We start from the raw sequence: 71,060 nt of genomic DNA, 5'->3' as shown, positions 1-71,060 counted from the left end.
CGATGAAAATCACACTGCACAGTTATGACGGATTCACTCTTATTGAAGTGGAGAACGCAGAACGCTTTCTGCTCAGGGGTCTCATCTCCTCTCAGACTGAAGGGAGCCGTCGTCCACTGACACTCAGAAACTCTATGACCCCCTCTTTCAATTGGATTGTGATTGGTTCCTAGGCGTCTCATGGTTGTAAAAATACGGTACTTTGAAATCGGATGAATCTTTTTGAATCACCCAGTACTGATGGTACATTAATTTTAGTTGAGGCTTTTGTGTAATTTTCTGTAGCACAATCTGCCCATTTTGATTGTAAATTAAGTCAGACGCTGACTAATATCGATCATTTATTACTACTTATGTCATCAGACGTGACTCGAAGTGAGTGAAGTTAAATCACTTTAATACACATGAAATTTTTAGATGTTTTTTTAATAGAAAGCATTTGCTCTTATAGAAACATCAACAAAAGACATTATGCTTTTTTTTCTTTTTACATAAATTACAAAGAGTTTCATACATGTATACAGCAATAATTTGATTATATCACTATTATTTTACACTAGATGCTTATTGCTAATTTAAATAAAATCTGTGCTACTGAGAACGGCGTCTATGATGTGTTTAATTATCATCCCTCCACCCCAAATTACCTGGTTTTCTCTCCAAAGGTCTGTAAATACCCCTTCAATCAGTTTAGTTCTTGGGCAGTACCAGTTGTTTTTTTTTTAAATTAGGGTAAAACTTGTGCACTACTGAAAATGTCAGTAAAGAAACTACTAAAAAAAAAAAAAACAGAACAAAGGAAACCCTGATGTAAGCAAGACCCGGTTTCACACAGACAGTCAGATATCTGATACTGTTGTCCAGTAACCGCCGTCACAGACCGCGACAGAGCAAATAAAAGTTCAGAAAAGTTCAAACTGTTCCAACAAACAGCCAGAGGCTGAGCTCAAAAGTGTGTCCTGTTCTTGGTTGATTATTAAAAAAAAATTGTAAATCTCTAATTCAACACATCTACATTCTCCCTGCCAATTGAGGCATCATGTCAATTTTACAGAATTTTAACTATAATAGTCACCTTCTATCAGCTTGTATCGACTGAATGATGAGGCTTTACACCTACTGGCGTAAAAGTAAACAAGCCATAAAATGTAGAAATATTTCAATAGTTATCAGGTCTGCCAAGAACTCCAATTAACTTCCAAGGGTTATGAGCAGATATGAACACATAATACTGCTTCTGTGCAACATCAGAAACGCTATGCTCTCAACCAAGGCGATGCCGCTCACATTGTACGAAGGTAGAAGTGAGAGATAAACCAAACTCTCTAGAATTTGGTTATGTGGCGTAAGCATCACGGTGGCAGCAGTCAGCCTGGTCCATTAGCTCAGCTCTACGTCCATGCCTGGAGGAAACAGCGTGTATTTGGGGTCCAGTTTGGGTGTGAAGTCTTTGAAGTGTCTAGATGCATCAGTCCCGAACACATCAAGTACTTTTCTGTTCATCAGAGCAAACCTGAAGATTAAAAAAAAAAAAAAGTAGGCTGAATGTTAGCTAACATATTTCTTCAGCTCCGTTTCAGTTTGCGCTCACTTTGCCAGAGAGCGCCCACACTCAAACACCCACACTGCCTGCCTCTGAGACATGTCCACTCTCTCTAATAACCACAGCTATGCACTGTGGGTCAAACGCAGTCAATTCATGACCCACCTGCCCTTGGTCAGCCTTAGCAGAAACTTCCAGTATGATGGCCGCAGATTCTGCACTTCCATCACCGCCTAGAGAGAAGAATCAGAGCGCAAGAAAAGTCAAACTAAACTTCGCTTATTATAATAAAACATTCAGTTGTATACTTCCCGAATTCCTAATATGCTTAACTGTAAGCCTAACAGGGGTGTAACGATATGCAAATTTCACATATATACATATATATATACACACACATTTGGGTGATGATGTATTTTATTTTAATTTAATTTTTTTAAGACACCAAAAAAATCTTGATTTTTCTTCTGCTGGTTGTGGAGTTCTTCAGTATCACTTTTGTGCCAACAGCGCACCCTGCTGGAGAAACTTCAGACTGCAAGCGGTTTTCAAAGCCATGGCCACATGCTTTCCACATTAAAACCAAGGCATTTTCTGTCAATACAGCGGAGTTTCCGTCGTTTAGCTAACCACCGGCACACTAAGCTGTACAAAAAATAATGAATATTTTACTCATGTCACACAGTGGCCTTTTAAAAAGCCCCACAATAATGCAATGTTTTACCTGTATAAGTGAATAAAACGTGCACATTCTAATCAATACTATTTATTACCTTTTTTCTGAGAATGCCAGCCAGAGACAGAGATCAGAAGGGCTTTCTCTCCAGGTTAGAGCCAACTTAGATGTTCTAGAGCAATGTGTTGCCACTTTAGCTCATTTTTTAACCAGCTAGTCACTTTAAAGTCAGAAGGGGAAGTTCTAAACTAGGCTTTGTCCACACAGCAGGTCAAAGTGGCCCAAATCCAGTCTTTTTTTCATATGTGACACAGATGTGTATGTGTGCCAGTGAGAACAGCAAAAAACACACTGAATCTGACATTTTCGATTCTCATTTGAGACGCTTTGATATGTGGTACTGAAGTCAGGTATGTATCCGATCTGCGGCAATGCGACTTGGTCTGAACAGCCAGATCCGAATTTATGCGACTTTTACATCAGTCCAACTCGACATTCGTCATAATTTCGCGCCGCTGAGACTCAAACATTTAGGCTGATGTTTCTGTACAAAAAATTAGAAGAGACTTATTGCAGCCGCTCCGTGTTCGAAGAGATTTCAAACGAAACGGCTGAACGAGGCCGGAGGAGACCGAGGCTGCAGCATCAGAAAAAAAAGTTCCGAGAAAGAATCCGAGGACACGAACCAAAGAAGTGGCCGTGGCCGAATAACGTGCACTTTTTAAGGCGAACTCGAACACATTCTGGGTGAGGAGCCCAGCTGTCAACCATTGGAACCTCATAATCCCTCCTGTGATGCTGGTGAAGATGATGCTGACCCTCCGTGAGCGACAGGCGTTCGCTGGCCGTCATGACTGTCTACCTCTGGATGAGCCACGTGAAGCACTGTTCTTTTGCGCATGCAGGCCGGTTTAGGAGCTGATCTGTTCAGACTGATGTCGCATACAGATCACAATTAAAAGACAATGTGAACAGCTAAACAAAAAAAAACGGATTTGGTGAGAAAATCAGATTTGGGCCACTTTTACCTGCTGTGTGAACATAGCCTAAGCTCTCTCTCTGTTCTTTTCCTAAAATGCAGATTATCACCTTTTTACACACTGCCATCAGGGTACTTATCCATCATCGATGATATCCTATTACACCGCACTATCGCCCAGACCTAGTCGGCACACCATCACTGTTCACTCTATGACTGAAAACATGCCTCACTGCCACAGGTTGTTAATATTCAACATTTAATACACCTTTATAACAGCAGCGCAAAAAAAAGAAACAAAGGATTGGAAGTGGATCAGGCTGATTTCACCGATACCTGATCCATTAAAATATATCTACATTAGTCCCTGATCCACTGGAGAAATCACCAATTATTGTCAACGGTTATGGTTAAATTTTGATGATAACTGTGTCTTTAATCCTCGGGAGCCTTTAGCGTTTGCTTCATTTTAAGTTTCTGTCGTGCTGTTTAATTTGCATGTTCTGAAGGGTGAATCTGACTCACCGCTTGGAAGCAGATAGCAGTTGAGACGGCATAGATTACTGTGTCAGCTTGAGGGAAGTAGGGGAAGTGCCCGGCCTCGATGCCTTTGAAGTACATGGTCTAACCAAAAAAGAGATTAAGAGGTTAATAGCACAGTGTCCTCAGAAATAGGGGTTAAGAAGATCAGAAATGCTCATGAACAGGCCAACTACGCTCACACAAAGCCACAAAATGGCTTTACGTACTTTGTTTGATGTTGTGCAACAACTTTGAAAGCTATATATTTATAAGACGTGGGTTATATAGAAAGAACTCAGTCACCTCCACCAGCTTAGAGAAGAGGTACATTGAGATGGTGGTGCTCTTATAGAAGAACATGGACAAGCCAGCGAGGAAGCCTGAAACGAGAGAATGAAGTCTGAGACAGGAAGCAGAGCGGTCATGATTACTCATTAAACTTGATTACTTGTTAAAGTTTATCTTCTAGATCATTCTTAAACATAAAAGGTGCCAAAAAGGGTTCTTTGTGTGATGCCATAGAAGAACCAAAAGAACCTTTTAAAGAGTCTTTTACATCAATCTAATGTAAAGCTGTACGAACAACCCTTAGGCTGGATTACATTGTGTAAATCCATTTTAGTCGCTTGAAACCTACATGAAACTACACTGCAACTGAGTTACATTATGTAAAGCATCCTGCAACTCACTTGAAACTCAGCCGCAACGGTTGCGAGCATCTCAATTTCACATCAAAACACCAACAATGCAACATGTGGTCATACCAATCAACATCATTTCACATAGAATCAATAAACAATAAAACAAAACAGAAAATAATTTGTTGAGTGGTTAACAAGAATTAATCCTGATAAACTTTACGCAACCTTGGTAGTTTTTTCATTTTATAAGTTACATTTTTAAGTTACATGAACAAAGTTCTTCGTTTTGTTAGTTACCCGAGTCATGACAACAAACGTGAGTTTCTCAAAGTTGACGTTTCTGTAACCAGATGTGGCTTAACTGCTGCTAATGGTAACAGCTGTTTAATTGGCTGCTTATGCCACAGTTCTAATTTCACAGTTTAATCTTTTTTGGTAGTCTGCTGTTATCAAGATATATGTAGCTACACTCGTTTTCTCTTTTCTTGACACTTGCTGATTTGAGAAAGAGCTCCGCTTCCCTTGGGACCCAAAGGATGAAAACTGTTACAGAACGAGTGACCGAGATGCAGTACCTGATGCACTTGTTGTGCTGAGAGAGAGAGAGAGAGAGAGAGAGAGAGAGAGAGAGAGAGAGAGCGCGTAGGCTACAAATGTGATTTAACATTAATTTCTTGAACATGAATTTTCCAAGCATTAACATACACAGAACAGATGAAAAAGCTAACCAAGATAAACAGAGATGCATAGACATAAAAGAGCTGCATCTGAAAAAAATATAAGAAGCCAATTAAAAAATGTTGCAAGTATGTAAACAACACCTCAGTAATGACTTATATAGTGAGAATTATACACTACATCAAACAGTACAAGCTGCTAATTAAGCTAATTAGAAATTGAAGTAATTATTAATGTAATATAATTAATGTTGCATGCAATTTTGTTTTTAAATCGGAAAGTTGGATGGAAATTACAACTCACAACATGCATCTAGTTGCATGAAAGTACATTGGTTTAGGAACGTTATATTATGTAAAGATTCATTAAAGGAACTAAAATGGTTCTTCTATGACACCTTATTTTAAACAGTCTATGGTTACTTTCTAATTTGCATGGCAATAATGCAGTTTTTAAATTCTTCCTAGTGTTCTCTCTTACAGTAAGGAACAGTCTGAATATAATATTTATCTCTGAAGTTTGTTGGAACCCCTCAAAGGTTATACATGGTTTTATTGTTCACTCAAGTCCATTTATATTGTTTGGCCCTTTTTTAAGATCTAATCTGTATATTATTCAAATACTAGTATAATCTACGGTGACGGCCGTTAAGGAAAGAAGTTCAAAATACTGGCACTAAAAGCAGAAATCCAGCGAAGGACCAGTGAAGGCACACAGAGGCTTACCTGCTATGAGCGCATGAAGCTCGTCATCAAGGTTACGCACCCACCTCAGGAAGCAACTGGTTCCCTTTAGGAACAAGAGAGAGAAGAACACAAGCAACAACACAGACAGTGACAGAGAGAGAGAGAGATAATTAATCATAAATTCATAAAAATGGCATCTTTAAGATCTTCAGCAATTCTCTGTGAAGCTGCAGATGACAGCAATATACATTCAGAATTAGTGGCAACCTTGGTAGAGACTTTACCTTGTATATACTGACAAAAGAGCCGAGGAACGCTCCTAACTGGAAGTTCTCCTTGTTGTAGAGCAGCGACAGAAGGCGAGAGGGTTTGGTGAAAACCTGCCTAAATGCGGATGGAACCTTCAAACAGCACTGGATGAGGTAGCCCACGCTGAACATGCGGATGAAGCCCTATCAGATGCATAAGAGAGGTGACTTACTGTCGATTTAAGGCACCTCTAGGTGGCAGCTTTCATTTACATATACCAACACTGCTGTCATTTAAGCCTGGTGGTTGTGCAGGTTTAAACACAAGTGTTATGCCTGGGGTTGCTGACAAAAGCCTAATTTTCTATGTAGGTGTGATGCGTCAGTAGCCACGTTTACATGCAGCCTAATAATCCGTTAATAATCCGACTAATAGCTCAATCGGAATAGAATACGTCCATGTAAACAACTCAATTGGCATAGACTAGTCCGATTGAGGCCATTCGGAATACAATTTCTATCTGACTGAACGAGGTGGCTAATCCTATAAATAATCAGTTAAAAAGAAGCATAATAGCCAGTTAAACGCTTGTATCTGATTACATTCCCTATCGGAAAGTTTAAGTCCGTTCTGATCATGTTCGTCCCGTCATAGTGAAAGTTTATAACGTTTAACATGGCGGAGCAGAAACTGGTCTGCAGAGGAGACGAAGTTTATGCTCTGATCTTTAAAAGACGGCGGTGGGACGGACGTCCAGCTTATGTGTCTCCGAACGCGACGTCTTCCTCTCGCCGTTTCCTTAATAAATGTGAAGTATATTTTTTGGCCATGATGCTAAAGCAAGTAAGAACACAAGCACCCCAACTGAAAACTCGTCTCACTCTGACTGGACTCACGTGATGCTCGTTGTCATGGTAACGTCAACACTAAGTGGTTCTCTATGCATGCGCGTCATTGTGGATCTGATTACTTGTAGTGAGCACGTAAACGGAGATTTCCCATCAGGTTGTTGAGTAAAGTGAGCAAATAAACACCTCAGTCTTAATCTATAATCGGAATGTATTCAATCGGATTGGCAATAATCTTTGCATGTAAACGCAGCCAGTGAAGGAGCAAACCGCAATGATTTGATTCTGACCAAGTGCAAACAACTAGCTTTGTTCCAAAACAAACTGTCCCTTCTTCTCTGCACAAACAAAGTGGCGAGTACAAAACAAACAGCTTAAGGGTTCAGAAAACAGGCTCTTACTTTAACACAGTAGGAGATGCAGTTGTCTTGGTAGTGTCTGCAACATCTATGTCTAGGTCCATGTTTGCATCTGAGGGGGAGAATAAAGTATAGAACAAATTAAGACACACTGTGTACAGAGAAGTTGCCCCTATGACCAATAACAGCTGATTGGTGTATGAAAGGGTACATAAAATCCCCATTAAACTCATAAATACACATATCCTACTGTGCACTGATCAGAGACCACCCTTCATTTATTTCATTTCCATTAAGTACTATATGATATAAAATTTTTCAGAATTAGTGTGTCCACCCTTTGCCTTTATCACAGCTTCTGTTCTTTCTGGGAAATTTGATTTCAGTTTTTCAAAGAAGGCGGCACGGTGGCGCAGTGGGTAGCACTGTCGCTTCACAGCAAGAAGGGCCTGGGTTCGATTCCCGGCCAGGTGACCGGGGTCATTTCTGTGTGGAGTTTGCCTGTTCTCCCCGTGTCTGCGTGGGTTTCCTCCGGGTACTCCGGTTTCCTCCCACAGTCCAAAGACATGCAGTCAGGCTGATTGGACTTGCTGAATTGCCCCTAGATGTGAGTGTGTGTGTGATTGTGTATGCCTGTCTGTCTGCCCTGCGATGGACTGGCGACCTGTCCAGGGTGTATCCTGCCTTCCGCCCTATGACAGCTGGGATAGGCTCCAGCACCCCACCGCGACCCAGAAGGATAAGCGGTTTAGATGATGTATGTATGTATGTATGTTTTTCAAAGAAATCTGCAGGGCTATTTTTCAACACCGCTAAAGTTTACTCTTAGATGTTTGTTCTAACGACATTAGACTCCTGGCATTCCACACGGACACGGTTTAACGCAGAATATGTATAAACCAGGCTCAGGGCCTGAAGCTTCTTTGATTGATTTGCAAATGTTCTTGTTGTCTTGTTGTTTTCTTCTTTTTTTCTTCTCAATAATGACTTCGACAGCTACTCATCCTTTCAGACCCACAGCGCTGAGTCGTCTTCTCACAGTGGAAGGATGGACAGAAACACCTGTGGATGTTTTCAGATCTGAAGCAGCTTGATTTTCTCCTCTCTCTCAGAGATGAAAGCTTTAAGTGCTGTTTATCTGATGGGGGCAGTTTTGGGGTCGACCAGGTCTTGCATAGTTTCTTCCATGATCTTTTAATCATTTTTTTGCACTCCATTTTTTAGAAACTTCAGTTTTTTCACTTACTTTTCTTTGACTTTCTGCCTTCCTTATGCGAGTGGATTATCTTGCATCTAATCTCCTCAGAAACACCTGCTGAAAATGAACAACTTGTAATTGACATTTTGACAAAAAATTAAATAAACGAAGGGTGGTCTCTGACTTTTGCGCAGTACTGTCTTTCTGTTTTTGTCTGTATGAATGTTTACAGTCATATTTCTGAAAACCACATACACCTGTTTCCCCATCATAAATCAGAACATGGCAAAACACATACCCACTCCAATATTTACCCATAAAAGATCCACAAAAAAAAAAAAACATTTATAATTAACCCATTAATAGCTGTTTACGCCATGTGATGACACACTCACTCCCAATTAGACTGTTCTCCAAGTTTACTAACAGTGGAAAAGCAGTCATAGCGTACAATTATGCACAGTTGTTACACACTTTTACGTAGACTATTATCAATAGTAATGATCATAATGACCTTAACCCAACATTACCCTACCTCAGTGGTGTCAAACTCACCCACTAAAAATGCCATATTAAAAATTTCAGCAAATCTGTCAGTCAGCTGTGTTTTTATTTCATTTTTACTTAACATTTTGCCAAGACCTGAACGGGCCATTGTTTACTCAAAACATGCCAAAACTGCAACAGTAGAACAGACACTGAATACTTATTCAAAAATAATTAAAAATAAAAATAAATTGTTTTAGGTAGTTTTTAAAAACTGTCTATTTACTTGACCTAAACATCAGGCATCTACTTTTTTTTGTAACCGCTGACCTGCTGTTGGGGTAAGGGGGTCAGAAGGCACACCATGTTGTAATGCATGCTGGGGACTGTAGTGCATCTCAGGGTGAAACGGGCTAATAAGAATAGAAAACTAAAATTATTTTGTGGGCCAAATAGGACTGCGTCATGGGCCTGACTTGGCCAGCAGGCCTTGTTTTTGACACACGGGCCCTACCTAGAGAGTGGTGGTAATAACAATAATAATAATAATAATAATAATAATAATAATATAGAAGTAGTTATGAGTAAACTATTAGAAAAAGTCACATTTCCAGTTAATTCCGCAGTACATCATCTTTCCACTAGGTGTCACTAATTCCCATTCTTCCCCAAAATATCCATACATCTGCTGCGGAGTGTGTGGAAAAGCACACATTTCTCACTTTCACTTTCATAAATACCGTTCATTGCGTAGATAATCGGTCAGTGTCACATTTATGCATACACACCCTTCATACATGCCCAGGCCTTTCCTGGAAACAACACCTACATTAGTGATCAAAGGGAATCAGCCTCTTCCACATAAAGACGACCCATAGTGTTTACACTGATGGCCAGAATAACATCTTGAATGTATACTCACAGAGTGTCTAGCAGTCTGCGGGTCAAGGCAGCGATGGCCCCCCCTCGGGACGACACCCGTTCCTCCTCTGGCTGAGGGCTGGGCTGGACCTCTGCCCTCTCTGAGCGAGAAGCACTGGTGGTCTCAGCCAGGCAGGAATGTGTGGGGATCTCCTCCTTTCCTACAATAAATCTGCCCCAGCCAAATACATAATCCTCTTTAACAAACAAACAAGTGGAGTAAACAACACCAGAATCAAGGAGTTCTGTTATGGTCTTATCTTGGACAACAAATGAAGGTAGACAATAAGACAACGTACTGTACAAATATATACTGACCCACAATCAACACTTACTTTAACGCTGAGAAAGCAAAGCCCTTAAGTCCATCTTTACATCTGAAAATGTAAAAAAAAAATACGTTTATATGATTAAATGTAATATAAATGTGAATTTATGAAACTTGCTTGCAGTGAGCCCATATTTTATTTTGGCACAAAGTCTTCCAGAGCATCTAATAGACTCACTCACCTGAAGAAAAACATGTAGAGTGATGCAGTCAAGCAGAAGAGTAAAACCTGTAAGGCAATACGCTCAGTGAGACAGAGATTTCAGGATAAGAATATTAAAAACATTTCCTGTTACTTTCATATGAGGTCCAAGAAAGAACAATCTTGCCCAAAGCCAAATTCCCTTGCTAGCATGACTAATAAGAAGCAAATAAGAAGCTGTAAAAAGCTAATACAATCATAACAGTGTAGCATGTTATTAGATATGTCAGCATGTAATCATATTGACAAGCACATATACACACACACATGTATATAACATACACCGATCAGGCATAACATTATGACCACCTCCTTGTTTCTACGCTCAATGTCCATTTTATCAGCTCCACTTACTATATACGTGCATCTTCAGTGGTCAGGACCTGCATGGACCCTCACAGAGCAGGTACTATTTGGGTGGTGGATCATTCTCAGCACTGCAGTAACACTGACGTGGTGGTGGTGTGTTAGTGTGTGTTGTGCTGGTCTGAGCGGATCAGACACAGCAGTGCTGCTGGAGTTTTTAAACACTGTGTCCACACACTGTCCACTCTATTAGACACTTCTACCTTGTCGGTCCACCTTGTAGATGTAAAGTCAGAGACGATGGCTCATCTGCTGCTGCACAGTTTGTGTTGGTCATCCTCTAGTCCTTCATCAGCGGTCACAGGACGCTGCCCACAGGACGCTGTTGGCTGGATATTTTTGGTTGGTGGACTATTCTCAGTCCAGCAGTGACACTGAGGTGTTTAAAAACTCCAGCAGCACTGCTGTGTCTGATCCACTCAGACCAGCACAACACACACCAACACACCACCACCACATCAGTGTTACTGCAGTGCTGAGAATGATCAACCACCCAAATAGTACCTGCTCTGTGAGGGTCCATGGGGGTCCTGACCACTGAAGAAAAGGGTAAAAGGGGGCTAACAAAGTATGCAGAGAAACAGATGGACTACAGTCTGTAACTGTAGAACTATAAAGTGCACCTATATAGTAAGTGGAGCTGATAAAATGGACAATGAGTGTAGAAACAAGGAGGTGGTCAGAATGTTATGCCTGATCAGTGTATATACATGTTTTATTTATTGGAAAAAGACACTCATTGAAATCTTAGAGTGTACCTCTCCATGTTTTAAAGGACTAACAATGCCTCGTGCAACAGCCATCCGGAATACTGTTTCAGTTGCCTGAAAAAAAAGCACAAATATAGTTAAAGTAAAAATTACAGTTAATCTTTTATCTTAGTGTGAAACAAACATAGTTTAAATAGAGTTTTCTTACAATTCAAAAACAACAAAATAAAAATTAAGGTGGATAATAGTGGCTATCTTGACAGAAAACACTGTTTCAAAACAATGTCTTAGCATTCCTGACACAAAGCTTAAGTGCCTTACCAAATTTGCCATATATATTGTTAGAAGTCCTCTCCTGTGTACAGACAAATGCATTAGCTTCGGCCTAAAGGGCATGCACATTTTAGATTCAAGCTTAAATTTTAGTGCATAGTGCATATCATCATACAAGTTGGTAAAAAAAAAAAAAGGCAGGATTTATAGACCCCACTGGCATTATCCCTAAGAACACTGCGCTGGGTTTCCCAAAAGCATCTTAACCCAAAGATGATTCTTAACTGGTAGAGTGAGCATCACACTAAACACTCTCTCTACCGGTTAAGACGGAGGGCTGATATTTTTGAAGTTTCTCTCAGTCTACTTGTAGCAGAAGCACCATGGCTACGTTTACATAGCAGGTAAAAGCGGCCCAAATCTGATTTTCTCACCAAATCTGATTTTTTTTTTTGTTTGGCTGTTCACATTATCTTTTAAATGTGAACTGTATGCAACATCAGCCTAAACAGATCAGATCAGCTCCTAAACTGACCCGCATGCACAAAAGATCAGTGCTTCATGCTGCTTCACATTTCCTCACGCGGCTCATCCAGAGGTAAACAATCACGACCGCCAACGAACGCCACTCGCTCCCGGAGGATCAGCTTCATCTTCACCAGCATCACAGGAGCCGTCATGAAGCTTCGCTGGCTGACAGCTGGGCTCATCACCCAGAATGTGTTCAGCTCGCTGTAAAAAGGGCGCGGTCACTTCTTTGGTTTGCATCCTCGGATTCTTTAAAATTTGCTTTCAGACTTTTCCTTGACACTGCAGCCTCGGACTCCTACGGCCACGTTCGGCCATTTCTTTCTAAAAATCTTCGAACACGGAGTGGTTGTGATAAGTGTCTTCTAATTTTCTTGTACAGAAACATCAGCCTAAATGTTTGAGTCTCAGCAGCGCGAAATTATGACGAATGTGGAGTTGGATTGACGTAAAAGTCGCAAAAATTCTGATCTGGCTGTTCAGACTGAGCCGCATTGCTGCAGATCAGATACGTATCGGATTTCAGATGAAAGCGTCTCAAATGAGAATCAAAAATGTCAGAATAAATGTGTTTTTGCTGCTCACACTGACACACAGACACACATCTGTGCCACATTTGAAGAAAAGATCAGATTTGGGCCACTTTTACCTGCTGTGTAAACAAAGCCTTTAATTCTGGCACAACCTTTATTTCTCTGGCTGATGCTGAACACGCTACCTAGCTGAGCAGCTCTCTGATGTGGAGTCAAAACCAACCTGCTTTTGCGTTCTATCAGAATAGCGATGTATGAGGCAGGCAGTGCAGCTCCAAAGCCTACAGACCAGGAGTAGAAACGACCCAACAGCCTCCTGCATGATAAGAGAAGGAAACAAAAAAAAAAAGAAAAAAGAAAAGCGAAGAGGAACTGAATCTGATGATTCAATGAAAAGAACGCTATAGAATGAATTATTATTGCACAACGACTAGCAGCAAGAAGCATTTAACTAGAGCACAGCATAATGTCTAGGCTGTTCATTCCATCACGGAATACAATTAGGGCTGGGATCCCTTATCGATTTATAAATAAGTTATTAATAACAGCCATGAAAGGAGGATTTATTACTGTTTCTTCCCTTTTTGTATAACCACGATCTGATACTCCAGTCCTGGGTTCACTTCGTTTACATACACAGCAGTGAGCTTCCCTGTGAGCTGCAACATGATAGTGACGGTACATTGTTCACTGTTTATTGCCATACAAGAAAAATGCCTCTAGAAGCAGCAGTTTCAGTCATTTTAATTTTGTTTGGTTGCTGTGAGGTCTTGTCATACCAGGTTGATTTTTATGGCTGAAAAATGTAGATTTTTAACACACTAAAACCTTTCAGGACCATCAACGGAACCATCGAGTCCCATTCTAGGGATGTGCATTTTGACTAATTTTGATTTGTGTATTCGTAAGAATCCAGTTAACCGTGAAGAAGGGGGTAAAAAGGACTGCTGGAAAACCCAAACATATAGCTATGCTAACCTTTTTAGGCGACAGCACTGGTGTCACACACAAAAAGGAGAAAAACTAAGGAAAACATATTGCAGCAAGTTTTATTATACAAAAATAGAGGAGGGAGATCGGTAGGTTTTGTGTGTCGGATAAGTAACATAATGGAAGCTGCCTCAGATGAGCTAAAGAGGTAAAACGAAGTTGTCTTCTACATGTTTTTCTTTTCATCTTTAGTAGACGATGTGCCAGCATGAAATCTATTTCTTGTCCTACTATTAATCTAGTTTCTTCGCCTCACAACAGCTGAACTCTGTATCACTGCGCCATGGCACAAAAACCCTTCTGCTGTTAATGGATTAATCTCTGACTCTAACGCTGATCGCACGGAGCACCGAGTGTACTGATGAGGTAAGAACCTGTTTTTTGTTTAAATTGAGGGGCTGGAAACTTATTTTCTTAACTAGAACTAGGCTGGTCAGCTAGCCAACAGGCTAAAAGATAGCAAACAGGCTAAACAACTCCAACATTAATATCACTGGCTTGAATTAAAGAACTCACAGTATGATTCACTGAAAAACGGCTGTATAAAAGTCTAAAGAATGTCACCTGAATGACTTGTCGAGGATGACCATTTTTAGCAATATTTTGCATTGTTGGGCTGCAGGAGTCAGTATTTAAATTCCAACGTAGTGCACTATTTAGGTAGCAGGGAGCCGTCTGAGATTCAGCCCCAGCCTGAGAAAAGTGGGGTCGTCAGACTGGCAGAAGACCCGCGGTGGTGATTTGGTGACCAAACAGTACTTATAAACTGAAAGTGTTTGCATTAAACAGTGCTGTGTTATCATATGTTCACTGTTATACGATCATGAAATGTCTGTAGTTTACAGTGTTTGGTGACCAAACGGTCAATGGTTGCTTAGCAACGATACCATACTCTAAAGAAACCACGTTTTTTTGGCGGAATACTTGTTTATGTCGATTACTATTATTAATAACATAAATAATTATCTAAAACATTGTGCATTCTAATGTATTTTATGTTGGCTGCCGTTTTATAAAAGCAATAAAAAAGCTAAGCAATTACAGCTTTACTTTAAACCTAGGAGAAATGGATAGAGAGATGGATCAAGTAATGATGGCAATAGACGCATCATTTTTCTTTATCCCGTGTGACTCAAAACGCAGAAGCTGGGTAACATCCCATTCTAACTTCAAAGAGTTTAGCAGAACAGCATGTTTCTCTATGGCAGTGTGTTTATGTTGGATTTGAGGCTCTGCTTCAGGAACAGCACCCTAAGCATTTAAATGAGCAAATAAACTCACTGCAAATGCAACCATGAGCTATGATGTGACAGATGACATCAGCATTGATGTATACGTTTTCAAAACCTGACATGGATTCTGTGAAACTTTGACTTGGTGTGAAAAGGCCCCAAGGCTTTGTCGCCCCTTCTGGTGCAAAAACTGCCATAGATATACTGAACATGCCAGTGGTTTTAAATACTAAAAATACTGATATTTACTGATAATATTGTCATTTTTTTATTTATTATTAGTTAGCATCCCAGCTCTAATACAAGCAAGTACATTTTGTAAAACCAGTACATTTTGCCCTGCCATGCCCCACAAAGTACTGGATACAAAGCACACTGCATTGAACTTGCCTTTCATTTTTACCACCGTAAAGCCAGTGCAACACTGCTTCAGCCTTTAGGATCCGGTATACTATCCCTGGACTTTAACCAGCTGATAAGAGCAGGGATACAAAGGTTGATGGGCCATCTGTCTGTAATGTCTGTTTACAGAACCATCATTGAGCCAAACAGTTTTGCTTTCTTTGAGAAAGACTGCGCTCTTACCTTAGCAAGCAGAAAAAGGCAATGTACAGGCCTCCGTTTGCGGTCAGAAAGGACGTGGACTGCATGATCTCAGGGATGAGCCTCTTCTTGTAGTAGTCTTTTTTCTTCCTCCTTAGGATGGCGGCAATCTAGGGTGGAAGTCATGTGCTTGTGTGAAATTCACAATGTGTCCACATTTCTGTGTTAGGCAGGCTTTCAATTTGCTCATTCAAATACAGCCAAAGTATAACTTTTGGTTTAGAGCAGCCTTATTAATGACAATCCCACCCCAACCTATCCTCGAGATCCAGGATTAATGCAATACTCTGCTGTTCTGATATCAAGTATGTAGAGATCATTTGTATATTGATGCCACAATTATTAGACTAAGGCTGCAACTAAGTTAGCACTCTGTGCTGAGTTCATGCTGAGCAGTGCCTGCTCCTCACCACATCAGAAACAGGCTACTGTCATGTCACTGCCCAGAACCAATGAGCAACTGGACAGAGCAATCTAGCGGAGTGTTGCAACTATTGCAAGCTGTTGAACAAACATTCATCATGTCTAGCTTAGTGTAACTAAGCAGTATATACGACCAGAGCTGGGCAGTAAGGCAATATTTATCAATACTGTGATAACAGTACGTCCCAATATGTGTGATGAACATCACAATGTGTCCCAGTATGCTTTTCTGAGCATATTGTGGATATCGCCAGTGCTTAAACACACTTCCCAACCGCATGTTTGATTAAAATCAGAGCATTATTAATCCTGTAAAACTGATTTAGTGTTACAAAGTGTGAAATATCGAATATCAATAATTGGATTCACACTTTTTGATAGTATTCCTTTCCAAAATGTGGTACTACTTTGTAAAATAAACACAAATAAATGTCACGAATCGTAAAAAAAAGTATCAAAATATTATATTTTGCCATATCAACCACATATGACACATATACATATGACAATCAAGAACTAATCAGCTATTAAACTGTCCATTTTTCCACTAATCCTCCTTGGTTGATAGCCTAGGGCCATAGCAAGATACTCCCTGACCTCACCGAGGTCAAGAACATCAAGTCCAGTGGAGGCTGGGTGACCTTTCCCACTAACGTTATGGGTCAGTAAACTGCTTTAGCTTGCCTCATACATTATTTACATAATGTTTACATCTGAGACTGGGCAAAAGCAATGGGACACAAAGTCAAGGGCAGCCAGTACGTTGGCTATCACGGCTATTTATTGACAGCCAGCTGGCTAAACTTAATCCCCAAGACACTAAACTGACTTTTGCTCGGTGATATTTATTCACTAGCGTTAAGTTCACTTACAAACTAGTGAAAATAGTCGTTTACTTGAATCAGATAACAGCCCACGGCGCAGGCGTCAGGCTCATCATCACAGTAAGACACCTTCCTAGCTTGGTTGCTACGGTTTGGAATAAGAAGCGATAAGAAAATGGCAAATTTCGCCTTCCAGAAAGCTTTAAGAGCTAAATAAGCAGTTTAATTCAGGCCTGGCTTTATCAGATAACTTGTTAGCTCCAGGCTAAGGCTAGCTCTGTGATGATGCCGCCTGCAGCAGCCTCAGTGAGTTAGTGCTGGGCTAGGCTAGGCTAGGCTAGGTTAGCTCAGGCGTCCTTACTGTAAACACCAGGCAGTCATGCTCAAAACACTTACTAGATAAAGCGGGGCGTATATCTTGAAGGAGACCTCCAGGGCGCCGGCTGTCACCTGCAGTACTGACACTGTACATGACGGACACCAAGTGTGTCCAATCTCATAGCAGGTGTGCGGTATGGACTTGCTGAGAGCGGCCATGTTCACCGAAGAGCAGCGATGCCCGACTCGTCAACGAGTCGTTCATCCGAATCGGATCTTCTCGCTCGAACTTATTCGCAAGCCCGACTGAATCGAACCGCCCCTGCGATTAATGTTTAACTCAACGTTTCAAAAACGTAATCTAATAAAATCATAACACATTGCGGCATATTTATTGGTCTGTGTGAACTCTGTAACAGTGCCTCTCTGTAGACCGTCGTTCTTTAACGTTACTGCTTTGTTCATTCACAGTCCGGCTTCCTTAAATAGAAGAAGCGACAACGGATTTTACAAACTGATCCGAACAAAAATGCATGTAAAGATGAAAATTCGGACCAATAAATCGTTAATTCAGACGTGCCGAGTCATTGAAGTGGAAGTGAATTGAATCGACACCTCCCTCACCCCAGGCACTCGAGGTGCATCAGGGCGCGCTCCCGAGAGGCCGCCAGCAACTTCTCTGTCTGTACTTGTTTTATCTGCCATTTCATTCAATTATTAATAAGTGGTTTAAGGCAAAACGTTCAGCAGATACTGCAAGTGAGAATTTTGCATTGTTGATTTCACTTAGCAGCATGCAAATACATCACTATATACACCGATCAGACATAACATGATGACCACCTCCTTGTTTCAACGCTCATTGTCCATTTTATCAGCTCCACTTACTATATAGGTGCACTTTGTAGTTCTACAGTTACAGACTGTAGTCCATCTGTTTCTCTGCATACTTTGTTAGCCCCCTTTTACCCTGTTCTTCAGTGGTCAGGACCCCCATGGACCCTCACAGAGCAGGTCCTATTTGGGTGGTTGATCATTCTCAGCACTGCAGTAACACTGACGTGGTTGTGCTGGTGCAAGTGGATCAGAAACAGCAGTGCTACTGGAGTTTTTAAACACCTCAGTGTCACTGCTGGACTGAGAATAGTCCACCAACCAAAAATATCCAGTCAACAGTGCCCTGTGGGAAACATCCTGTGACCACTGATGAAGGACTAGAGGATGACCAACACAAACTGTGCAGCAGCAGATGAGCTATCGTCTCTGACTTTACATCTACAAGGTGGACTGACAAGGCAGGAGTGTCTAATAGAGTGGACAGTGAGTGGACACAGTGTTTAAAAACTCCAGCAGCACTGCTGTGTCTGATCCACTCATACTAGTGCAACACACACTAACACACCACCACCACCACGTCAGTGTTACTGCAGTGCTGAGAATGGTCCACCACCCAAACAGTACCTGCTCTGTGAGGGTCCATGGGGGTCCTGACCACTGAAGAACAGGGCTAACAAAGAGAAACAGATGGACTACAGTCTGTAACTGTAGAACTACAAAGTGCACCTATATGGTCAGAGGAGCTGATTAAAATGGACAATGAGTGTAGAAACGAGGTGGATTTAATGTGGCTGATCAGTGTATATATGTTTGCTGTGGACTCATCTAGAAATATGGCCAAAGACTCATGGGAAAAAGGGACCGTGCATACAGTTAAGGGAAGATATCTTCACCTAACAATTAGCTTGCAAGCCCTATCAGCAAATTTGTACACAGTAGGGGACGACTTCCTCACCTCAGGCAAACACAACTGGACTTCAAGGAAAATCTCCCCTTTAAAAGAAACAGAACGGACCATCTTTGACAGATACGTGACAGCTCAAGTGCCTTTTATTGAGACCACAAAAACTACAGAGCCATCCATTTCTGTTCACACGAACGAATCCAAAGCTTGTGCTAAAGAAAAAAAAAAAAAATACAAAACGAGGTGTTGATATTAAATAAACAACAGTCGAAACGCTGACGAGGGGACGCAGGGTACGCAGGTGTTTAGGCAAGGCTAGCTCAGTCGTCCTCGTCCCAGTCTTTCTTCTCCTGTGGCGCTCTGGGTCCACCAGCTGGCTTGGCCATGATGATCTGTGGGGACAGGAGAGACACATGCAGACCTGTCAGAACATGCCAGACAAGCGTATACCTCACCTTCTTTAGGACAGTTATTCCAAACAGGTGCTACTGCCAAGATTGGATACCCTAATGGAAGGAAAAAGTGCTTCAGTGCATGCAACATGCAGTCTCGCTGTGCCAGTGCTGAGTTTTCCATTTTAAAATACTATGACTGAAACTATGCTTTGGTGCATCGTGGCAGAAATGTTAGTATGATGCCAACAAAGTGTCAAACTATACACACAAGTTGGAGGGGTGCACCTACGTACACCTGTTGGTCCATGATAAACAGTTGAACAAGCTTCCATGACAGATTAAACAGCAACCAACAAACCTAAGATGCACGCCTTGCAAATAACAATAGTAACCTGATCTTGAGTCATTATTTCCAGTGCTTTCAGTTGCCCTCATCTCCATAGTGCATATAATAAAGTCCAGGGTCTATATCCATTTAACAGTATGTAAGAATGCATGACTGACTACTGTTAAATCCCAAAGCCATGTCGAACATCGTTAGATGTTTAAGACTCACTCCTAAATAAAATTTAGGTCAAACATTTTTGCTGACTCCACCAATTTTCAAACTTTAAATGTACTGTAATTAAATCTTTAAGACGTGAACAAAGTGATTTAGAGTGGCCTGATTTGAAATGAGCCATTCTAGAGCAGCTTACTGAGTCAGAATTGGTCCAGACGAACAATTTCAGAGCATTTCTGTTGGTCCACTTGTTATGAAATGTTTACAAAATGTAAAGCGAAGTTGGTGTGCTCAAATGGTACGGAAAAAATTATACAATAAAAAAGGGACTTTTTTGAAAAAAGCGACAATATAAAAAATGGAAAAGACACGTAGATTCACTGGTCATTTGAAATGCAAATAAAAATGGAAATATTTGTATTTGTCATTCACCGCTGGTCCCTCTCACCGGCATTTTAGGTGCAAGCGTCAGCAAGTACCTCCTGAATGGCACATTTTCCATCAAAACCCTTTGTTCACATTAAAATAACTTTTTTTTAAATCTGAGGAATCCAGGATTTTTAAATCTGAGGATTCCAGTTTAACTCCAGATTTGATTCATTCTTGCAAAATGCGAATAGGAATGTGTGATGAGGTCATTTCTGAGATAACATTTACAATTAGCGGCTCAAAGTCTACCGTATCATCGATAAACACAACAGTGATGCAAAAGGTGAGTGTGTGCATGCATTCCCAAACGTCACTCCCACACTCCAGTGGTTAGGCACACACAAAGTGTATCGGGGCACCTGTCCCATTTTTGGAGTTTCTTATCAATGATGTGTGTCAAATTTATCAGGCTCTTCGTCCCATCCATCTTTGTCCCAGTGGCCTTGCTGTTTGGGAGCTTTGGGGCCCCCTGCTGGTTTCGCCATAATGATCTGATACACATTTACATCGCATAACAATCAAACAATCAGCTGAAAACACCTCTGCAGCCTCTCTGATAGAAAAAGGTTTCAAATGGACAGATTTGTCAACGTTGCTGATGAGTATTCAGCTCAGTGTGAAGTATTAGCTGACCTGATCAACCCGGAGGACAGTGATGGCAGCGTTGGTGGCCAGCTTGATGCCCCAGTGTTTGACCAGGTAAGGATCCAGAATGCCTGCCTCAAGCATGTCCTTCATGGCAGGCCCTTCACCCTATAAAAAAGAGGAATAAAGAGAGTTTAAATAACAGCAAAGGCGATTAAATAAGAAAGATTAATGTCTATGTTTACTGGCTTTATGAACGCCGACACCCACCTCAATATCAAAGCCCATGTTTTTGTTGCCCTCATGGTGAACTGCATATAATTTGGAGATCAGCTCGTTGCCCTTCACACCAGAGTTCTCCGCCAACGCACGCGGCACAGCCTCAAAAGCCTCAGCAAACTTCTTGATGGCGTACTGCTCCAAACCTGGGCAAGACTGGCAAAACACACAAGGCCATCAGGCAGGGAAAAGGGCTTATTGTAAGTAATCAAACTACTAGGAGAGCAGAATGCAATATGATACAGTGGTGTCTCGATTGGATACGCTTTGATACAGCAAAAATAAGCAGTGGCTGAAAATCTGCCGTGTTATTATTTCAATTTTCAATTTAATAGAGTATTCATTATAAAACAGCAGTGCTTTATCGTGTCTCAATCTAAAGCTTTATTCAAAAGAAAACAGCCCCATGCTTCTCTAAAACAAGCAGCACAAACAACCCCGGTTATATTAATCCCAGGCAAATCTAAAAATGTTAACATATCCTTTGGAAAAGGAGTTTATTAAGGATGAAGGCACTCAAAGAAGCGTTTACCTATGTCTCATGCGTCCAAGAGACAAAGCCCGCAGGCCCGATCAGGCCCGTGGCACAATCTAATCCTGCCCTCGAAATTATTTGAACTTTCGATTACTATTAGCCCATTTCACAATCAACAGCACTACAATCCCCAGCATACTCCCAACAACAACTTATGGGACAGCAGTTCTGTACCCAATTGCACACGTTATATCACCAAGCACACCAGCTGCGTTTCAGTTGCAGTTCAACCAGCATAAACGCTATAAAACACTATAAACTCTCAGCAGCTCAGAAACTGATCCCAAAAATTAATTAACCTGCAGGAAGAAAAGATGTCAGGTGTCGAGGCCAAACACACAGGCAGGTCTAAAAGACCTACATCCTGGGGACATTTAAAGAGATTTAAGTTATCTGTAGCTAATGTAGCCTAAATATGTGAAGTATTTGCATGTAACATTTGAAGATTCACAACTAGTGGCTAAACTTTGCTGATGACGTTTTGGCATATTAAAATATAAACGCTCTTTGGCCGACAGATCTGTTGAGATTTTTATTATGGCCCTTTTAGCGGTTGAGTTTGACACCCCTGACCTATTTTCTGTGGCAAAAATCAAACTGATATGTACCGTCCTACCTCAAGTGAATCACCCATAACATTAAAATTTAAAATTAAATTAAATAAATAAAAAAATAAAATTAGATTTTACATGTTAATGATTAAGTGACCCGTATTAGTCCCACAACAGGAAATTTCACCTCTGCGTTTTAACCCATCCATGCAGTGAAACACCACATACACACTAGTGAACACACACACTAGGGGGCAGTGAGCACACTTGCCCAGAGCAGTGGGCAGCCCTATTCACAGCACCCGGGGAGCAGTTGGGGGATAGGTGCCTTGCTCAAGGGCACTTCAGTCACATACTGTCGGCTCAGGGGATCGAACCCGCGAACTTCCGGGCGCAAGGCTGGTTCCCTAACCCCCAGCCCACGACCGCCCCAAATGTTGGTTGTTGGCTGTGAATTCACAAGCTATTGACAATGCTAGAGACAGTGCATTGATTTAAGAAAGCAAGATGAATGGTTAGGGAACAGTTACACTGCTAAACAAAGTGTTTTAACTCTTTAAATGATTCTACTCTTTTCTGGGCTAAAGGTAGTGTGTAAATCGAGTAGCCACTCCCGTCTCTGACATCTTTCCCAAGATTTCTTATCGCATACACAACTGCTGCGGACTGCCAAGTGGGTTGAAGGTAGAGAACGATCACTTTTGAACTTGGACTGCAGATTTTGAACACAATAAAACAACATACACTATTAAATCAAGGTAAGGCAGACATTCCCATCTGCCGCACACACAACCGGGGAATTAGATTCTGTATACAGACTTTCAACCAACGTTACATCATTAGTTAATTCTTTACTGCAGTGATGTTATTGACTTACCTCTCCATAGGACATGATCTGCTTAGCCAGCTCAATTTCTGTAGCTCCGGCACCAGGACACAGTCGCTTGTCCTAAAAATGTATAAAGGCAAAATTGAACGTCAAAAGAAAACCTGATGCCTGATTAGAGAGTCGGCCATGGTCAATGTGGGATTATGTGGAATTGTCCAAAGCTGCAGACTTACCCTGACAAGGACCTTAAAAGTGTTCACTCCATCATCAATGGCTCTTTCGATATCATCCATCAGGTTATCTGTGGAGCCTCGAATCACCAGCGTAGAGATGGCTCCTTCTTCTTTCTCTGGAATTAGAAAATGTGTTATTTGTCTAGAAACCTGTCATTCCGACAGTGTCTTGTTGTGGGGTTCATGTAAAAGGAAAAAAAAGGAAGAATGTTATGATACAGGGATTTGATAACTCTTACCGTGCTTGAACACTACAACCTGGGTGTCTCCGACCTCGGTCAGGCACACACTGTCACAATGCCCCATCTCCTCTGGAGTAGGAACAGTCTAGGGAAAGTAAACAAGGCAGATGTAGATGCCAGAAACTGAGCAACTGCATTACTATTTATTTACAGTTTAACCTGGGCCTGTGTGACGAAGCAGGATTTCTTGCTTGGTCTGCTAACCTTACTATGACCTAATTCTGGATTTGCTATCTCGCAACGGTGGATCCCTTTTTAACCGAGCTACATACACTGATCAGTGGAAAGGGAAATAAAACAGGATACGGTTCAGTTTTGTTAAGTTTCCTCAGCCGTGGTACCCAAATGTGTGTTTCTCAAAGCTAATGTATCTAGCTGTGTTAACTATCCAGCTACTGGTAAGAGCTGTTTAAATGGCTGCTTTTGACACCATTTATCCTTTTTTAGGCTGCTGTTAATGTGATTTACTCACCGTTAGCCTGCAGTTAATGTGATGATCTTGCATGAACAAGATGATCAAGATATCAAATAGGCCGTAACTAAAATGGCTAATTAAACATTAATTATCAAAGGCTTAACGTACACAAAAATAAAAACTCAAATACACAGAGAACCTTAGTTAGATGCAAAAATGACTAATAGAGATATAGAATGAACATAAATGTCACCTTGAAAAAAATAAACAATGCTAGAAATGCTGCAAATATGTACATTACCTCATGTGACTTAATAGCGCGAAGGTTATGATATATCAAAATATGAGCAAGTAATCTGGCTAACTAGTGGAGCAATTAAATGTTTTATGCATGCATCTCAGAACATAAATGTTCAGCCGCACAAAGCCAGCCTTACGCTGCATTTACACTGCTCTGGCGCGTCAACGCAACGCAACGCATCTTATTCGTTTTCAATGGAAAGCGTTGGTTCCGCCAAACGTGGCCGCGCAGTACATGATGGGTCCAGCACATTGAGTCTGGGGGATTCGGTGCGGCGAAAAGCTGGGCCGAGCTGCAGTTTATGCAGATCAATCCAGCCAATGCGACATGTCTATCCAATCAGAAGATGGCCAGTGTTTGCGCGCTAAGTGTTCACAATGCAATGTATGAAACATTCGTTCGCATTCAAACGTTCCGGTGGAGCACAGAGGAAAAGCTCATTATTGCAGTTTCAGGGTTCCCTGTCCTTTTTGATCCATCCTGCCAAATTACAGGGGCTCGGATCAACGCAATGATGCATGGAGAAAGGCTGATTGTTGGTGTCTTTGGTGGGTTTTGAAAAATATTAATACATCACTTTATTAGAACATTTTGCTTTTGTTAGCTTATATGCTGCTCTCTAGCTAGTTTAGTTAATGTTATGAAGCTCACAAACATTTGTAGACTAAAGTTAGAGTCTACAAGACTGCATAAAACCCTTTCCTATTTAATAAAACTATAGTATCTTTTTATACTGATGCCTACATCAAAGCTCAGTTAAAGTACACTCAAAATAACACGGTGTAAGATGTATTTGAGGGTTTGATCACGTTCATTATTTTGTACTAAGATGAATCATACAGGCAGATAAATATCCGAGGAAACAGCCGATGTTGAACACAAGCTCTAATCACTTCTTCTATACATATTTGTAATTAATAACTTACTAAATTAGTTTTTTGATTGCACATTTATTCATTAAAATTTGACTAAGCAGGACGTGATTTAATTGGATGACGCAGAGAACATTTGTTAACGCCCATATGCGGCCAGCTGCAGAGGGGGGGTGCATTCACGTCCGTCGACGTCCCGGAACAGTGTAAATGCAGCGTTAGTCTAGAACCCTGCTGAGGTTGAACCTGTTCTGGGAGATAGGAACCTGGTGATAGAAGCATGAGGGTAGAATTAAGAGTAAGACTCACCATTCTAGGCAAAGCTACAGCACCAACAGTTTTGCATAACCTTCTAAGATCCCATTTGGAGTTGAGCCTTGACAAAGAACACAAAACACAACACACTGAGTTTATGAACATTCACACCCATAAACTGGGGGGCATAAAGGTTAACACTTCTAGTGTTTGTACATCCTCCAATATGTAAACACTGTCTTCTCACCGGACTACCATGAGCTGGTACTTGTTGGCGTAATGTAAAGCCATATCTGCCACCTTGCCCCCGGTCACCACCACGTTAGCACCGACGCCAGCAATGGCCTTCACCTGCGCCTCCATCAGGTCTTCCTCCCCTTTGCTGAAGTTCATCAGCTCCTCAGCATTCTTTATCAACACTGTGCCCTGAGAGGAGGATACAGCCACAGTGGTTATTTATAGACAGGAGTGATTAACAGCCACAACCCACCGTTTGGCAGGTATATCTGTATCACCCACTAGATACCCTGGCAGGTTACCAAACTACACAGAATCAGCGAAGGCTAATGCTGGCATTGATGAATGCAAAAGATTTCTGCTTGTGAAATACCACTCAGACAAAACCTGAAGTAGCGTGAATGTTGTACAATGGCTACAAGTTCAGTAAGCAAACTTCCTGAAGAAATTTAGATGATGTGTACGAATGCCAATGCAAATCAAACTAGTCTGAATAGCTGATAAAACAAAAAGAAATGTGACTTTTTGGCTGATATGCTAATTTAGACCTATAGTCAGCTAAATCTCTCTATATGAATTCATTCACAACATATGAGCAGATTTATCAATTAAGAACCCTTTGCTAATCTTTGCCATCTCATTTCACAAAATTCTGTGGGATATCATTTAATTTCTCGTTACGTATTTTGAAATAGGCTGAAAATCATTGACCTTTCACAATTAGAGCTGAACCGATACAGAAATCGATGCAGATATGCAATATTTTTCATGTAAATATCTGTTGGAGATACAAAAAAGGCTTGACATTGTATAAATGTTCTGATCGTCCAGAATATAATAAACACTTCATCAAATATCAGCCTGAAATATGGGTCAAATCGACTTGTCTGACAGACAGTATTTTTAAGTAATTATCTGCTGATATTAAGGGTGTAATGATTCTGAAACCGAGACCAAAACCGCAAAACATATGTCCGAGGTACGAACAGTGATACATCCCTCTGCCCCACCCCAACCAGCTGCTGAGCTCTCATTACGTTAGTTTATGTGACATTAATGTACAATGTACTATGTTATAGAGCTGGACGATTAATGGAAAAGTAATCGAAACAGACGTTCAGAACCTCTAAGCGACGTAATCTTGCCAATGTCGGCTATTTAGATTTTTTTTAATTCTATTAATCCTTTCCCAATTCTGTGTGTTCATATACTGTCCCCTTAAAACTTCCACGTCCAGTCTGTGACACTGAAGCTAAGGCTACATTCACACAGCAGGTAAAAGTGGCCCAAATCAGATTTTTTTGTTCGGCTGTTCAGATTATCTTTTAAATGTGATCTGTATGCGACATCAGTCTGAACAGATCAGCTCCTAAACCGACCCACATGCATAAAGAACAGAGCTTCACACGGCTCATCCAACAATCACGACTGCCAACGAACGCCAGTCGCTCCCGGAGGATCAGCTTCATCTTCACCAGCACCACAGAAGCCGTCATGAAGCTTCACTGAATGAGAGCTGGGCTCACCACCCAGAATGTGTTCAGCTCACCGTAAAAAGGGCGCGGCCACTTCTTTCGTTCGCATCATCGTATTCTTTAAACTTTGCTTTCAGACTTTTAACTGTTCTTTGGCGCTGCAGCCTCGTTCTCCTGCAGCCGCGTTCGGCCATTTCATTCTAAATCTCTTCGAACACGGAGGGTTTGTGGACGAGTCTCTTCTAATGTTTGTACAGAAATATCACCCCAAGTGTTTCTGAGGTCTCAGCAGAATGAAATTATGATGAATATCAAATTGGTTTGACATAAAAGTCGTGTGAATTCCGATCTGGGTGTTGAGACGATTTACATTAAGATATGCGGAACATATTTACAGCACAAACCTTGTCAGTGAACTATGAGGGCAGAAAACCAAACAAAAACAAAATAATCGGAATCGAGGTAAAACATTCAATTAATCGTGATATTGATTTGAGGCCACATCGCCCAGCACTAATGTGCCGTTGGCAATTTAATAAAAGACATTTTTTCCATGTTTTTTTTCTTACTCACCCCCCCCACAAAAAAGGAGGTCTGATCCAAACCGAATCATTACACCCCTAGCTGATTATCAGCGTACATCCCCATTTATAACAAAACTTCAAATTAAAAACGACATTTTAAACAAAACTCTTAATTATTTCATTAAAACATTAATCACCATTATAACTTTAATTATTAAAAATCATGCTTCCCACAATACACAGGAATCTATCTGCATTCAGAGATAAAGAAGCAGCACTTATTCTAATCACACACTCATTTTTGAACACTAGGCTTACCTTGGTCTCAGTAACCATGCAGTCGAACGGACAAGAAAATACAGCGATTTTGGCATCTTTAACTGATGTGATGTCTCCTTCAGTCTCCTTCTTGAAAACCATTCCATGCAGCATTGATGAGGCATTCAGACCAGAACCCTTCATGTACAAATAATCAGCATCAGAATACAAAACATGCCGATAACCAAACACATACTAAAATACTGTCAACAATATAGACAGAAAACAACACTGAGTTATGACTCACCAAAATCTTACACACTCGAACATTATCTACATTGAAATTGCCGGACTCGGGGAAGATGGACACTGTGAAAGGAACAGATCAAGACCTAACTTAAGCAAGTGAAGACTTTAATAGTTAGAAGGTTCCAGCAACATTAGATACAATCCTGGACGTTATTGGCCGATCAGCTCTTACCACAGGCTTGCGCGATGAGATCGGCAAGGAAGTCTTCGTTTCCGTACTGTTTGCTCATCACAGCAGTACGAATCATAGCGGTAGCCTCAGCCAAGTCATGCAGGTTTTTAGCAGAGGTGCAAACGAGGTCAGGAAGAATTTCCAGAGCCTTTTTGCAGGCCATCTCATAGCCCTCAATGACCTGGGCAGGAAAAAAAAAATGTATTAAATCATATCTTTCACTTTACTGACCGGTGCCAGTGGGGTCAGTGCCCAAGGGCCTCTGACTGCCAAAGGCCTGGGGAGGCCTCAGGCCACATGGTTCTCACAAGGCTCATAATACTTGGGTCAAATCCAGTGCTGACGTAAGCATTAGCACATGAACGGTTATAAAAGCTAATTTTGATTATTCTCCCAAGAAAATACACGGCTGACAAAACAAATGTCAACTACTGTTTAATCTACTTTATAGGTAATTTCAGGTCATTTGTTTAGTGTAATCGATAGAGTTTGGTGGGCCTCCTAAGATGCTAGAACCCAGGAGCCTTGCAAGACCATAATATACCCCGCCTTGCCCCCAGTCACCACAATATCCATGACCAAATGCATTATTTACTGGGGATGTCCACAAACACACAATTCTGAACGGGAGCCAGTTTTAAATTAGAAAAAGCCTGTGCATCATCACGGTCACGCTTTGTTATTGGCATTAGAGAAACTGGAATTGACAAAAATGCACAGCTTCTTTAGCTGAATGTCGTTTATCAGTCAAAACTAGAGCCAAACAAATAAATGTGCCTCTCTCTCTTTGTTTTAATGTTTTTTTTTGCCATCTCAATTTCCTTCACTAACATATTGCTTCAGTCCTGTAAAAGGAGTGACTTGGAAGATCATAGAGGCGCTTTGGCAGCGCTGAGCCTTTAGCTAATGTTCACGAGGTATGACAAGATTTTTTAGCCGAATAACACATTTATTATTGAGTAACTGCCATTTTATTCTGGTTTTATGATAAAATGTTTTCGAGAAGTCGGGTAGGATCTAAATGGTTAACAACATAAAAATACATAGAAAATTGACATCATTTCATAGTCTAATAACAGCCAATTCTCCCTCAAATGATCTCAAAAATGAAAAGGCATTTAGTGTGTTAGAATATGCTCGAACACAGTCAAACAAGAGTGTGCAGCAGCATTTTCGTGAAAATTCAATAAAAATGCACCAACTAGAAAGCAGATTTAGGCATGGCATAAAAAATTCAAAGAGGAACGCTGTCTGTGCAGGACAGAGGGATCTGGACAACCACCAGTATCGGAAGATATTACATTTGTGAAGCTGTGAAATCGGTAATAAAATCTACATCCGTCTGAATTTCTTGTTCAGATTTTGATAAAGCTTGTATTGTTCAACATGAAGCCTATTTAATTTTGTTTGCCTACGACATGTAATTACTCAGATATTCACATCTCAAATGATAGCAATTTTTGGGACACCCTGTATAATAAATGAATAACTAAGTATATCAGTTATTCAGGCCACTCCTAATAAAATCCCAGTTCTACTCATCTCTGTGTTATATCCATGAAAACTCAGACAAGACTACACTGGGCACACAGCACTCCAAGATGGGCATGCATTCAGTTACTTTATTAGGTGTCACACAAACACCCTGACGGCACTAACTGAGTGAGGCCTTTCTGTTGTTTGTACAAAGTAAACCATGTTTATACAACAGCCTGGTGGTCCAGACAGTAAGGAATACTACAATTTACAGTTCCTCACCTCAGACACCGAGAGACCCATTCGGAGCAGCTCCTCTGCCAGCTCCAGCAGAGCACCAGCAAACACCAGGACAAAGTTAGTCCCATCTCCCACCTCCTGCTCCTGCATGTGGGATGCCATCACAATCATCTTAGCAGCTGGGTGCTGGACCTAAAAGGGGAAGAAGAAAATAAATAAATAAGCGATTTTTTTATCTTTATGTTGTGTACTACGAAAACTGAAAAGGTGCATTCTGGTGATGGAAGATTTTGAATAAATACACCCTTAATCAATAAATAAATACATTAGACATTTAATCAATAATCAAACAGTTAAGCATTGACTACAAGGGGAATATTAATTTCTCACTAAGAGGTAACATAGGAAAGGCATTAGGCTATAGTCTGTCAGTCTGGGAGCTTCCCAAAAACAGATGAACTTAGATGACCTCACTTGCAGGTGCACTCTTAGTGAACCCATATGAGTCCATATGATATCTGATTCAGTAGGGCCTTGTAGGATGAGATAAACTGGTATGAACTGGCTGAAACCAGTCAAGAGAGGCCAAGTGATGGGGAAGTTTGAAAGGAGACTAATGGAACATCCTGTTTGAGGTGACACCATCACACCCCAGATAAGGGCATATAAGGCGCTCAGAACACTGTACCGCGCGGTTGGGTCTCTCGAAACCTGCGCGCCATCATACTGGAATAAAGAAGAAGCCTTTTTCCCTCTTTCTACCAACTCAGCGCCTGAAATCTTTTTCCTTTTTGACATCTTTTGAGAACTTGGACTTAAAACAGTTACTAGTGTAAGTGTTAGCCAGTATTAAGAGATTTCTTTTTTAATAATATTATATTGGAGGCCTGGGGTTGAAGGGGATAGCCTTTGGTCCCGACACTGGTACAAGAATCTAAACTCACCTCAAGCTCTCTCAGAATGGTGGCAGCATCACTGGTGACAAAGAGTTTCTCCAAGTGGTTGATGACCATTTTGTTCATGCCTGGAAAATATATAAAAAAAATTAACTTAGGCACAAAAGGTAGCCAGAGTGGCCTCTGAAACAAGTTAAAATGTGATGTAAACACCTCACCATTGGGTCCGTATGCAGTTCTTGTAGTCTGAGCCAGCTCCTTGCATGCCTGGATGTTTCTGAAAACGGCCTCCTCCAGACCTGAATAATGCTGATCAGACGAGACAAATTTGAGCTCTGTGTCTACTGAGACTATTAGGAGTGAAAACAAAGCAGCAAGCATCACCAACCAAAATTGGTCATCCTTTTGATGAAACTGTATTTCAACTTAAAATTAAATTTGCATGTTGAATTTTAATACAGCCGGCTGAAAACTGCATTTAACCCATAAAACTGCTGCTGTAGATGCCCCACGCCCTGTTTCTGATTCAGGCGCTGGTAGGCAAAACACTCCAGAAGCTCTGCTGCTCTGAATGTTGTCCGTATACACCACTGCATATAAAGGATCTACTATGTAAAGAGATCTACTTTGTAAAGAAGATCCCTTGTCATCCCATAGCATCTACTTTCCAAAACTAACCATCCCATTTGTCAGTGCCAAACTAATACCTCAGCCATTCTACCCAGACTGGTTTATCTCTCTGGTTACTGGGATTAAAGGGTAAAAACATTATGTAGACAATTGACCAGCCACTATTATTGCGTACTGTCTGATATTAAAGCGCTTCTTTTTTTACTGTTACTAAATGTACCACATCACACGTTACATGAACTGAATACCGCCCAACTGTTTCTGATCACTATTACTGTCATTTTTTTTTTTTTTACTGTTACTAAACGTATCACATCACACATCAGAAGTTTCTGGTCACTATTACTGTCAAAAGTAAACACATATTGCTATATGCTTACAATTTACTGCTGAAAGCCAAAAATCTTAGACGCTCTTTGTATTATTTTATAAAAAATAATGTTTAGAGAGCAGATCACTGAAGAGACGCCATCTGTTTATAGCCCAGATTTCTATTTCTGGGTTGACTTTCAGTAGAAAAAGAATTGTGCGTCCAGCTTGTTTTATTATAAGGGTTCAAAATTACATCACCCATCTATTTGACTGGAAAGAACACATTAAAGGGTAAAACCGTTATGTAGACAATTGACCAGCTCACTATTGCGTACTGTCTGATATTAATATCTGCTTTTTTTTTTACTGTTACTGAACGTATCACATCACACATCAGAACTGTTTCTGGTCACTATTACTGTCAAAAGTAAAGACATATTGATATATGCTTACAATTCACTCATGAAAGCCAAAAATCTTAGACGCTCTTTGTATTATTTTATAAAAATAATGTTTACAGAGCAGATCACTGAAGAGACGCCATCTGTTTACAGTTTATAGCCCAGATTTGTGGAAAAATTGGTCGATTTTCAGTAGACAAAAAGAATTGAGTTCAACTTCTTTTATTATAAGGGTTTAAAATGACATCACCCATCTATTTGACTGGAAAGAAGACATTAAAAGGTAAAACCGTTAAGTAGACAATTGACCAGCACAGTATTATTGCGTACTGTCTGATATTAATATCTGCTTCTTTTGTACTGTTACTAAACATCACACATCAGAACTGTTTCTGATCACTATTACTGTCATAAGCTAACTGGCTAACTAGCTAACCGGCTAACCGCAGGTTGCCGGTGAACGCACATGCTTAAGTAGCAACTAGCTAATCTTACAAAATACACGTTTACTCTTATATTTAGGACACGGTGGCCATTCAGCGTAAAGGAAACAACTTTTGAACTACACACATAAATAAACCAGCTACTTGTCTGAAGTATCTGGGTGAGGATGTTGAGTTTTGGGCCCTGTTCTAGAAATCTCCACCCACATGATTCACGCTAGTTAGCATGCTAACGTAGCTACCCACAGCGCCCGGCTCGCTCCGTTATTTCACTGTCTGACTTATAAAGCTACCAAGCCGTACCTTCGCGCCATCCTTCAACATCTGGGCGAAGCCCGGCGCTTTGGGGACGTGGAGAGCCATGCTGAGGGTTCAGACTCCGGACTGGCGCTGCGAGCCGCTGCAGCTCAACGACGGCGTGCGGCTAAGAAAAGACAGGACGAGGGTCGATGGCCGAGACACGGAGAACGAGAGTCACAGGACGAGAAGTGGATCAACGATCGAATCGAACTGAAATGGGTTGACTAAAAAAAATCAAGCAAACGTCACAGGGAGTGGTCTTTTTACTGTTTGTAGTGTACAAACAAATATATTAGGAAAGTAATATCTAATGAAAGAATTTATAAACAACCATAGACAGACATATAGATAGACAGATAGACATACAGACAGACAGATAGATAGATAGATAGATAGCTAGATAGACAGAGAGACAGATAGACACAGAGAGAGAGAGAGAGAGAGAGAGAGAGAGAGAGAGATAGATAGATAGATAGATAGATAGACAGACAGACAGACAGAGAGATAGATAGATAGATAGATAGATAGATAGATAGATAGATAGATAGATAGACAGACATAGAGAGAGACAGATAGATAGATAGACAGACAGAGAGAGAGCGAGAGAGATAGATAGATAGATAGATAGATAGATAGATAGATAGATAGACAGACAGAGAGACAGATAGACAGAGAGAGAGAGAGATAGATAGATAGATAGATAGATAGATAGATAGATAGATAGATAGACAGACAGACAGACAGAGAGATAGATAGATAGATAGATAGATAGATAGATAGATAGATAGATAGATAGATAGATAGATAGATAGATAGACATAGAGAGAGACAGATAGATAGATAGACAGACAGACAGAGAGAGAGCGAGAGAGAGATAGATAGATACATAGATAGATAGATAGATAGATAGATAGATAGATAGATAGATAGACAGTTAGAAAGATGAATAGATAGACAGACAGACAGACAGATAGATAGATAGATGGACAGGTAGATAGATAGAACTTTATTGATCCCGAAGGGAAATTGCTGTGTTTCAGTAGCAAGACATATAATTCCACACAAACTTACATAAACTATGCAGAAAATAGAAAATAGAAATAAATCTAGACAAGTTAAAGTACAAGAGAAATAAAATAAAAGTATATCTATTTGCATATTTACATGGCATATGAGACAGATTTGTTGTATTTACATGACAGCAGGCACTGAGTGGTATGAGGTAAACTAAAAGCACAATGATTATAGATATAACTAACTCGGAGTTGCATCTATATTACAGTGTACAGTGCGCAGTGAGTGTCATTACAGTGGTAGTTATGATATATTGCAGTGTGTATTAACAAGAGAGGTGATATAGTGATGAGGTTCAGCTCAGTTCAGACAGCAGGAGATCAGTACCGTCTCTGCAGTAAGGAGACCCGCTGTAGAGCCGTATATCAGTGGGTAAGAAAGATCTCACACAGCCTCTTTAACACAGCGCAGCTGTAACAGTCTGACCTGAATGAGCTTCTCTGTTTATCCAGTGTAGCAAGCAGGGAGTGTGAGGAGTTGTCCAACATGGCTAACAGATTGTTGAGCATCCTCTGTTCTGCCACAACCTCCAGAGAGTCCAGCTTGGCTCCAACAACAGAGCCAGCCTTCTTAATAAGTGTGTTTATTTTGTTCAGAGCACTGTTGTTGGTGCTGCTGCTCCAGAACACAACAGCATAGAGTAAAGCACTCAGCTACAGCAGACTGGTAGAATGACCATAGGAGCTTAGTGCTCACACCAAAAGACCTGAGCCTCCCTAGGAAGTGGAGATGGCTTTGGCCTCTCTTGTACACCACAAGAGTGTTACAGCTCCAGTCCAGCTTGTTGTCCAACTGCACACCCAGATATCTGTGGGTCTCAACCACCTCCACATCAACTCCATATTGGTCTTTTGTATTTGGGAACATATACTGGAATAAAGCACAGACAATTATCCATCTGTTATGCCAACATACTCATACTAAAGTGTTTTGGACTGATGTGGAAAACTTTGTAAGAAGAAAGACTGGACACTGTGTCACAGTGGATGTTTATTATCTATTTTTTTATGGACAGATTAGATGTTAAAGTACTTTTTTTGTACAATACTTAATTATTATGGGTAAATATCATTTACGTAAGAAGAGATGGTCTGATTACAAGCCAAACTTTACACATTTCCGCCGTGAGCTTAAGGAATATGGCACAAAAATATAAAAAAACAAGAAAGCAAAAAGGACTTTGGAATAATATGTTGATTATGATTTATTTAACGTGTAAGCACCCCTGGCTGTTGGTTGTTGTAAGTTATGTTACTGTATGAATCCTTTAATAAAGCAATATATATATATATATATATATATATATATATATATATATATATATATATATAGCAAACTTATAGCCTCGAAGCAGTAATTAACAGGTTCAAATTGAACTAACTTTATATATGAGTTATAAATGCTTTTTAATGTTCAGTGATCTACACTCCTGCAGCAAGTCAAGTCAAACAGCCTAATCCTTATAAATGGTTTCCATTGAGCTGGCAGGGCTCTACTTTTACAAGAGTGAATGGCTTAAAAAAACAGTCTCATTCATTTCTAAGATCTCTAATGGATTAATGCATATTTGCTATTCTGTTGGCATTAATGGTTCCAGACTGAGCTGGTAAACCTAAACACAAAACACCATCATGATGAGAAGAACAAACACATGTAAAATGCTTGCAAACTTCAAATTTAATGTGAGTATGATGTGACACAAAAATAACATTTGCAAAGGGAATTATATTCATAAAGTAGAAAAATAAGAGTGAACAGAAACCGACACAACTGCTGAGGATGCTGGGAAGCTTTTTGGGCAAAACACTTTTCCATCTGTGGGACTCACAGGATTATATAATGAACAGTTGTTACTGTGTTACTGTCTTTATTTTGGTTATCTGAACAAATTAGTGAACAAAAAATAAGGTAATGCATTTATCATGATTTACAGAGTATCGATAGTCATTCGACTGATTTTTCAACATCTCTGGATAATTCATTCATTTAGAGAGAGAGAGAGAGAGAGAGAGAGAGAGAGAGAAATTGAAAGAATGAACAAAGAAAGAAAAGAGAGACAGAAAGAGAGAGAAAATGCAAAGAAAGAAAGAAAGAAAGAAAGAAAGAAAGGAAGAAATGAAGAAAGAAAAGAGAGAAAATGGAAAGAAAAAAGAAAGAAAAAAAGAAAAAAGAGACAAAAAGAGAGAGAAAAATGGAAAGAAAAAATGAAGAAAGTAAAGAAAGAGAGAAAAAAGAAAGAAAGAAAGAAAGAAAGAAAAGAGAGACAGAAAGAGAGAGAAAAATGGAAAGAAAGAAAGAAAGAAAAGAGGCAGAAAGAGAGAAAATGGAAAGAAAGAAAAAAGAAAGAAAGAAAGAAATGAAAGAAAAGAGACAGAAAGAGAGAGAAAAATGGAAAGAAAGAAAAAATGAAGAAAGTAAAGAAAGAAAGAGAGAGAGAGAGAGAGAGAGAAAGAGAGAAAGACAGAAAGAAAAGAGAGACAGAAAGAGAGAGAAAAATGGAAAGAAAGAAAAAATGAAGAAAGTAAAGAAAGAAAGAGAGAGAAAAAGAAAGAAAGAAAGAAAGAAAAGAGACAGAAAGAGAGAGAAAAATGGAAAGAAAGAAAAAATGAAGAAAGTAAAGAAAGAAAGAGAGAGAGAAAAAGAAAGGAAGGAAGAAAGAAAGAAAGAAAGAAAAAGAAAGAAAGACAGAGCCGTTGCTCAATCCCAGTGACGGACCCTGATTTCTGAACTCCTGGGTCTCTGCTGACCGTCTGCGCTGCTCGGCTCTGATTGGAACAGCGGACATTTTTCTCCTCTAAAGTCACCCGCTCGAGTCGTGTGTGTCAGTGGCGGCATCTGAGGGACTCCCAGCACAGCACAGCACACACTCACTCTCACACACACTCTCACACTCTCTCACACACACTCTCACACACTCTCACAAACTCTCTCACACACCACGCACACGGTGCTGCTGAAGAGCTGCCGATATGACTCCTTTGTCCACTTTCAGACAGGCAAAGCTAGCCAACATTAGCTAAACCCGCTAACCCAGTGACGGTGGCGCTTTGGACAGCTCTCAGCTGCGCTGGGCTCCTGTGGAAGAAGTCCGTCTTCAGCTTTAACCTCTTCTTTAGAAGGAGTTTCTCAGAAATACGCTTCAGTTGTCAGGTAAGTCTCATTTCATCTGAACAGACTAATATATCCTGCTAAAAGTGTTTGTTTTAGTCTTAATCCATTACTGTGTGCTTTATAAGGTATACTTGGTTTAATATAGGGAGAGTCATATTCAGGCTATGTGGGCTGCATTAAGTGGTTCAGCATAGTCCATCCCACCCAGACGAATTTCATCTCTATTGCATAAATGATTGCATTTGGTTTTGGTTATATAAAATGCTTTGGTCAGTGCAAAGACACTAACCAGTCCCAGAGAAGTGTGACCTCACTCTCTGGCACGGAGAGGCTGCTCCTCTAATTGTTTAATCCCTGATGCAGCTTTGGGCACATGATGAAATCCAGTCATAGCCCCTGAGAGGTGAATGATCTCACATTACAGCTGTGTATTAAAGGAAACATGCTTTTGTGCCCTCTGCGTCTGTTCATCCGTGTCTCCCCCCTTCCAGGGATAAATGATCACCTCAACAAGACGAGTGACCGCCGACAAACCTGAAGTCAGAATCTCCTTCAGCCTCGATGACCCCTCAGGTCGGTCACCTTGTTCAAAAAACTGAATTTTTTGGGGGTTTTGCGTTGAAGGTGTTACTTAACTGCTATGCTTTAGGTACTAAAAAGGGTTCAGCCCCCTCCCTGCCTGGCCATACCCCACCCCACCCCACCCCACTATCCTCAGTGATGGCATACACTGCATGCCTCCCACCAAAACGGCAACCAGCAAAACCCACCACGAGCCCCTTCTCACTCACGCCGGATCAGTTTTTAACTTTTGTCATTCTTTTTCGGTTAAACAGGTGCTCCCTCTATTTCGGTAGATCTCTGGCATCTTAAAAACAAAGTATCTACCTAGACACGCAGTCAACAGTGCTGTCAAAGTGTTTTACAGCTATTCGGGCGAATGTTTGGACGGCAGCTGCAGCGCGGCCAGCCCAGCGTCAGGTTTCCTCTTTAATACCTCACTGCTGTGTGATTCACTCATTTGCTTTTAGAACACAGGCCTATATTTAAAAGCATTTAACACTTCACCCACCACTGCCACTGCCTCCCTGCTCTGCCTCGCTGCTCTGCCTCCCTCTGTCCCAGAAGAGAGGTGTGCAAACACAGCAATCAGGCAAATGTGTACTGAGTGTCACTTAGCTCTGCTTTGCCACTCAGGTTAGGTGAGATCCAGTTATTGGTCTGTAATGAGTGGCTGGGTTGTGTCCTTCTGTTGCTTTGTCTTGCTTATTATTTAGGCCCAATCCCATTTCACCCCTCGCCCCTACCACTCAGCCCTACCCCTCTGTTTTGCCTGTTCATGACTAGGGGTAGGGTGTCCCGATTGTTGATGAGATAGAGGGGTAGGGCGAAGTGTTGGGGCTACATGACCCTCCAAACGGAGGTTTTTAGAGACTCCAAACAGAGAGTTATGAGAGAAAAAGGTAAAACTGGCAAGACGGCTGAGAAAGAGACCAAAGAAACCCACAAATGTGAGAATTTTCTCTGTTAAAAATTACGATAACCACTGTATTATCTTAGTTTAATGTCGTTTCAGTGTATTATGGTCTTTTTCTTCATAACAAGCATAAAAGAAATCACTAATAGTTTGCCGATGTCTCGGGAGCTAGCTAGCTAAATTTCCCGTTCCACCTTAAATAGTGCAGCAGTTACATTCTGCTGCCTCAGGCATCAGAACTGCTGCACCATTTAAGGTGGAACGGGAAAATTCGAACAAGAAGCTGGTGAATATCTGACTTCAGCTTCGTATCAGTGAAGGGGTGGGTGATAATAAATAATTGCCCCCTTCTTTGAAAGCATATGATGCCCTAAATGTAACTAAAGCCCAGCAGTGAGGAGCTGAACTTTACCCTCCTCTGCTGTCACTGCAGACTGGCAGTGTTGCCTGCAGAGCAGCGCTAGTAGCTGTTAATGAAGTAATGCTCTTTTATAATTAAGGGTCCCATTTCATAGGGGTGAAGTCACACTCAAAAACAAGGGGTAGAGGAAAAGTAAGAAATAGCATTGGGCCTGAAAATGTGTTAATGTAATGCTTGCATTGTCTTTTCCACAAGCAATAGTGATATATTAATACTGACGCTGTCATAACAGCCAGGGCTGCGCCATTAGGACAAAAACTTATAACCATATCTTTTGGTCGATACCGAGATCACGATTGTTTAACACTATTACTCATTGACTTTGGAAACATGATGCATTTATTGAGCTAAGAGTGGGTTTCCATGAACTTTAAATATAGTTCAGCTGAAAAACAATAAAAGAAAGTGTGCGCTGGATTTATAACACAAGAGGAAACTAGAACGTCATTGTGAAACTGAATGAGGTACTGTCAACGGCAAAATCGTAACTGAAAATACAATTCAGCCCCAATAAAAGCTTTTATCTTCAAAATGGTAACGTTTCAGAAGAAGAAGTAAGTTCTGTGTTCAAAGTTAATGTCATTGAAGTCATTCTGGCTCATTTGTGTTGGTCGATTCTTCATGAAGGTTTCACATAATGTAAGGGCATCAGGGACCGGATTCATGAAAACTTTCCTAAGAAAAACTTGCGAAGGATCTTAAGACAAACACTGAGAAGTTCATAAGGTTGGGCCTCATTTCCCAACATCTTCATACGTTTTTTCTTAAATGTGTTCCTGAGAAAAAGTCTACATCAGATTCATGACGAGTTCTTAAAATACACTTCTGTGCTCTTGAGTGTGTGTAGAATAAAGAAAGAAAGAAAGAAAGAACCCTAGAAAAAGAGAGAGAGAGAGAAAGAGAGAGACAGCAAGAGAGAGAAATGAAAGGACAGGATGGAAGAAAGAGACAGAGGAAAAGAGAGGGAGAGAAACAAAGAGAGAGAAATAGAGGAAGACAGAAAGAGAGAAAGAAAGAAAAATGAAGAGTGAGCCAGAAAGAAAGAAAATAAAGAAAGAAAGAAAAATGAAGAGTGAGCCAGAAAGAAAGAAGAAAGAAAGAAAAAAGAGAGAAATGAAAGAACAGAAAGGAAGAAAGAGAGAGAGGAAAAGAGATAAAAGAAATAAATAAAGAAAGAAAGAAATAATGAGAAAGAAAGAAATAATGAGAAAGAAAGAGAGAGAAATAGAGGAATAAAAAAGGAGAGAAAGAAAGAAAAATGAAGATTGAGCGAGAAAAAAGAAAGAAAGAAAAATGAAGAGAAAGAGAAAGAAATAAAGAGGGAGGGAGAGATAAATAAATAAATAAGTAAATAAATAAATAAATAAAGGTGATCGGTTGGTGAATCAGGCCCAGTGTTCGTCAAGAAGTTGTAGAAAACTAATAAGTGGTCAAACATTTCCTTTGGGCGGAATGTCGTACCATAAAAGACCTGAGACTCATTGTGAATGTGAGTCTATTGTAGTTTCTGTTTACAGGTTATTCAGTTTAATCTGCTCAGTGTTGAGCCCAGCAAGAAAAGTCTCAGTTTTAGAGGTTTCGCTCATCAACTCGTACAGTTTAAGAAGTGTGAGGCTGCTGTCAGGTTAGGAAAATATTCAAGAACATAGGACCTTCTTCACCAACCGTTCTTAAGAAGAAATGTCTTCATAAAATCCACAGAAGACTCTGACATTCACATGTTTTCTTATTTGGGATTTGTTCTTAGGTGAGAACAGAATCTACACATGCGAGCAGTTCTGGGGTTAAGGAACACGTCATGAATCTGACGTAGACTTTTTCTCAGGATCTTTCTCAAGAACACATTTAAGAACAAACTAGATCAGTGTTGGTGAATGAGGCCCATGGTTTTTAAAGAATATCGCTTCTTTGTATGAGTCGTGTGAGAAAGTTAAGAAGGTAATGGTTTATGAAGTTTATGGAAAAAAACACATAAGATTTTCTTTCTTAAAACATTTTTGAGAATCAAGTCAAGTCTAAGTTTATTTATAGAGCGCTTTTTACAACAGATGTTGTCCCAAAACAGCCTTTAAAGAAAAAACCCGGCTCCGAGCCCCCATGAGTGTCGCCAACGGCGACAGTGGCAAGGAAACACTCCCTAAGAGCAGGAGGAGGAAACTCAGAGTTTTCAAAAGGAAAAAAAATTAAATTTTCATATAACAGCAGTGATGTGGCTTATTAATATGGCATCTTCCTCAAACCCAAGGCTACTTTACCACAAATGAGACAAATAAATGTAAAGCGTGCTACGAGGTAGAGGAATGAGAATAGTGTTGGGTTTTAATAAGTGAAATGGAAGTCAGAGAGTGATAGAAGTAGAGAATTCCTGATTTTCCAGTCTCAGAAGACATGAGAGCCTAAAGAAGCTGAGTGAGATACGCTGGGGAATTGTGAAACTAACACATGAAGACTCTGGTAGCCACTGAATCCGGCTGAGACTGGATGTGATACGCACTCCAGCAGTTTTGGATGAACTGAGGTTTGTAGAGTCTTTCGCATTTGTTTATTTCCAAATTTTAATGCCGAAATTCCTCCACAATAGCAAAGCAAGAACCTAAAGGATCTGCTTCTGGGACTACCTCATGTTTTCCAATGAGAAGCTGAAGCTCTACATCAGCTCGAGGCTGAAAGCTATAGGCAAATTCTGCTCACATATGTCTTGTTTATAACAGGCCTCGTGGCTGATGCATGACCACACCCCTGTTTTTAGCTGATTGCATCAGAGAATTCCCGACATGTGTACACCAGCTCTGTATGGACATAGCTGGCATGGTCGCAGCGAGTGTAGACAACTCATCTGTCAGAGCTCTCGTTAAAGACAAGTTGTTCTGAAGAATCTGGGAGACGCTAAATCCTCGATCTGTCCTCCCGAGCATTAGTGCATATGGACCAGGCTAAGAGGTGATGGCAGACGTTTGCCTTTGCACTGATCTGAGAACAGTCTTGCAGTTTCTACCAAGATGGTGATGGTTCAGAGGGTTCAGAGTCATTAGCAGATAATATTGTATGTATGCACAGTAGGATGCTTCAGGAGTCGCTGCACTTATGCAAAATATCAAATGAATATAACACAACATCTTCATGATACACCGATCAGGCATAACATTATGACCACCTCCTTGTTTCTACGCTCATTGTCCATTTTATCAGCTCCACTTACTATATAGGTGCACTTTGTAGTTCTACAGTTACAGACTGTAGTCCATCTGTTTCTCTGCATACTTTGTTAGCCCACTTTTACCCTGTTCTTCAATGGTCAGGACCCCCAAGGACCCTCACAGAGCAGGTACTATTTGGGTGGTGGATCATTCTCAGCACTGCAGTAACACTGATTTGGTGGTGGTGTGTTAGTGTGTGTTGTGCTGGATCAGACACAGCAGTGCTGCTGGAGTTTTTAAACACTGTGTCCACTCACTGTCCACTCTATTAGACACTCCTACCTTGTCAGTCCACCTTGTAGATGTAAAGTCAGAGACGATAGCTCATCTGCTGCTGCACAGTTTGTGTTGGTCATGCTCTAGTCCTTCATCAGTGGTCACAGGACGCTGCCCACAGGACGCTGTTGGCTGGATATTTTTGGTTGGTGGACTATTCTCAGTCCAGCAGCGACACTGAGGTTTTTAAAAACTCCAGCAGCACTGCTGTGTCTGATCCACTCGTACCAGCGCAGCACACACTAACACACCACCACCACATCAGTGTTACTGCAGTGCTGAGAATGATCCACTACCCAAATAGTACCTGCTCTGTGAGGGTCCATGGGGGTCCTGACCACTGAAGAACAGGGTAAAAGGGGGCTAACAAAGTATCAGAGAAACAGATGGACTACAGTCTGTAACTGTAGAACTACAAAGTGCACCTATATAGTAAGTGGAGCTGATAAGATGGACAATGAGCGTAGAAACAAGGAGGTGGTCATAATGTTATGCCTGATCGGTGTATGTGTCATTGTATTTTGTTTTCTTGGGTTAAATAGTAGTGACATAAAAAAAAAAAAATCAAAACATCTGCAGAAGTCAACGGTTCAGATGTAAACAGAGTCATTCACACCGTTCTGATGTGAAATGGTTAATTGTAAAGAAACTTAGCAGCTCATTTCTTCACAGTGGTGGTCATATTAACCAGAATTGGCAGCGCCTAATGCAAACCTAGACATTGAGTTTGTTTACATGTACTTAATAATCCAATAACTGCAGAAAATCAGATTTTGTCAGTAATCAGATCAACAAGTTTATATGCACTTGAGTAATCAGGTTGAGTAATGGGGAAATTCCAGGTTCTGCTTTGCAACCAGCCAGTAAACTCACAGAAGAAGACGTGACGTAAACGTAACATAGAACTCAAACTGAGAATATGAACATACATCATCTAGAAGATGAAGAATATTTAAATCCTTTATTTCGTGTTTGGTTTCAGCGTCGCTCCAACAGTGTTTTGCTGCGTCTCACGACATCCACCGTCTGTTCTCTCGCATGCGCAGACTGAGAAATCCGATAGAAATCAGAGTAAGAGTTTACATGCACTGAGAAATCTGATTACTGAGCTAAAATCCAGCTCTCTTTATCAGATTTCTTAATCAGATTTCTAGATTGGAGTATGGTGTTCACATGACCGTTTGAATAATCGGATAACCGCAGAAATTATGATCAGATTATTGAGTGCATGTAAACGCACTCACTGTATTTTCTGTTCAAAAGGACCAGTGACCCTATATGTGTCCTCTATAAATAATAGGTTTTTATATATAATATTGATGATGAAAAAATAGTTGCTAATTTGCTAATTTGTTAATTAACAAGTTTTCTTTGGGGATTATTTGACCTAACAGCGCCCTCTGTGTATCTCACAGCCATGACAAATATGCATTTTAGGTCAAACCCTTAAAATTATTTAAAAACAGCATCTCAGGAGTCAAGAATATTCAAACATTTTTGGTTGGTGGACTATTCTCAGTCCAGCAGTGACACTGAGGTGTTTAAAAACTCCAGCAGCACTGCTGTGGCTGATCCACTCATACCAGCGCAACACACACTAACACACCACCACCACATCAGTGTTACTGCAGTGCTGAGAATGATCCACCACCCAAATAAAAGCTCTGTGGTGGTCCTGTGGGGGTCCTGACCACTGAAGAACTGGGTAACAGTATGCAGAGAAACAGATGGACTACAGTCTGTAACTGTAGAACTACAAAGTGCTCCTTTATGGTTAGTGGAGCTGATAAGATGGGCAGTGAGTGCAGAAACAAGGAGGTGGTCAGAATGTTATGGCTGATTAGTGTTTACTGCTTGGGAATTTCAGTGAAACCTAATTTTTAATAAAACATGCAGTTGAGTGTTTTAAGTATTAATAATGCTCAGCATATACTTCAACGAGCTTATCATGAGTATTTTATCGTAAGAGCACATATCATGTTATGACCCAGGTCAGTAAGAAGGCTGTGCAATTCAGTGTTTAGTACAGGACTCACAGGTCACGCCTCCTGTACTGCCTCTTCACGCCAGTGACGCTGACCTTCTCTCTTTTCTTCTTCAGAGTTGAAAGATGCTGAGGAACAGTTCCCATCATTCCCCGACCTTGAGCAGCGCCTGCAGGTAATGTTACTCTGCAGTTCTTATGGACACACAGCGGCAAATGGATGTAAACAACATTTCTGTCATGTTTGGAGGCTGTGGGTTCGCTTGATGAGAGCTTTGAGGTCACACAGTAACAGGTGTGTGGAAAAGTAGAAGAAAGGATAAACGCATGGGGCTAATGATAGAACTGGACACCAGGAATAGCAATCGTGAGTCGCTGGCTTGTGCAACGGGATGCAATAACTGCTTCCCGGATAAACTAGCTTGTTAAATCGGAGTGGAAAGGGAGTCGTAAAAGGCTGATAAAGATGTCCGAAGCATTTGCTGCATTATATATAGATAGAATATTGTGCGCATTTGTTTTTCTTATATATAGAACTAGTATGCCAGTAAAAGGGACCCATATAGAACTGACAAAAATGAACGCATATGAGTCATTACAGTATTACGATTTAAACACAAGAGGGCAGTAATGCCAGTTTGGTTTCTATCCAGAGAGCTGGGGCTGGTTCTACCAGTTGTTGTTCCACTTTGCTGACAGTTTTGTGCTTCCTCATACAAGGTCAATATCAGGATCTAAGAGGAAGTCTATATTCAGAGGTATAATCAAGACTTTTTCCAAAGTGAACTGGCCAATACTGACATTTCACATAGAGGAAAAAATACTCTAATTCACATGTCTAAAAAAAAAAAAAAACTGGGCTTCAAACTTCCACCAGAACTTTATCTGCAATAACAAATGTATCACATTCAATATCGTCAGGTCTTCAGCACCTCGAAAAAAGAAGTATCTATATATAACTCTCATCTACTCTTCTTTTCTCTGAAAGCACAGACACTGGAAGGTTCAGCCGTCCACAGAAAACCTACAGCCAAGCTTAAAGGGAATTTGTTCAACCACAGTAGTTTCACAGCCCAACCAGAACGTGTCTACTCATGCTAACTGAACAGACCACACTTTGTCATACCCTCTTCTTTCGGCAGGAAAGGCAGTAACGATGACTGTATGATTATCAGGTTGGTTAAAAAAAAAACAATCGTACGAGAAAGAGGCTCATGAGGCTCTGAATTAAATAATGAGAATAAAGCAGAAGTCTGTTGTTGAAGCGATATTTTGGAGGAGTTCGCCGTGAGTCATCTCGAAAGCAGAAGTTCTGTTTCAGATGAAGCCAAACGTTTCGCCAACAGTTTCCTACACGTTACTGCTGCTTCTGTAAGCACTGGAAACAGTGGATATCATGGAAAGTGGTCATCTCTGGGAGTTTTTCCTTTTACCTCCGGGCTTGCTCGGGAATTGTTCAGTCCTGCTTTGGTGCAAAGCTGTACACAGAAGTTTGAACACTGGGCAGAAGTCACAGAACAGGTTAGCAGTCAGAGACTACTAGGATGAATAGCAGCCAAGTTACATAACACAGCGTCTGAAACTATGTCTCAGGGTCAGTAAACAGCAAATTTAATCTACATGAACATCTACTTCCCTCTAAAGATGATACCACGGGTAAAGATGGAAAAAAGGCTAAGTGTCTTTGTTTATCAGCTTGATTTAATGCTGAAAATGTTTATTCATCATCTTCACCATAACTGCCAGTAGTTTTGAGGCTCGCTATATTTCCCCCCAGATTTAGAACCCCTGTCGATCTTCTTTATCCTTTATTCCCACAGCCTGTGCTGCCATGCCAGTCTCTGAAGGAGTCCGTCCAGGTCTACAGAGACCACTGCAAAATGGCCAGAGAGTTTCATCAGGTTAAAACAGAAATTGCTCTGCTGGAAGACAGAAAGTAAGTCTAAAAATAGCTGGATGGAACATCTGTGGAAAGCTGACACACACATACACATATACATGTGTAGCAGTATAAAGCTGTGCAGTGCTCAAACTTTATAACCTTCTATGATGCAGTTTCATAAGGGAACAACGAAGGTAAATAATATCAGCTTCTCTTAAAGTTAAATTCAGCCATTCTTCGGCGTGACGCAACACTGCAGCTTTTGTCTGGTGCTCTTCCTTAGGACGCATTCCTCTTTGACGGACAAGGGGGATTTCCTTACAAGTCATGCTCTGCTGGTTAAAAATAGGCCTGTGTAATCATGACAAACTCTTACATACTGTATTGTGGCATGCAACACTTGGATTTTTCTTTGTCACGCAGGAGAAGTGCGCTTAGAAAACTGCCTTAGTTGCCTTTAACGTTTAGGCAGTATTGCAGCATATCCAAAGTAATCGTTCAAGCAAGCATCGCGGTACTTTACGACGTTTGTTCCCAATACACACTGGATAGAAACAGCCAGTTAGTTCAGTGAAGAATCCTTTGTGTCGTCCAGTCACGTAAATGTTCACGTAGTTCTCTCTTTTGTGTGAACTCACCTGACACTGCAGTCAGTGTGAATTTCCCCAACACATTTCCCTCTTTCTTGCTTTCACATGGAGAAAAATGGCACAAGTGCTTCTTCTTATTTTATTTATTTATTTATTTTTTTTTGCCTGCCAAATTTGGAATATCCTGTGATGTAGATGTGTGAGGTTTCAAACAAGGTCTTAAATTACCACACGGCTATAACTGCTGGTAAACCCGATCACAGCCCATTCACACAATGCTGAGGGAACTGCTTTGTTTCACTGATTAAGAGTTTCCTCAAAAAAGAATTAACGCCTCTTGTTCCAAACTTTTCACGGTAAACCAGAGTTACTGGAAGCCTCACAATGTTGCACCCACCCTTTACGCGCTGCTCAAACAGTTGGTCCAAAGGCCAAGGAGCTTTACTGACTGGCTGTGTGCCATGTGGGGTCACAGCACACTGCTTTGTTTACACGAGCATGAGCTGCTGGAACATTAGACAGCACAGCCAGTTACACTACAAGACAACGTCTAGGGGAATGATATAGTTATGGATTTCCTCAGTAATAATAAACCATATTTTTGCTTTTGAGATTATGGGGTCAGCTTGTGTTTCAGCCTATCGTGTTTTCCCTCAGCTAAAAAGCAGTTAGGTTAGCAAGACAAAGAGCTTGTTGTAAACAAGACGGTGGTTATTCTACGTAGACAATTGCATTTGTCGAATAGCTTCAATAAATATGGTGTAGAGTGTAAAAATACAGCATTGAAAAATTGAATATATATCAAAATGAACATCCCAAAACAGTGTAGTAACATCTGTAACAGGGCTGTAAAAGGCCCCACTTTAATATATGCTTTATAAGGTTTTATATGAGGCATTTAATTAGTTTTTTTTCAGTTTTTGTATGGTTTACAGCTGATTCGCAGTGTTTTATAAGATGTATAAGATTTGTTTTGCACAGACATGCTGCTTTGCAGTCTTTTGTTTTGAAATAAGACTTGTATTTCCTCTGATCGAGTGCGTAATCAGAGCTCTGTAGAAACACGTGACGAAACCTAATAATACATACTGAAAATCTAATTGAATGTTCCTATTTCCCGTCACAAAGTTTGTGCACCCCACCACCCTGTCTCCTCCCTATTTCTCAGCCCTGCGTCTCTTCACTGACGGGTGGTTTGGCCTTCTAGCTTCAAGTAGAACCCGCCCAGAACTCCTCCCCAAGTTCTCATAGTTTTCTGCTTTGTCACACGGTGAATATAAAAAGTCTACACACCCCTGTGAAAATGGCAGGTTTCTGTGATGTAATTAAACTAAGATGAATCATATCAGAACTTGTTTTTTTTCACCATTAATGTGAAATTGCCATCTGGAAGATAAAGTGAAAAACAATCTGAAACATTTTAGGGTAAAAATAAGAAAAATTAAGAACATACCATTACCTGGTTGCATAAGTGTGCACACCCCTAAACTCATATTTTGTTGAAGGATGTTTTGGTTTTATTATAGCACAGTCTTTTTGGGTGTGTATCAGCTTGGCATTTCTTGACTTCCTTGAAAAAAACATTCTACGTTTGTCAAATTGCGAGGACATCGCCTGAGCACAGCTCTCTTCAGGGAACAGCACAGATTGAGCTCAGGTCAGGGCTCTGGCTGGGGCATTCCAAAATGTTGCTCTTTTGATGAAGTCATTCCTTTGTTGATTTGAATGTATGCTGTGGGTTGCTGTTGTGCCGAAAGGTGAAATTCCCTTTCATCTTCAGATTTCTAGGTTTTTGCACCAAAAACAGCCACTATTCATGATTGCACCCGCCTTGAATAAAGCCCCAGTTCCAGCTGAAGAAAAGCAGAAAAGCCTCAAAGCATAATACTGCCACCACCATGCTTCGCCATAGCTGTGGTGGTCTTTTGATGATGTGCTGTGTTAATTATGCACCAAACAAGCCAAAAGGTTCCAACTTTGATCTCATCAGACTATAACACAGTTTTTCATCTTGTTTGGGGAGACTGTCTGTATCTTCATGCAAAATTAAGCAGGGCTTGGATGTTTTTTTATGAGAAAATGCTTCCTTCTGTTTTGACACCCTACCACATGACCTAGACATATGAAGAACAAGGAAGGTTGCTGTCACATTTAGGGAGCAACCAGTACTTCCCAGAAATTAGTACAGCTTCTTTAACGTTGCCATAGGCCTCTCAGCAGCCTCCCTCAGCAGCCAGCTTTCTCCTTGTCTTCTCATCAGTTTTGGAGGGATGTCCTGTTCTCGATCATGTCATTTTTGTCGTGGTATATCTAATGCCTTGGAAATTCATTTGTATCCCTCTCCCGATCGATACCTTTTCTCAATGAGATCCTGCTCATGCTTTGTAAGCTCTTTGTGAACCATGGCTTTTGCAATATGATGCAACCAGGAAGGTGTAAGGAAAGTCCTATAGGAACAGATGAACTTCATTTATGGTTAATGTGTTACTTACATTGATGGTAGGTGTATACTAGCTACTATTTAACATGGGTTTGAATGCGATTGGCTGATTCTGAACCCAGCCACATCCCCAATCATAAAAAGATGTGCACATTTACGTGACCAGGTTATTGAAAGTTTTCTCTTTTTTTTTTTTCTCTTCTTTTTTTTTTTATCCTAAGTGCCTCAGATTTAATTTAGAGGTCACAATTTAACATTAAAGGTGAAAAAAGTTTATCTTTATCACAAAAACCAGCCATTTTTACAGGGGTGTTTACTTTTTATATCTACTGTACCTCATATCTCCTCAAAGTTAAATGTGCCAGTGTTTGCCAACTGGCTAATCTAAATCTATACAGAACGATGGGCCTTGGAATTTTTTCTTTTTTTAAAAACGGGAAGGACCCAGTGATTCATATGATGGATATCACAAGATTGTTTACACAATTTTGGTTTTGGGAAACTCAGTTTTTGATCATTTTTTAAGAGAATGAGAGGATGAGATTTGCTTTGTGCTTGTGTGCTCACTCTAGAAGGGAGCTGATAGCAGAGCTGGCGGAAGACGAGAGGGTGACACTGGAGATCGCTCGGCTGGAGGAAGAGTTCCGTCTGCTGACGGAGGAGAACCGAACGCTGGTCACGGTTTATACGGAACGCACTCAGCAGCTGGCCAGTCTGCGTGTGACCAATCAGAAGAGACAGGGCTCCTCCTGACCCTTGACCTGTCCCACAAGGGATAGAAAGGGAACGTTTTTTTTAGTAACCTTCTTAACATCGGGGTAGGATGAAGATTTACACTGTAAAAATGCTGTACATGTTTAAGAGTCCTACACGTTTTTAAAACACTAAAACCCAAAAAGTGAACATTTATGTCATCATTTGAGGATTAGGTTAGTATAGTGGAAGGACAGGGATATATTAGTAAAAATAAACAATGAAACAATTATATCAGTTTTCAGCATACTGAACTTTTATTATGTAAACAGAGGGATACTGTGTGGCTCTCTAGCACTTAAAATGTCTGGCCCAAACAAGATTTGCAACCCTGATGTTCTTGATATGACCGTTAGCCACTGCACCACTGTAAACAAAATTCAGTTTATTTTTTAAGTGTTATCTTCATGGGCTTATGTTTGTGCTTCAGGTCAGATATGGTGTGGTGTTCTATTTGTAATGACCTTTATTACAGATCTTTGACCTGGTTACACAGATGGCACACAACCCTTCATGAACCGTAGGCAACCACTGAGGATTTGCAAATAGCAAATACCAATTCTTGACACTTTTCATGGGTATACTCCCAACCCGGGTCCTGGAGAACCTCCTGCCCTGCATTGTACTGCTTTCCCTGCTCCCAGCACACCCACTTCAAGGCATGAAGGGCTGGTTAATGAGCTCATTAGTTGGATCAGGTGTGTTCGGAGCTGGGGAAACACTTACAAAGTGCAGGGCAGAGGTTACTCTGATTGGACCAGGATTGGGAACAACTGTGTTACAGGAATAAAGGTGTGCAGTGCTATCAAATGAACAGGCAGCAGTTGTAGTCAAATGAGGATCAGTGGTTAAGGTGTTCGCCCTGGAGGCCGGAGGATTTCTGATTTTGATTCCCATGTGGGCTTGGGGTTTGTGTGTTGTGTATATAGGCAATTATACCGAATGACTACAAGTGTACCATAAAATATAAAGTAACAGGTTGCACATCTCTGCACCAGTAATAACAGACTGCGGCAGGGTTGCACACCAAGTAAACAAGTAAATTAAATTGAGTCTGCAAGCAGAACAGTTGACAGCCATGGTTTAGATGAGTACACACATATTGTGGCTTTTATAACCTCAGAACTCCTTTTTGTTTAAAACCCCAACTGACCTTTACAATGTGTGAACATTTTGTGATGAAAGACCAGTCAAAATGGTCTAAAATGACATGGAATAAAATCTTGTTACATTAAAAAAGTACATGTTTCATTCTATTAAGTTTTGAGGTAGGAGGTTTTCTTTCATGAGCAACTATATATATTATATATAAGAAAACCTTGCATCTCCATTTTTGCCGTTTTTCAGTTTTTGACATCATTTGAAAATACCTGTTGCCCTTTACAATGTATGTAAATTTCGTGAAGAATGGGCCAAAAGAAACAGCCCAAAATGACTTGGAAAAACGTCTGGTTCCATTGACTTACATTAAAGGTAAAGTAGGTTTTTTCCCTTCTCCTGTGAAGTTACCATTTTGGAGATATGAGGGTTTTTACCGACAACAGCGATATCGATACGCACTGATCAGTCAAAACATTATGACCACCTCCTTGTTTCTACGCTCATTGTCCATTTTATCAGCTCCACTTTCTATATAGGTGCACTTTGTAGTTCTACAGTTACAGACTGTAGTCCATCTGTTTCTCTGATACTTTGTTAGCCCCCTTTTACCCTGTTCTTCAGTGGTCAGGACCCCTATGGACCCTCACAGAGCAGGTACTATTTGGATGGTGGATCATTTTCTGCACTGCAGTGACACTGACGTGGTGGTGGTGTGTTAGTGTGTGTTGCACTGGTCTGAGTGGATCAGACACAGCAGTGCTGCTGGAGTTTTTAAACACTGTGTCCACTCACTGTCCACTCTATTAGACACTCCTACCTTGTCAACCCACCTTGTAGATGTAGAGTCAGAGACGATAGCTCATCTGCTGCTGCACAGTTTGTGTTGGTCATCCTCTAGTCCTTCATCAGTGGTCATAGGACGCTGCCCACAGGACGCTGTTGGCTGGATATTTTTGGTTGGTGGACTATTCTCAGTCCAGCAGTGACACTGAGGTGTTTTACAGTGCTGAGAAGGATCCACCACGCAAACAGTACCTGCTCTGTGAGGGTCCATGGGGGTCCTGGCCACTGAAGAACAGGGTAAAAGGGGGCTAACAAAGTATCAGAGAAACAGATGGACTACAGTCTGTAACTGTAGAACTACAAAGTGCACCTATATAGTAAGTGGAGCTGATAAAATGGACAATGAGTGTAGAAACAAGGAGGTGGTCATAATGTTATGCCTGATGGGTGTGTATATATATAGTAGTAGAATAGGATAAATAGAGTATAAAGCAGCACAACTCTTATATTATACCTTTATATGAAAACAGGTTCCTGAGGTTTCTGTTTCTTTTCATGTATTGCTAGTATTGAAAAAAATGGGAATTTGGTGTATTTTCATTTATACTGCTCAACTTCTGTTTTCTCATTATTTGTTTGCCATTTAAGAGATCACTGTCAAACTGCAGTGTCAATATCAGCTCATGGTAAATAAATATGGCGCCTGTGCTGAACACATTCTCAGTAAGCAATTAGCAATTCAGGCAAGATGAGAACAGACTTGAATACCTTCTACTTAATTGAATTAATAATAAGGAACTTAAGTTTCAAAATGAGATCAGCACATTTTAGGATTGTGTAAGAGCTCGTAACGCAATGTCTCATGCTCACACATCCCTCACAGTTTCATTAGGCCACTGCAGACAACACAAAGAGGCCTGTGCTGTAGCCGCTCAGGCAAAGCTGTGCTCTGATTTGTCGGTAAAATTTACCTTAACAGGGACAAAAGTGTTCTGTAGTTCAACCACAACTGCCGGCATGTGGCCTGTCCTGTGGTCATTTGACTCACAGTCAGGTGATATTTTGGCACACAGTGTTTACGTCTTGCAGAAGCGGGCTTGCCATAGGAGATACTTACATCAGACCCTGGCTGTACACCAGCTACTTCAGCACCGACTGGCTCATTCTACAGAAACGTCCACTTTTTTTATCTGCCCATAGGAGTCGCTGGTGTTACTGGTGGTCACTGGTGTTAAACATAAGAAAGGTAACACCAGTGACATTTTTAATGAAAAATGAAACCACATGTTGTCAGTCATGGAATATCCACTAAAATATGTAATTTAACCCATTTGTATTCTATTTTTTTTTTTCACAGTTACCTCAGAATAAAGTCGGTCACACCAGTGACTTCAGCTAAAAGTCTTCATATGAAATCATGAGCTAAATGAGAAAATCTCTGCTAACTGAAAGACACAGTGGACTCACCATGTGCTTTTCTTCATAGATCCTCAGAAAACAGGTAAAAGGAAGTCAAGTGATGTCATCAGTGTGACTTTTATTTCAAAATAAGAGAGTTTTTGTTATGCGGTAACGCCAGTGACACGACTCCTGGGGACCACAACTTTTATTGTATATTTTATAATATTTATTTGGCATTTGTTTTCTTTGTCATTCAAATCATATATTTGATAGTCATATATAGATTATTGCAGTTAAAAGCACTTCTGTGGTGCTTGGAATTCTATATGATTGATTTAAAAACCAATATTGCTAAATTGATGCCTCAAGAAGGTGTAATTGTTAAAATAACAGTTTTATTTTGAAATATAAATGCACTGTAACCCTGACCTGTTTTAAGTGTAATATGAAGTTATCTGTAAACTCTAAGGACACAAAAATGGACGTTTCTATAGAACGACCCCACTGTACCCTCTCAAACCAGTTTCACAGCAGGTTCTTCAGAGGGTTCGAGCACAGATGTGTTTTCTTCACTCCATAATGTTTCACAACCACGCAGAAAACGCGTCAGAAAACGCGTAATAAAGTCTATTTTTACGCAAACAGCCTCAAAGCGAACTGGTCAGAGCTGCTGAAGTTCACATGCCCACAAAAACTACACGGTTCAACGGCTGCAAATCAAACAGGCCGGAAAACCCGTCACTGAGATCGACAGGCGCGTCGACCAATCGGAGCAGTGACCGTGCTTGAGGGGGCGGGACCACAACAGTTTTGGCTTCGGGTCACATGATGGAAACACAAGCGCCTCCTTGTTTCTGACACGGCTCAGAGCTTTAAAGGCTACGTGTGGAAATACGGCAATAAACGCGACATTTGGAGGTTTAGTCGAGTGATATGATCGGTGAGTACTGACGTTTGTCTGTGATTCGTACGTTTTCCGGCGAACGCTGAGTTCTGCGCACGGAAACGGATAAAGAAAAAGGAGGAATAAGCCGCCTAACATATGCTATCAAAGTTTTCGGAGAGATTGTCTCCCTTCGGTTTAGACCCAGTAAACACTGTCAAATCTCGTCTTGACCGAGCACGACTGGCTTCAGGGCTCAGCCGGGTACATCGAGTCTTTATTATAGCCGAGAGAAAACGATCTGACGTCTGAGCCTGAATTTCCCTGACAGTTTCACAGTTTATATGTAAGCAGCGTTCGGGACGGAAATTTAGATTTTGACACTAAAACGGGTGGTCTTTCTTTGTTTGTTTGTTTTTTTCAAACTCCACGCGTTTTGGGGAAGTAAGTTAGTGTGTGTCTAACAGAGGAGAAGCCAAGCGAGCCGCTCCTCCCACGGACCGAGTGTTAATGTGTGAGTGTGTGTAGAAGTTCCTTGGAAAGAGCTGCTGGTTGGACGTGTGGGGGAAAAGGGGAGGACGGGAAAAGTGCTTGCTCATCCTTTATCAGCAGAAGCCCGTGAGTCAGCAGAGCGCGCGCTTGCGACACACTCACACACACTCAAACACACACACTCACACACTCACACACACACACACACACACACACACTCGCCTTTGCAATGACTTGGCTGGGTTGAGTTCTCTGTACACGGCGGAGATAAGCGGTTCTCACGGGTAAGGGACGCGCATGTTTCACCCCTTTAACTTCTTTTGAAATCTTTTTAATAGTATTGCGTGGTGAACGAACCCTGTTCTAGATAGCATTGTGTATCCGGCTGTATCATGCTTTAAAACAGTTAAAAATGGTTAACATAACAGTTAAAAAGTGAGCAAAGTGTGTTTCAGAGAAGATTTATAATATATACACTCCTTAAAAAGATGGTTCTTCAAGGGTTCTAAGGAAGACAGTGGTTCTGTATAGAACCATGAACACCCTTCATGATTAAATGGTTGTTTGCATGGTGAAATGGTTCTTCAGATTGAGGGAGAATGGGTTGAATGGGTTCTATATAGCACCAAAAAGGGTTCTTGACATCGTAACATGAGCAGAATGCTTTTTGGTGCTGTATAGAACCACATACAACACATTCTCGGTCAGTCCGAAGAAATGTTTCTCCTTAAGCATGCACATGGTTCTTTGAGTGTTCATGGTTCTATATAGAACCATCGTGTTTACTGATGATTATTTACCATGATTACTCATTAATTTGGATCATGCATTTATTAAACTTTTAAAATCTTGTCTTTTTAACGAATTTTTAATATAATTCAACTGAAAATACAGAAAAATTAAGGAAAGGGGTGCACTGGATTTGTAAAACATGGCAAAACGACAACATACCTGTGAAACGGAGTGCGGCGTATTCATCTTTCTTGTTTTCATAATCGTTGGAAGCCAAAATTGTATGTGTTTAGTTAGTTGTGTTGTTGGAAGAAAACCTCGTATCTCCAAAATGGTAACTTTACAGGAGAAGGAAAAAACATACTTTACTTTTAATGTAAGTCAATGGAACCAGACGTCTTTCCAAGTCATTTTGGGCCGTTTCTTTTGGTCCATTCTTCATGGAATTTACACACAATATAAAGACCGACAGCTATTTTCAAATTATGTCAAAAACTGAAAAAGGACAAAAATGGAGATACAAGGTTTTCTTCCAACAGCAGCGCATTATGAGCATGTGTGTACATACGATAATGACAAAATACACTTTTCCTTTGGCTGATTTTTATATGTGTTATGATTCACATCATAGACATGTCAAAGTTCTCCCATCAGCGTCTGTACCGTGTTGTAAATCCTGTCAGTGGGACAGTGGGGATAATCATCTACCATAAACATATATTGCCTTTGGTTGTGTTTTAAATGCCACCTGTCTGAGGTCACAGTTCAGTCCAGAACTCTCACAGTGTTTTCATGTTACCTCTGTCGCTCTGGTAGATGTAGTTCAGCATGTCGCTGGAGAGCTGCAGGACCTCAGTGTTCACATTCCAGTCCTCGGTGCACAGTTCGCATGTTCTCCGCTGTCTGGACGAGCAGCGGCAGAAGGACCTCCTGTGCGATGTGACGGTGGTGGTGGAGAGCCAGAGCTTCCGGGCTCATCGCTCCGTTCTTGCATCCTGCAGTGACTACTTCAGCGCCCGTATGTCCAGCCACACGGGCCAGGGGCTCGTCATCAACCTGCCAGAGGAGGTAAGGGCAGGCCCGGGGGCTCAGTCAAGGGTTCCGAAACACATTCTGCTGTGTTCTTCACCCATACGTTCTTGATACTAGGTGGGGATTGCTTTGTAACACATTCAGACGTGTTTTGGATGCAACTGCCTTACGGATAAATAGGCCTGCATGATGTAGACGAAAGAATGCATTGCAGTTTTGGATGCAACTATATATATATATATATATTTATATATGTGTGTGTGTGTGTATATATATATATATATAAACATATACGTATGTGTATATATATATATATATACACACACCCACACACATTTTTTTGGTCATGTGAGTGCCTTGATTCATCAAAGTTGTTACAGAAATGTACAGCTCATTCTTCAGCAATATCAGAATTTCAAAACCAAGATTGCATCACGATTACTATGCATCGGCGATTATTGTGCAATATATTGTGCATCCCTAATTGTAAGGCCCAATCCCATTTCACCTCTCGCCCCTGCCACTTAGCCCTTAGCCCTCCGTTTTGTGCGTTCACGTCCAGGGATAGGGTGTCCCGATTCTTGTTGAGATAGAGGGGTAGGGTGTTAGAGCTACATGACCCTCCAAACGGAGGCTTTTCAGAGACTCCAAACAGAGTTATGAGAAAAAAAGAAAAACCAGCAAGACGGCTGAACAAGAGACCAAAGAAACCCACAAATGTGAGAATTTTCTCTGTTAAAAATTACGATAACCACTGTATTATCTTAGTTTAATGTCGTTTCAGTGTATTATGGTCTTTTTCTTCATAACAAGCATAAATATCGCTAGTAGTATGTTAATATCTTGGTAGCTAGCTAGCTAACTTTCCCATCCAGCAGTACAGAAACACAAGAATGTAACTGCTGCTCCATTTAAGGTGGAACAGGAAGATTCGAACAAGAAGCTGGCGAATATCTGACTTCAGCTTCATATCACTGAAGAATTTGGGGTGGGTGATAATAAATAATTGCCCCCCTCTTTGAAGGCATATGATGCCCTTAATGTAACTAAAGCCCAGCAGTGAGGAGCTGAACTTTACCCTCCTCTGCTGTCACTGCAGACTGGCAGGGTCGCCTGCAGAGCAGCGCTGGTAGCTGTTAATGAAGTAATGCTCTTTTTATTTGAGGGTCTCATTTCATAGGGAAGATTTTAACCACTACAACTTGTAACTCAGTTCCAAGGGGCAAATTGACACTCAGAAACAGGAGGTAGGGATAAAAATAAGAGGTGGGATTGGGCCTATGTGTCCTTTTCACTCACTGAAAAGTGTCTTGTTTTTCCAAGGTAACTGCAGAAGGATTTGAGCCTTTGCTGCAGTTTGCATACACTTCCAAACTGCTCTTCACCAAAGAGAATGTACTGGAGATCCGTAACTGTGCCACCGTTTTGGGCTTCAAGAACCTGGATAAGGCCTGCTTTGACTTCCTCCTGCCTAAGTTCTTTGACAGCAGCAAAAGTTCGTCAAAAGGACCCAGGAAGCAGTGCTGTAAGACCAAATGCTGGAGATCAAAGGCTGAATCAAGCGTGAAGGATGATGATGATGATGATGATGATGATGATGCTCAAGAAACATCTTTGGTGCCCCCGTGTGCCGCGCTGGAGAAAAAGGAGCTGTCCAGCCCAGCTAAACCTGGTGAAAATGCCGAATCTCAGATGGAAACACATGTAGAGACGGAAACGCAGTCCAGACCGGATTATTCCCTCTTGTGCCCAAAGTACCGCAAGTTTCAGCTGGCTTGTGGAAAGGGCCCGTCCTTCATGGACACCTGTGGCCCCGAGGCTGAAAACACCAGCAGTGCCTGCCTTCTAAACTGCCTGCCTTGCTCCAGCTCTGGAGACTGCAAGTCCGTGGTTACTGGCAAAGACCCTCCAGGAGACAACGTGGAGGATGCTGTGACACCTTTTTGCTGCCCGCTTGCTAAGCAAGCACCAACCGAGACACCTCTGAGTCTTTGCCCCGGCCAGGCATCAGTGCAGTTCTGCAGGGAGGCTGCAGAGGCCAGCTGCCCAGCAACTGCCCCAGCAACTGCAGGGGAAGGAGGAGAGAGTCTTGCTGCAAGACTTAAGGGTAAAGAAGCCATAACCTCAGACTACTGCACAGGACCAGCCTGTCCAAGCCCATGCAGCACACTCAGAGCAGACCAAAGGAGCACTGTGGAGATCGAGGTGGCAAACCAGCTCTCTTCCTGGCCTGACGTTTTCAGTCCCAAAGCCTCATCTGCCCCAGACACAACAAGGAGAACCTCAGAGATGCACTGGCTCAGACAGCTGGAGCTCGGGCCCAGACCGGTGGACTGCCCCTTTCTCAGGGACCTGGACGCAGTGGACGCTCAGGTACGAGGCAGCGAGAGGCTACCCTGTTCAGCTGAGAGCCCTTACATCTCCATGCACTCAGGAGAAGACTCGGACAGCTTCGATACAGAGGGCGACAGCGAGTCCTACACTAATGAACGGGCGAGTGAGGTGAGCATCGGCTGATTAGTTCCATTGACTTCGTAAAGCGAAATAGTCTGATTTACAGTTTTCCTCTTTACCCAGATGTCGTCAATCAGCCAAGACATGTTTGGTTTTCCAAGTTTATTTCTTTAGTTTTTCACTGGAGCTACAAGGTTAATATAGCTAACGACATGGAAGCTTATGAACACCACTTGTGCAAACTGTCTACATCATCACATATATGCCTCAAACCAGGCCAGGTTATTAAGTAATCTGTATGCAATAATGTTATCTATAAAAATACAGATATTATATAGCTAGTAACAGTAGTAACCAGTTTGAGGCCTGAATTTTGTCTGTACATTTATCAGTTTTATAGAGGGGGAATATTTGTGGTGAGGAGAGAATAGTGTAGATTTTAAAGATTGCTTTAAAGACACTCAAGTGCACAGTAATTAAATACTGGCAGGTTGTCAGTATTAAACAATAGCAGTATTACCTGTCCAATGCAACATGTCTGCCAGACAGGAAAACAGGAAAAGCTGGAAGAGCTGCCAAACGTCTCTTCTGTTTATTTCATCTGAAACTTTTAAATGAGCTCAATGAAGATAATCAGTGAACTTTTAAGTTATTCCTTTACATCAAACGACTCTAAACGTTACAGTACTAATTTACATTGTACCATTCAGAATTTAAACACTGAAATTTTGAGATTTGAAGATTTTGTTAACATATTTTACAGGTATCTACTGCTCACGATTTGACCAAACAAACGTTCACCTTAACCTCTGAAACTTAGGTAGGAGGTTCTCTGTGAAAAAATCTTTTCCTTGTTTGTTCGTGCTCTCGTAAACTAAACTGCCTACTTCGAAGTAAATGTGTTCGTTGGAATTTGGCAGCTTGTTTAGGGCCGTAAAAATGTTGGCAGTGTGCTTATGTTGTACTCTTGATGATGCTTCAACACCCTGTGGCAAAGGGAAAAGTCCACATGGTCACACAGTCATTGCCTCATATCAGGCAGACACAGGACACTATAATTATAAACCAGTTTCAGTATTAACCACCTGAGACTAGAACATTGGATGAGGAACAGTTCAGAGTGTCTTTTGTTTCCGTACTTTTTGCCTCTTATGAAGTTGGACGTGCCCTATTTGTGAGAAAGAGAAAGACTTGAACAAGCATCTGCAGATGAAAGATCTTATTACACAGTTATTACTGACATATTATTATGATCCTAAAGTGTTATTACCCAACTGGATTGTTCATTCACACACAAAGAAGGTATGTCTGGCTATGTTTACACAGCAGGTAAAAGTGGCCCAAATCCGATCTTTTTCCTCATGTGTGACACAGATGTGTGTCTGTCTGTCAGTGTGAACAGCAAAAACACACTGAATCTGACATTTTCAATTCTGAGACGCTTTCATATGTGGTACTGAAATCCAATACGTATCCAATCAGCCAGATCAGAATTCTTGCGACTTTTACGTCAGTCCAGCTCAACATTCATCATAATTTCACGCTGCTGAGACCTCATAAACATTTGGGCTGATATTTCTGTACAAACATTAGAAGAGACTCATCCAAAACCCTCTGTGTTTGAGGAGATTTTGAAAGAAGTGTCCGAACGTGGCTGCAGGAGAACGAGGCTGCAGCGTCAAATAAACAGTTAAAAGTCTGAAAGCAAAGTTTAAAGAATCCGAGGACATAAACCAAAGTAGTGACCGCGCCCTTTTGACACTGACCTCGAACACATTCTGGGCGATGAGCTCATTTGACAGTCAGTGAAGCTTCATGATGGCTCCTGTGATGCTGGTGAAGATGAAGCTGATTCTCCGGGAGTGACTGCTGTTTGTTGGCAGTCGTGATTGTTTACCTCTGGATGAGCCGCGTGAAGCAACATGAAGCATTGTTCTTTTGCGCATGCGGGTCAGTTTAGGAGCTGATCTGCTCAGACTGATCCGATTTGGTGAGAAAATCAGATTTGAGCCACTTTTACCTGCTGTGTGAACGTAGCCTTAGTGTTGTTTTAACAAACTCAGCACGGTAACACAGATGTAGCTTGACTGACGGCAGGCACTTCTCTCCTGCAGATGCAGCTGCCGTTTTCTGTGGATCGCATTGCGTCTCTGAGCCGCAATGACTTCCAGCAGATGCTGAAGACGCACTCCCTGACACGCGAGCAGCTCGATTTTGTGCACGATGTCCGGCGCCGCAGCAAGAACCGCATCGCCGCTCGCCGCTGCCGTAAGAGGAAGCTGGATTGCATTCATAACCTGGAGTGCGAGATCGAAAGACTGGTGGGTAGTCAGGATGTGGTGCTCTCGGATTGTTCTATAAGCAAAGAAGTTACTTCTGGTGGTTTAGTTGTACAGCTGCTTAGTACACACTTAAAATACACTAACCTTGTGTATTTTACTGAACCAGTTTAAATAAAATCACTTTAAAATGCAAAGTAAAATCACGTAATATTGAAGAAGTATGAAGCCTTACGCTCTAAACTGGTATGGTTTGGGGTTTTTTTTCCACTCGACACAATGATCTCCAATGCAAGTGCCTGTTAGCTGATGTAATCACAGTAGCGGCAGTTTGAAACGATGGATTGATGCTTTAGAGGTTAGCTGTCACCCTCCCAGTATAATAGCATTGTGTGATAAGAGGAGTTGGGTACAACTGGCTGTGACTAGACTGTGGTTTAGGTAAAACTGGGCAAAGAAATGGCTTGATTTTTGAGGTAAGATAGGGACAAGTTTAGTTATTTTGCCCCACTGACTTTCCACAAACGTCCACAAAAGTGAGAATGTGCATGTTTTGCAGCGGAGCGAGAAGGAGAAGCTAACAGCTGAGAAGCAGCAGCTGGACCAGCTGAAGCTGAAGACATGGCAGAGCTACTCTGGTCTGTACGAGAGACTGTGCACTGAGGCCAACCTCCGGCCGGAGCAGGTACAGGTGTTTGCCAAGTACACCTCACTGGCAGACTGCCCATTCACAGCCCACCTGTCCACCAAAGCATGTATCTACCACTGTGCTGAGTCTGAACTCCAGCCCCTGGCTGCAGGTCTGGCCATCGATGCTGTTGGCTGTGAGCCCAGGCCTTCCACCAGCTCCACTCTGGAACCCCCTGCCGGTGGAGCCAAAGGCAAAACCCAGAGCCCCTCAGGTCTGCTTGTAGGTCAACCTGACCCCCATCCTATTGACTCTCCGCACACAGAGGAGAGCACGATGACCTCAGTCACGCACATCTGCTCAGACCAAATCAGCAAACTTGAAACAGACGAATAAAAGGTGCTTCCTGTTTTTTTTTTAATATGATCTGTAAATCAAGAACTTTGTTTAAAATGAGGACCGTGGAAAATGGAAAATGTGCTTAAAAAATCGATTTTTTTCACTGTATGAAGCTTTGAGACTAACTGTCAACCTTAAAATGTATGAGCTCACTTTTATTCCTTGTCTTTAAGGTTGTATATTGATCCTTTTATGTGTGTGCAGTCATGTAGTTTTACGCTCATTTATAAGTCAGTCTGATTTTGTCAGTGTTATATGAACTATTCACTGAACAGAAGGATCGTTTTTATAGTTTAAGGCAGGTTTCTCCCAATTACACTCCCGATGACCCGTTTCTGACCCACTTTTAGATAGCCCCCATCAATTCTTCCCCAGTTCATCACAAGAGAGACTGACAGAGGAATCTCTACAGAGAGGCAAGCAACACTCAGGAAGTTCAAAAAAAAGCATGCTGGAAAATAATTTTGTAGTTAATTTATAACATACAACGTTAATGTACAACATATGAAGGAGCTTTAGGGTAAGTTTGGACTACATGTATTGCTTCACGTAGTCATGGCATAAACACATTCATCAAAATTTAAGGTAACTGGCCCATACCGGGAGAGATGTGTTTTTATTATTTTGTAGACAAATGGTTATCTTGTTGTTCCTAAACATATGGAATATGATTACTTGCATAACTAATGGTTTAATTATTTTCTTGCCTCAGTGCGGCTTTTTTGCATGGCCCCAAATTAGTTAATTTTTCTTACAAGGCACCCGGGCAAAATGATTAAATTGTTTGTTTAATATTGCTAATTCACACTTGCTCTGGATTTATTCCTTTCATGAAGTACAGCATTCATTTCTAATACATGCAATGAATCATAAAGTGTACCGAGGGATTCCACATTAAAGGGCTATTGAATATTTACACAGATCAGGCATAACATTATGACCGCCTCCTTGTTTCTACGCTCATTGTCCATTTTATCAGCTCCACTTACTATATAGGTGCACTTTGTAGTTCTACAGTTACAGACTGTAGTCCATCTGTTTCTCTGATACTTTGTTAGCTCCCTTTTACCCTGTTCTTCAGTGGTCAGGACCCCCATGGACCCTCACAGAGCAGGTACTATTTGGGTGGTGGATCATTCTCAGCACCGATGTGGTGGTGGTGGTGTGTTAGTGTGTGTTGCGCTTGTCTGAGTGGATTAGACACAGCAGTGCTCACTGCTGGACTGAGAATAGTCCACCAACCAAAAATAACCAGCCAACAGCGTCCTGTGGGCAGCGACCTGTGACCACTGATGAAGGACTAGAAGATGACCAACACAAACTGTGCAGCAGCAGATGAGCTATCGTCTCTGACTTTACATCTACAAGGTGGACTGACAAGGTAGGAGTGTCTAATAGAGTGGACAGTGAGTGGACACAGTGCTTAAAAACTCCAGCAGCACTGCTGTGTCTGATCCACTCAGACCAGCACAACACACACTAACACACCACCACCACGTCAGTGTTACTGCAGTGCTGAGAATGATCCACCACCCAAATAGTACCTGCTCTGTGAGGGTCCATGGGGGTCCTGACCACTGAACAACAGGGTAGAGAAACAGATGGACTACAGTCTGTAACTGTAGAACTACAAAGTGCACCTATATAGTAAGTGGAGCTGATAAAATGGACAATGAGCATAGGTGTAGGTGTTATGAGCTCTGTTCCACCAGCAGATGGCAGTATTTGGCTATAATAGTCTGTCTTTAGGTGTTGCTCCTGCGACCTCCCTATCCCTAAAGGCTCAGAGGATGCTTGGCTCCAGTTTAGTATAATAGTATGAAACTCTTTTGAATAAATGCAGCACCTGATACTGATTATAAGACCATATGTGAACATAAGCCTGTCTGATTAACTGATTAAGCCCTGATCTCTGTGTTCACTCGCACTTGTTGTTGTTTTCATATTTACACAGAAATCAGACTTTTTAGAGCTGCTTTGATCGAAAGGATGGACATCAGAGAGAGCAATTCCAGTCACTGTATCTACCATGCATTGATAGAATGGTGTATACATTGTGGTATGTCATTAATACTTTAATTCTCAGATTAAATTAAAACAGCAGGAGACATGAATACATAAAAATAGACACCATAATAGATTATATTCTAAGTTTCAGCATTGCGCTTACGTATAACTGACATCTGTATGTCTCTCACAGATGGAGAAGTCTTAAAGTCTCCTTAACATGAGCTTAAAGACTGAAGAGTTCTAGCGTACAGAGAAATATCACGTCAGCTGCTTGACTAATTTGAGCTCAGTGAGAGGACGTATCTGTGAGCGGCCTCTAATCCTTCCTCTCCTTTCCCTGCATTTATATGTAAACAACGGATATTATATCCAGTGCCAAGGTAGCTGAAAAGGAATATGAAGCTGCTCTCTCTCTCTCTTTGATAAGACAAAAACAATTGTGACTAAAAGAAACAGCCGGTAAGCTTTTGTGCTTAAAAAGATGTTTCATCAAGGGTTCTTTAGTAAAGAAAATGGGTCTTTATAGAACCATGAACATTCAAAGAACATTTTGCATGATTAAAGCGTTCTTCAGATTGATGGAGAATGTGTCGTAGATGGTTCTATATAGAACCTTTTTGAAAAGGGTTCTATATAGCACACCAAAGCGTTCTTCCATAATAATAATAATAATAATATTTTTTATTTATATAGTACTTTTCATGCCGGTGGCAGCTCAAAATGCTTTACAGACAGGTGATAAAGCTTAACAGCAATAGAAGAAATTATAAGTATTCATTTAGAATCATAAGAAAATGACACAGATCAGATTAAAAGATAAAAACCACGAGATGTAGAGTTTTAATTAAATGCTGAGTTGAAGAGATACGTTTTTAGATGCTTCTTAAAAGTGAGCTCTGAGCTTGACTGTCTAATAAAAGGTGAACTGAGCTCCACAGTTTAGAAGCTGAATAACTGAACGAGTCTCTCTGTTTTCTGTATTTTACAGAAGGTGTTCAGAAGGTCAGTATCTGCAGATCTAAGATCATAAACAGACACTCTGTGATGTAGGTGGTGCTTTAAGGTCATTTAGAGCCTTTAAAACTAGTAGCAGAACTTTAAAGTCTATCCTAAACGATACAGACAGTGCAGCTCTTTTAAAACAGGACTGATCTGATCTCTCTGTGTTGTTTTTGTTAGGATGCTGATGCATTTTGTACGATTTGTAAAGGGTGTATTGTTTTCTTAGGAAGTCCAGTAAGAGGATCATTACAGTGATCAACTCTCCTGTAATAAATGCATGAACAAGTTTGTCTGCGTTGCTCTGAGACGGAAAAGGCCGACAGCCTTAGCCTGAGAGCTACTTTAGTGACTGTGTTTACATGTGGGATAAAACAGAGCTCAGAGTCTAAGATATAGTCTATAGTTAAAAGCTTGACATTGTAACAATAGAAGAACCTTTTTTAAAAAGATTCTATATAGAACCGTACAGCACATTCTCCATCAAACTGAAGAACCCTTTAATCATGCAAAGGGTTCTTGGAATGTTCATGGTTCTATATAGAACATTTTCTTTACTAAAGAACCCTTTAAGGACCATCTTTTTAAAGAGTGTACAGGGACACGGATACCAAGCACAGCAAGGCAAGAGGAAGTAGACATATTAACATGTTCTACCTGTTTGAACTGAAATGTGAGGCACATTCTGCGCACCTTGCTATTGTCCAAGCTCGGGTCGCAGGCCTGGTTGGAGTGATCTCTCATCTGACAGATTGTTCTAGAACTGTCATTCAGGTAAAGTCATCTGACAGGAAGAGGAAAGACAGGACAGGCACATAATCCACAGCCTCGTTCATTCAAGATTAAAATATAGAACAACAACAAAAAAAAACTGCTTGGGGTTTTGATTAAGAGTTATGAGGTTAGCAGATTAGAGGCCAGGCAAACAGCATTACAGAGGTCCAAACCCAATCCCAGAATTAATCAAAATACTAAAAAGAAAAAAAAAAAAAAACCCTTAAGCTGGCAGTACATGCTGAGATTAACGAAAAGCCTCCTTGGACTCCGCTCTGATTCATGCCTGTTTCAAGCATACAGAAACGCAGCGTTGCTGAACAGAGACTTCAGCTCTGTTTTCACTCCATCACCAGAAACCTACTTTATTTAAGAAAGACATTACTTCAAACTTTGAGACCCAGATTAACGTTGACTATGAAGGCTTTTCAATAGGGAATCATAACTGAAATGGCATTAGTGCATTAGCCTGTGGACGAGCGTGTGGGTGTCCATGTCCCATACAAACGGAGACTAAACTGAACGTGGACCTCCAGGAGAAAGACTGGTGAGCACTGATGTAAATGTATTCAAGGCAAGGAGAGACATTTCTATTCATTTTATTTCTATTGAAGAAGAATTATGAAAAATGCCACTTGAACACTAATATAATTAAAGCATTAAAACTAGTGTTTTCTTTAATTAGTGTAGTAAGAATTAGCGGCTGCATCCCACAAACTACTTAAATGCACTCTTTAAATCCCATCTACTGAAGCGTGATCCTCCTAATCTCTGGGCTGACCCTGCTCTCAAAGCTTTATATAATAGCTCACCCTCATCCCCCCTTCCACCTGCTGTCCAAGCGAAGGTCAAGCGACCGCCAGCCAGTCAATCAGTTTCTATCTCTTATAGGCACACAGGCTAGAACACAGCGACACAACCTAGTGAAGTGAAAAACAGGGACAGTGTTAAAGAAACGCAGTTTATAACATTGATAGGAAGCGCAATGCAGTGTTTTCCATGGTTGTGGTGTATCATATGACTTTTGTTGGGTTAAATGTTGTTGATTCTGAACCATCATTGCTCACTAGCAGCTCAACACAGACACAACGTTTCATAGACATCAATGTCCTAGTTCATCAGACAACAGAGTTACAGAAAAAAAACATATTTGATTATATGAATTAAAAATGACTGAGTTGATTTCCTTTCCACTGTTAGAATGGCTGCTAGGAGGCCTGCAGAAAGAGGTTAAAAATAATGTCCCATCTAAATCTCTGAACTCTGATCACTGACTGTAGACCTACGTTCTGTGACGCTCACCAAAGTAGGAGTGGGTGATATGGCAAAAAATATAATATCACCACACTTTAAAAGCCCCACGTCCTAGAAGGACAAGCGCTTTAGAAAATGTGTGTCACAGTATTTATTTTTTTGACATATGTTAAGTTGGAACCAATAAAAAAGAACTAGTGGTGCCACATTGGGGGCGGCATGGTTGCGCAGTGGGTAGCGCTGTTGCCTCACAGCAACAAGGGCTTGGGTTTGATTCCTGGCCGGGTGACCAGGGTCCTTTCTGTGTGGAGTTTGCATGTTCTCGTGGGTTTCCACCGGGTGGAACATATAATTCTGCTGTGGAGCCGCAACAGGGCAGTAAAAGAGCCGCATGGGGCCGACCCCTGGTCTAAAATATTTCATTTTTATTTATTATTAATTGTTGGAACTACTCCTGTTTCGTCATCATGCGTGTTTCGCTATGAAATTTGGGTAACTGAAAGTCTCAGCTCCACAGCCTTGTGGACTTTCTCTTTTACATGCATGTTAAGTCCACCGTGAGAAACCCCGAGGTTTTGATTGAGTATTAGCATTATTTGGAGTGAAGCTCAATAAGAGACACTTTCGGTTCTCTAAATAACATTTCAGTAAATGGATCTTTAAAAAACCTCAGTTGAAACCACTTAACCGAAAAGCTCTTTGGGGAACCAAAAGTGGTCTTGGTCTTTGAGTACAACTGGTCTGCACAAGTTTCTTCTGCTCCCAACATCATGAAAACAAACTTGTTAGAGCACTGCAACATTCAGGGTTTGAGAACCACGGTCCTATGGCCTCCCTTCAAAGAACCCCAAGATAGACACACAAAAGTCCTTAGAAATCACACAATAAAGCGTATCGTATCCCAGCGTAATTCAATTTAGACTCGTGGAGCAGTGAAGAGATCAGAACGAGGCGTCACTGTGTTTATGTGTCTGGATTAATTGGCACTTCGCTGCTCATAGAGAGGCTCTCTGTGGCGATCTGCATTAGAGGGACGGCCATTAGCACTGCTAGCTAATGCTGAGCACGGCCAGCGCTCACTCGCAGAGGTGGCTGTTGTTCGGCACGAGGGGACAGTCATTACTACTAATGGCGCATTTGGCTTCATGCGTGTGACCTCCCAAGGATTAATGTGTGTTGTGCGTCCTGTGAGAGTGATGGAAAGTGGAGCCACACCTGCAGCCCTCACTCTCAGCCCTGCAGGAGGTTGAGCGTTTGGGTGCAACCAGATGGTTTGTTGTGGTGTGTATGTGTGTGCACAGGTACTATTTTGGACCCAGAAAAATCTGAAGTACACTCAGTATTTACTACGGATAGCTGAGTAAACAACAACGGCATGAATGTTAATAACAGGTTTTTTCCCTGGTTTGCCATCATGTGACCTCTGGCCATTTGCTTGGCCATTTTATTAAACTCCTTTTACTTAGGAAGTTAAATAATTCATACCTTAAAGCAATCAGAGTCAGTTTTTCATTCAGCCCTTTCCTTTTTTTCTTTTTTTCCCTTTTTGAGGCTGTTCTCTGAAGTATAATTAATTGTATGAACCCTTTCTTCCACAGAAGAAGTGCTGACTTGGCATCAAGGCCGGTCAAGTTTGACTTCTACCAAGTACAAACCGGATCCTTAAAGTACGTCAGTCAGAAAGTTTGACATTCATTCTTTCCCTCTTGTTCTATTTCTCTCTCACCCACTCCTACACATGTACACTGATGACTTGCTTCACAGTTCAGGGGCAGCTTTAAGACAGAATCATGTGCTGGATGTTTGGCTGTAGCACATATGAGGCAAGAGGAGTAGTCTGAGTGTCTCCTTATCTGTGCTGGAAATGGGGGGTGACAGAGGGGAGGCTTCAGGCCTCGCTGATAGAATTCCTTTTTTTTTCCACCATATTGTTAGCACTTTTAATACTAATGTCAACGTATGCTGTTCATTGTACTGCATAAGCTTTACACAGAGGCAAAATCGCTTTAAGAAAGCATTTATAAGCACACAAATTTGCTTGACTCCTGTTTTCCAAAAGTGTAGCGTAATTCTGATCTTTCAACATTAAAAAAAAAACACATTAAATAAAAGAAAATGCAAGGTAGTGATCTGACAGTATTGGCATACAGGACTGCAAGTCAGAGAAAACCTTTTAGTTCATTTAATTTCCAGTTATTGGCAATAATCGGCCATTATTACAGATTTTTATCAGTGCCAGAAAAAAAGCAGAAAACATATTTAGCATAAAGTTACACCGAAACCTCCTTAACTATAATACAGGGTGATTCAAAAAGATTCAAAAAATGGTTTATTTCACTTGTAAATCATTACAGAACAGTGCAGTAAACTGTAAATGGTTTAAATGAGCATAAAGTTTATTATGTAATTGTACAAGGTCTCAGTATGAACCTCCTCCAGCTGTACAGACATCAGCGCCATAGTCAAATTCATCCCATACTGGATTGAGCGTGTCGGGTGTCGCTGCACTTACGGCTCTTTCAGTGCGATTTAGGAGATCATCCAGTGTTGTGGAACCAACGATGAACGCTCTGAGCTGTTGGAGCTTCACTGCCCACGAAAATCACGCTGCACAGTTATGACGGATTCACTCTTATTGAAGTGGAGAACGCAGAACGCTTTCTGCTCAGGGGTCTCATCTCCTCGCAGACTGAAGGGAGCCATCTTCCACTGACAGTCAGAAACTCTATTACCCCCTCTTTCAATTGGATTGTGATTGGTTCCTAGGCGCCTCACGGTTGTAAAAATATGGCGCTTCGAAATCGGATGAATCTTTTTGAATCGGCCTGTAATATTTTTCAGTATTTAGTGTGCCCACTCTGCCTTTATTACAGCATCCGTTCTTATTGGGGGGGAATTTTTTATTTTGGTTTTTCAAATAAATCTGCAGGTATATTTTTACATCTCCAAAGATCTGTCTTAGATGTTGGTTGCCTTTTCTGCTTCTCATCCCTATTGAAAATTGTTAGACTTAGAAATTTTCCTTTTTTAACTATTTTCTTTTCTTTTCACACCTTCTTGACAGCTTCACTTCCTTTCAGACAGCATTGAGTTGTCTTCTCACCATAGAAGGATGGACAGAAACAAGTGTGGTTTTCTTTGTGGATTTGAAGCAAGAGCAATATTTTAAACTCGTTTTGGAAATTTTAGTTTTTCACTTTGTTTACTTTCCTCTTCCTTATGCAAATGGACCATCTTATATCTATTCTCCTCAGAAATATCTCCTTTAGCCATTTTAGCTGCACCTGAGAAAGAAATCTGCAAGGCAGCAAAGGCGGGTTTGGGTAGTTGTTGCTTATGTGAATGTGCCTCTTTAAAGGGTAACGATGCCAGTGACACCTTTGGGACCAGCTTTTATTGAATGGACACTGCTATAACGTTTGCACCGACTGTGACTAGAAGGACGCCGATTCGATCCCCTGAGCTGACAGGACATGAAAGTGCCCTTGAGCAAGGAACCTGACCCCTAACTGCTCCCTCTCTGCACAGATGGGTGAAATGCGGTGGTGAATTTCCCCGTTGTGGGATTAATAAAGGGTAACTTAACGTAAGTCGCTAGTTTAAAAATTTAGAGGATGGAAACAGGGGTGTCCCCTCTTCTCTGCAAAGGGCTGGAGTGGCTGCAGTTTTAATTCCAACAAA

The 71,060-nt window shown here is 41.1% G+C and overlaps 4 protein-coding genes across 8 annotated transcripts; 2 read left to right on the top strand and 2 right to left on the bottom strand.

Moving 5' to 3' along the window:
• Positions 1-380: 380 nt before the first annotated feature.
• On the bottom strand, positions 381-17,394 carry tmem135 (transmembrane protein 135). The gene is made up of 15 exons (XM_036594886.1): positions 17,195-17,394; positions 15,534-15,661; positions 12,950-13,042; positions 11,714-11,747; positions 11,441-11,506; positions 10,297-10,343; positions 10,122-10,163; positions 9,788-9,958; positions 7,224-7,293; positions 6,010-6,177; positions 5,765-5,828; positions 4,024-4,100; positions 3,724-3,822; positions 1,709-1,776; positions 381-1,513 (listed from the first exon to the last, which is right to left on the bottom strand). Exons 1-15 carry the CDS (start codon positions 17,333-17,335, stop codon positions 1,381-1,383), a joined length of 1,401 nt encoding a protein of 466 aa, XP_036450779.1. The 5' UTR covers positions 17,336-17,394; the 3' UTR covers positions 381-1,380.
• A 1,578-nt stretch (positions 17,395-18,972) lies between these two features.
• Positions 18,973-33,103, bottom strand: cct8 (chaperonin containing TCP1, subunit 8 (theta)). Of its 3 annotated transcripts, XM_036594899.1 has the most exons (16): positions 32,957-33,016; positions 31,086-31,176; positions 30,916-30,995; positions 30,014-30,163; positions 28,256-28,436; positions 28,082-28,143; positions 27,835-27,972; positions 25,528-25,706; positions 25,335-25,401; positions 23,435-23,522; positions 23,196-23,311; positions 23,011-23,082; positions 21,039-21,203; positions 20,817-20,936; positions 20,543-20,674; positions 18,973-19,249 (listed from the first exon to the last, which is right to left on the bottom strand). In XM_036594899.1, the coding sequence occupies exons 1-15, from the start codon at positions 33,014-33,016 to the stop codon at positions 20,567-20,569; spliced, it is 1,677 nt and encodes a 558-aa protein (XP_036450792.1). In that variant the 3' UTR covers positions 18,973-19,249; positions 20,543-20,566. The 3 variants fall into 3 exon arrangements, with proteins under 3 accessions (XP_036450792.1, XP_036450793.1, XP_036450791.1); XM_036594900.1 differs by lacking the exon at positions 20,543-20,674; XM_036594898.1 differs by lacking the exon at positions 18,973-19,249 and having other exon boundaries at positions 20,561-20,674; positions 32,957-33,103.
• A 3,690-nt stretch (positions 33,104-36,793) lies between these two features.
• On the top strand, positions 36,794-51,392 carry map3k7cl (map3k7 C-terminal like). The gene is made up of 5 exons (XM_036594279.1): positions 36,794-37,177; positions 37,630-37,711; positions 44,611-44,669; positions 46,314-46,429; positions 49,978-51,392. Exons 2-5 carry the CDS (start codon positions 37,636-37,638, stop codon positions 50,156-50,158), a joined length of 432 nt encoding a protein of 143 aa, XP_036450172.1. The 5' UTR covers positions 36,794-37,177; positions 37,630-37,635; the 3' UTR covers positions 50,159-51,392.
• A 2,891-nt stretch (positions 51,393-54,283) lies between these two features.
• bach1b (BTB and CNC homology 1, basic leucine zipper transcription factor 1 b) lies at positions 54,284-63,279 on the top strand. 3 transcript variants are annotated; one of them, XM_036594276.1, is made up of 5 exons: positions 54,284-54,383; positions 56,367-56,618; positions 57,906-59,084; positions 61,151-61,357; positions 61,875-63,279. In XM_036594276.1, the coding sequence occupies exons 2-5, from the start codon at positions 56,379-56,381 to the stop codon at positions 62,337-62,339; spliced, it is 2,091 nt and encodes a 696-aa protein (XP_036450169.1). In that variant the 5' UTR covers positions 54,284-54,383; positions 56,367-56,378; the 3' UTR covers positions 62,340-63,279. The 3 variants fall into 3 exon arrangements, with proteins under 3 accessions (XP_036450169.1, XP_036450171.1, XP_036450170.1); XM_036594278.1 differs by lacking the exon at positions 54,284-54,383 and adding an exon at positions 54,390-54,944; XM_036594277.1 differs by lacking the exon at positions 54,284-54,383 and adding an exon at positions 54,969-55,102.
• The last annotated feature ends 7,781 nt before the right edge of the window (positions 63,280-71,060 follow it).

The sequence above is a fragment of the Colossoma macropomum genome, unplaced genomic scaffold (genome assembly GCF_904425465.1).
Source record: "Colossoma macropomum unplaced genomic scaffold, Colossoma_macropomum, whole genome shotgun sequence".
In the NCBI taxonomy this organism is placed as follows: Eukaryota; Metazoa; Chordata; class Actinopteri; order Characiformes; family Serrasalmidae; genus Colossoma; species Colossoma macropomum.
Note: the sequence above shows the minus strand (reverse complement) of the source record. Positions and strands in the feature narration are given on the sequence as shown.

Coding starts and splice junctions, on each gene's coding strand:
- tmem135 (XM_036594886.1), bottom strand. CDS start 17,335: ATGGCCGCTCTCAGCAAGTCCATACCGCACACCTGCTATGAGATTGGA. Junction 13,043..15,533: donor GCCTTTTTCTGCTTGCTAAG/GTAAGAGCGCAG, acceptor CTTATCATGCAG/GAGGCTGTTGGGTCGTTTCT. Junction 11,748..12,949: donor CTGATAGAACGCAAAAGCAG/GTTGGTTTTGAC, acceptor GTCTGTACACAG/GAGAGGACTTCTAACAATAT.
- cct8 (XM_036594898.1), bottom strand. CDS start 33,016: ATGGCTCTCCACGTCCCCAAAGCGCCGGGCTTCGCCCAGATGTTGAAG. Junction 30,996..31,085: donor AACTGCATACGGACCCAATG/GTGAGGTGTTTA, acceptor TATATTTTCCAG/GCATGAACAAAATGGTCATC. Junction 25,707..27,834: donor GCATGGTTACTGAGACCAAG/GTAAGCCTAGTG, acceptor TCCTCCTCTCAG/GGCACAGTGTTGATAAAGAA.
- map3k7cl (XM_036594279.1), top strand. CDS start 37,636: ATGATCACCTCAACAAGACGAGTGACCGCCGACAAACCTGAAGTCAGA. Junction 37,712..44,610: donor CAGCCTCGATGACCCCTCAG/GTCGGTCACCTT, acceptor TTTCTTCTTCAG/AGTTGAAAGATGCTGAGGAA. Junction 46,430..49,977: donor GCTCTGCTGGAAGACAGAAA/GTAAGTCTAAAA, acceptor TGCTCACTCTAG/AAGGGAGCTGATAGCAGAGC.
- bach1b (XM_036594276.1), top strand. CDS start 56,379: ATGTCGCTGGAGAGCTGCAGGACCTCAGTGTTCACATTCCAGTCCTCG. Junction 56,619..57,905: donor TCATCAACCTGCCAGAGGAG/GTAAGGGCAGGC, acceptor TGTTTTTCCAAG/GTAACTGCAGAAGGATTTGA. Junction 59,085..61,150: donor CTAATGAACGGGCGAGTGAG/GTGAGCATCGGC, acceptor TCTCTCCTGCAG/ATGCAGCTGCCGTTTTCTGT.